The 72,089-nt window shown below is 40.3% G+C and overlaps 1 pseudogene; it reads left to right on the top strand.

Moving 5' to 3' along the window:
- Positions 1-25,305: 25,305 nt before the first annotated feature.
- On the top strand, positions 25,306-69,748 carry LOC149143489 (putative alkaline/neutral invertase B; annotated as a pseudogene).
- Positions 69,749-72,089: the final 2,341 nt, after the last annotated feature.

Genomic DNA, 72,089 nt, shown 5'->3' with positions numbered 1-72,089 from the left:
CAACAATGCATCCTCTATTGACCTGGGTAAGTTCCATAAAATGATGATATCGACACGATTAGACTATTTTATATAAACATTACCATTTCTTAATGAAGTAGTGTGACAATGTTTGCAATGGTGCAACATCCCACTTGTGTGTTTGCTCCTATGGATCATCCTCCACTAGAACATGCTTCATTGGTGGAAAACTATCCAATTGGTGATTTGTCAGGTTTGTTTTCATATCTTCCCTCTTTTTTCTCTTAAATATGTGTATTAGATGTTATTGATGTGTTTGTCTGTATTAATTTACATGCCTACAATAGATTATGTTTCATGTGATTCCAAATTCTCACATTGGGAGCTTTGTTCCTAGTATAATATTGAAATGCATATATTGAAAACTTGTGACATGTGTTGGGCGCGGGATCCCCTAAGGGAAGTTTTGGGGCTTATAGCCCAGATTTTGGTCAAAGATTGTAATTTTAATGTAAAGACTCTGCATTTTGTGGGAGCGGAGCACGTAGTTTGTAAAAGATTCATAGGGTTGTCCGCCATTAATTTTTTTATTGTAATGTCAGCTATACATATCTACCCATGGTCTGCAGACCATGGGATTGTATGAATAGAGCAAGGCTCTAAGTAGTTAAGACATCAAGGAATCGAAGAATCAATGATGTATGAGAGATAGATCTGAGGAGAAAAGTCTAGTTTTCGGTCATAGAGTAGGAGAAGGTCTACAACTGAGTGCACAGGGCGAGTTGAGTCTGTAACAATTGGAAGTATTAATAAGGAGAATTTTTCCTATCATTTATGTTATTTATTTCCTATTTTATGCATCTGTTATCTTGGGTATGAAATTCACTTCTAATACTTATATGTTGCACAAATGTGTATAGTTGTATTGATTAAGTGAATGCAAGATAGAATATCTTTTTACTCGAAGTTAGCTAAGATCTGTCAAGAAGATAAGTAAGATACACAGTGTAGTTTGGGGAAATAGCACAGGTCGTTGCCATAAGAAACACGAAAGCATCTCAGCCCCTAGTCAGGGCTGTGCGAAAGACGATTATAACAGATCGTGAAGATATTGAAGGTTAGAACAGTGCACGAAACGACCTGCATGAAGGCAGACATGGTTGGACTAATCCAACATCACAGACATCTCAAGGGTGCAGAAACTTGGTTCCATCATCCTCCCATACTGCTTCGATTGAGACTTCAATCCACGCTCCACGGGATGATGCCAAAAGGGCTAGTAGTGTAGGGATTTGTTTGGCTAAATAACTTTGAACCTAGGTCAAGCCCCATAAGCCAACAAATGGTTCTGTTGCCAAGACTAGAATATGCATAGAGATGTATGATGTCGTATTATTGGAATCAAATAAAGAAAGATATTAAAGGCCAGTTGGACAAAATAATTCATGAGTTCGCAGCACAGGAGAACAAGAACCTGCGACTGTCAAAATAAGAGTGGTTAGACTGCTACCTGTACATGAAGATCCACAAAATATTCTTCACGTCCTTCCCTATTGAGCTATAAGAGGGGCTCGCGAAGCTATAAGATAGCCAAGGAAGGTGGAAGCTTGACGGTGCTATTGTGTGGACCCTAGAGTTAGTGCGAAGGTTGGAAGCATCGAAGGATAAGATCGTGCGAGCCATTGATAATTGGCTCGATCGTATTATAGGAGGATTTGTTACTGAGTTGGCGATTGACACCTCAGTCAGCTACAATGAGGCAGAGCGACGCTTTCTTAAAGGATCGCGAGGTAAGTACGTAAAGTCTTTGAATACTTGGATTAAAATGCTATTGTGTGAAAAGAAGGTTATGCAGTTACCTTGATGTTCGGGGCTACGCAGAGTGGAAAATCTTACAGGAACAAAGGAAATAAGGTACCAGAAACTAGCCCCTTAATTTCACCCCCACAAGGGAATGAGGAAGAGGTCCTGAAGGTCTCACCGCGAAGTGTGATCCACCTGATAAGACAAATAATTCCACGAATATCACCTCCACCAACACTGCCACCAACTTCACCACCATCACCTCCATCTTCACCCATACCAGCTCCACCACCAACGTGATTCAATATGGCAACCATAGTGAAGTTTCCTGCATTCAAAGGTTTGGGAAATGAGGATCCGAACCAATTTTTGTTTGTGATAAGGGTTGTATGGGAAGCCAAGGAGTTACAGATGACAATATAAAGAAAGCTACATTGGTTAGTGCCCTGCAGGACCGCGTGCTGACTTGGTATATTAAGAACTCCAATGATAATCCAAATGCGGGAATTGCAGATATCCAAGTAGTGCTAAATAGAGAATTTAGCAAGCCGAAGTCTAAATCATAGTCGATCATTGGATTCAAAGAGATCATGGTGCTACTAGGTGAGACTCCTTGGGAGCTGGATTAGAGGCTAAAATGTACGATTCACGAAGCTAATATGAATCTGATGGATGGAAAGCATCACGAGTGGTTTGTAGCTTCGCTAATGCCACATTTAAGGAGTGCGCTATCGGAGTAGAAGATAACAACTTAGGCAGAAGCCTTGGATATTGCTATGAGGCTACATGAGAACTCGATGCAGGATCCTAACCTAGGAATTCATAAGATCCATGTTCAGTTGAAGAATTTATGCCGTGAGATGCAGAGGATGAAACAGGACAGGATAGCTTGACCAGAAGTGCACGAAGAGGTATGGTGCGTAAAATGCAAGGGTCAAGGTCATGACAAGGACCACTGCCCAGTTTTCACAAAATACCTCACAAGAGGGGGACCGATGCCCTTAAGGCTGGAAGCGCAAGTAGCACCTAGCGCGTCACCTGCTTTCTTGTGAGTCATTTTTAAAATAGCAGGAAAACATGCCAAGGACAGTTGTCACTTGTTACAAAAGTATATTCAAAATTCGCAACAGTTGTTCTGCAATTTTTGTAGGTCAATGGGACATGACGAGTGCACTTGCAGAAGCTATGAGTTGATGATGGATAGAACTCCCACCTACCGAGTTCAGGCTGAAACACAGCCCCTTGACCAAAATGCTAGAATGGCGCGAATAGGATTTCAAGGGCGTGGATAAGGCTGAGGTGGAGTAGGACCTGAAAGAGGTCACGGAGATTTGATATGCTACAATTGTGGAGGGCCAGGACATTATGCCTGCAATTGCACGAATCCAAGGTGTCGTCATGTTTGTATTGCACCTTGTTTGATCATGAGATAGAAGATTGTCCTATGATGATAGCTAGGATACACGACAAAGGAGCACTACCGCCTCCCTTGAATCGGAACTGGCAGATGATGAGGTCTGAGCCACGCGAGGAAGATCCGAATGTGAACATTGTGCTCTGAAGTTGAATCATGAAGGGAGATGACAAAGGCAAACATCTAGAAGATAGTACTTGGGTTCGCAAAGCTCTAACACAAGAAGAGGAGTTTGATTTGGAGCGCACTTGAGAAAATTTCATGGAAGCTAAGAAGAGCTTCGTTGATGCCTCCACCTCAGGAAGCAAAGATAAACTGGAGCCGGAGATGGACCCATTTATGCTCATAATGTTCTTGGAAACATGTATGAAGTTACTACACAATAGTAAGGCTGTAAAAGGGTTACAGCAACTCATCAACAAATGTGATGGGACCGCACCAGGAGAACTACACGTAGTTCGAAAGATCGGAAAGCATAAGACAAGACATGAAGAGAGATGAGACTGACCACGCAGATCGGAGAATATGAGATGGACCAAGTAATTCTAGATTTGGGATCAGATGCAAATGTTCTGCCGAAGCAGACATGGGAGCGAATGGGGTGACCTACGCTGCAGTGGTCTCTAATTCAGCTAAGGATGGCGAACCAGCAAAAAATAATACCCATGGGGCGATTGCAGGGAATAACTGTGGATATTGAGGGAGCGAGTGCGCTGGTGGATTTTGAAGTGATAGAGATTGTTGATGATAGCAATCCCTACCCTGCGCTCTTAGGAATTGACTGGGCCACTGACATGAACGGGGTAATCAATCTAAAGAAGCACAAGAATATTTTTGAAAAGAAGTCAGTGCGCGTAATTGTACCCCTGGACCCTACTAAAGGATCGGGCTATACAGAGCCGGTGTGTGACTATGAAAGTGATGATGATTTGGACTGCATCTATAAGATAACAGCGTGAGAGCAAGACTAGGTAAATCCCACCACGAATGGGCAGATTTCATGGGAGCGCGAGAGCTCCTATACTTAGGACTCAGATGAGGAAACAGAGTGATGGAAGAATTGGTTACATGAGGTAACTACACTGAATTGTAATATGATGACAAGGTCGCTACACTACGTATCGACAGAAGTAAGATACCTGCCTAGTTATGATGGTTTAAGGTAGGTACCTTCTTGGATAAATTTGAAAGAGAAGTGCCCGAGAAGCAACGATTCCAGGCCTTGGACTGGGTACTGTGCACTATGCCCGCGAGATGGTGGGGTACACACAAAGGGAGGTTTGATGACTAGCACGAATTTAGGAGAATGATGCACACATGATTTGGGAAGCCTAGGGTGTGATTGAAAAATAAGTACAATGGGCAGGATGATCCACATGCGCATCTGGCCAAGTGGATGTAGGCCTATGGAGAAAAGCCACAACCTGAGTGGGTGCACCTGTTCTGTCATACCCTAGATGTTATACCAATGAACTGGTATATAGAAATAGAGCTCCACCATGGGACAGGTGAATGGGATATCCTGCGCGAAGGGTTCGTGATGACCTTCAGTTTTGAGGATGGGTGGGACAGTATTGATGAAGCACTACAAGAGGTAAAAGTAGCCATCTTTAGGATACCACAGGAGCTGGTAGAATTGATTCAGCCTAAATGGGCTACTCAGCTGAGTTGCACGTTGGAATGTTATAATGTAACTGCTAAAGAGGAGGATGAGGATCCACAGAATATGAACATTCTAGAAACAGAAGGCCACCACGAGGTTCACAGACCACAAATTGGGAACCCTGATATAACCGCGCCGGTGGAAACTCAGCAAGTAAACATTGGTATGGAGGCAAAACCTAAATTCACGAAGATTGGAGACTATTGGGATGACGCGACGGTGGATAAGGTCACTGAATTACTTCGCAAATATCAGGAATTATTCCCGACCAAGTTTACGAATTTGAAGGGAATAATCAGAGATTTAAGGGTAATGAAGATCATGTTAAACCTAATATGAAGGCAGTTAAGTAGAGGCCGTATCACTTCAACCAAAAATACAAGGAGAAGGTTCACATAGAACTAGACAAGATGCTCACAATAGGCGTCATTGAGTCTATGGAGGAATCCGATTGGGTAAGCTCGATGGTGGTACAAGAGGAGAATTAGAAGGACGAAATAAGAATATGTGTGGATCTCAGAAAATTGAATGATGCGTGTGTACATGATCCATTCCCAACTCCGTTCACGGATGAGGTGTTGGACAATGTAGGCAATCAGGAAGCATATTCTTTCACTTATGGGTTCTCAGGGTACCACCAAATCAAAATCGCGCTAGAGGATAGGAGCAAGATAACCTTCGCGACTGAGTGGGGTTGCTTTCAATATATTGTCATGTTGTTTGGATTGAAGAATGCCCTTGCTATCTTTTCATGCATGGTTGTTGTGGCATTCAGGGAATATATTCATAAGTTCTTGGAGGTCTATTTTGATGACTGGACTATATTTGGGCTAGTTAGGTGCCATGTAGTGAACTTACGCTTGATGTTGGATACCTGCTGAAGATACCAAATCACACTCAACCTCAAGAAGTGTTTGTTCCTTGTTCCTTTTGGGAAACTATTGGGGCATGTGGTTTGTAAACAAGGGTTGATTGTAGACCCCTCGAAGATCATGGTGATTCTGAATTTGGAAGCGCCGCGAAGTGCAAAACCGCTACGCACTACTTTGGGACATACGAGGTACTTGTTAGAGTCAGTCTAGTTATCCCTCTGTCAGAGATCAAAGCTCTTTTGCATTTCATGATTAGGTGTCCCATCAGTTTTGATCAGTTGCATTTCTTTAGGCATGCCATAACTCTGATGGAGTGGGTTGTGTCATTCATTCCCCTCGTGCTTGGCACTGCTGGTTCAGGCCTGTTTATTAAAATAAGTTTTCAAAAGGTCATTTACAATCATGTTTTAAGTTTTTAGGTCTTAGGTCTAGGGTTGAGTCAATTTTGTCTTGAAAAGTCTTAGAAGACTAGCAGGCCAGAGGGATGTCTTTGATAGATCATCACTTCAATAATTTCATCATTGTACAGTTGAATTAGGAATTCTCTCCAAAACTTTGTTTTGAAGATAAGTTGCCATCTCATTTTTGTAAAAATTGTCAAAATTTTCAGTTCTTCAAATCGTTCAAGTGCAGCCTTGGTCTCCTTTGCAAGAGCATATCAGAGCTATCCCTGCAAAAAATTATCAGAGAAAATCATTATTTTAACCAATTTTAAAGGGGAAATCAAAGAGGTCAAAGCCTATTAATTTTCAAAAAGTGTCAACAACCAAACATAAGAAAATGGGTTTTGGTTAAGCAAAAATCAACAAGGAGTCTATATGAAGATATTTTTCCTCATTTGCAACCCACTCTACATTCCAAAAGCAAAGAGCATTGTGTTAAGGCGATTTTGTGAATTTGAGGACAAATCGGGCTGTTTCCAAGGCGCGCTACGCATCAGGCCGAAATTTTCAGTGTAATTTTGCACGTGCGCTACGCATCAGGGGCGCGCGGCATGTTGGGTGAGGCGTGCTACGCATTGAAGTGTATGCCCAGAACTTGGCCATAAATCACTAAAACGCCTCTTCTCAAGCATCAAATCACAGGTAGGCTTACATTCACGACTTGTTCTTGGTTTTTGGACGGTTTATGTAATAGATTATGATATATTTGCCATGGAAAACCAAGTACAAAAACCCTCCTTGTCCATTAATTTGCTGTAAGGATTTAAATGCCAAGATCGTTGTAGCGTTTCAAAAGTAAATGTTAACCAAGGTTCTCATTTTCCTATTTCCTTTTGATTCCCCATCCCCTATATTTACCAATATTTTCCCCAATAATTCCTCCTAAAACCCTACACTATTCTCCCTCAAATCCTAAACCCCTCCCTTCTACTACAAACATATTTTCATACCCTACCTCATCCCAAACCCTAAAACTTCAAAATTTTCATGTCCCTTCCCTTCCCTAAATTCCTTGTTTTATTTCCATTGTCCCCATTTCCCTAATGTTTCCCCTTTCCTAACATTTCCCTTGTATATTTGTGTCCCCTTGGTCACAGCATTTTGAGAGAAAGAAAAAGTCTACAGTCAAATTTTGCACACAGTTGTATATCAGCATATATAACATGTCAGAGACCGAGTCAGCTTATGAGCAGGATTATGATAGTGATTCTACACCAGAGGTAAGTGTGCCAAGGAGGTATCACAAAGGTGGCAAAGGTGGTCGGCATGTCACGGAGGATCCTACCTCTTTGGCTCAATTGCAAGCTTGTCCACTTGCAATGGACTGTTTTCGGTATCTATCATGTTTTGAATACTGTGAGCGGATATCACAAATCCAGCATCATCGGGAACTAGTCCGTTTATTTGTTCTACATTTGTAGGATGGTCATGTAAACCTTGCCGGGGTGAATTTCACCTTGTCACCCGAGACTATTGCTCAGGCCACTGGGATACCAAATGTAGGGGAGGAATGGAGTAAATGCTAGCAGTTAGACAGATTTCACTATGAGCCATATATTAAGCCTAGATGTGTAAGACACTTGACTGCAGTTTTTCCTTTCAGATTCCTAAGGGATGAGTATGCACCATTGATGAAACTCATCATTTGATATTTCAGTTACGAGGGCAGATTCTGACGTCTCTACGCGTACCATGTCTGTTTGTTGATGCATTTTACAAGGGTACGTATGATGAACATTCCATTTTTCATGTGTCGCAACATAGAGAGGATGGTGCCTTTAGTACAAAGGAAGAGCCCAGCACATCAACATAAAAGCATCTATCATTATGCATTGATCAAAATCATAGTGATGCATCAGTTGGCACAGCAGAGCATTACTTGGATGGATTTTATTTCTCGTGACCTTCTTACAATGCCAGAGCCACCTCCTGAGATTGTTCATGATAATGGAGGGCCTTCACATCAGTTTGATATTCCTGAGATAGAGCATGTCAGCACTCTAGCATGTGTGACATATCAGCGAGGACTTAGGGCCTTATTTTCATCTACAGGACGAGTACTATCTCCACCTGGGGTGGAAGGGGTCTCGTTGACTTCATCAGCACAAGAGTGTTATCTCCACCTCGTGTGGAAGGGTCCTCGCTTTCGATAGCAGCACCGCAGGTACATGATAAGGGCAAGAAGCCCAAGCATGAGGAGAGGCCTTCAGGTGAGCCATCAGGTTTTGTTACTAGTCATGATGAGACAACTTCATATATCAGGTATCTAGAGTAGTGTAATAAATAGTTAAAGGACGAGCACACACTTATAGAGCTGCAACGAATCCGTGAAGACCGTAGGTTGGCCTGTAAAAGACCGGGTGACTTGACACCTGTGGCGAGGCAATTTGTGCTTGATAAGGTCAACCGACACTTGGAGGGGTTGTTGGCGAAAGCCAATAGAGACAAAGACTTGCTTCGTCACATGAAGAATCATTACTGGGCCTGCATGCATGTTTGCAAAGCAAAAATTAAGATCCTTAAGAGGCGATTGAGCAAGGCACTAAAACGGCGGAAAGGGCCCGATCCACTCCAAATTTTGGCCAAAGCCTCTTTGATTGAGCATAGTACTTGATTGGGGACCCCCAGCCCAAATTTCAAGAAATTTGGGGAAAATTTTCTCAATTTTGAAATTTTTATGTAAAAAACAAGTTTTTGGGCTCAACGCGTAGCGTGCCGCGCGCTACCCTGAAGATTGGGAGGTCCAAATCACGAAAGGTTTTCAGTTTTGGATTTTTCATGATGAGATACATTTGCTCAGCCACTGCCAAGGCATTTCATCAAGGTTTGGGTCCCCAAAAGGTCAAAAAACATGCAAAAAATGACCTCACTACCCCTTTTTGGACACACAGGTAGCAGCCTTGGGAGAATGCACTTTTGGAGGGGGAAATGGACATAAAATTGGAAAATTTCACTTGGGCTGGAAAGTAGACATCCAGGGCTTTCCAACAAGCCAACCTGACCTCAATTTAGATGCCGGGAAGTGCCCCAAAAGTAGGGGGAAAGGCGCGCTACGCGTAGGGCTCAGGCGCGCTACGCATCAGGATTTTTTGCACATTTTGCACCTTCCAGCTCAGGAATTCACCCAGTTTTGACTTGTGATGGGATTTTTCACCCTCCTTGATGTAATTAATGTAATTTTATGTTGACTTGACACTTATTTACCTATTCTAGATAATTCATTCATAAAATAGAAAACGTTTAACGAATGAATTGGTTTCCTAGCTTATAGAGGCAAGTTGTTTTGACTGCCTAGATTATAGTGCTTTGTTTAGAATTGGTTGAAACAGATCCTAGGATGATGAGCTCGACCCCTAGAGGCAAGGTAATGTGTTAGCTTGCCTATATTATGTATTTTCTTAGTCATTTTCATGGTTGGACTCTTTGGGAAGAGGCTTGGAGACTTTATTGTACATTTTACTTCAGCATTTTGGCAAAGGGAAGACCAGGGATTTGCAGCACTATTTGGAATTCTTGTGGCTTTATGTCTTGATGGTGTTCTTCTTTCAGTGCTTGTAAGTTTTTTATGTGTATCATTTTCCCTCTCTCATCTTCTGCAATTGAACAAATGAAGTGTTAAGGTAGAATCCATAAATTTGTTATGCTCTGCCTTTAAATTTGTTTAATTTTCCATGTTTTCTTCAGTTTAAGGAGAAAACTTGCACTTGCTTGCTCTCCTTATCTCCTCATCTGTCTGATATATTCACCTCATCACTTTAAAAGCATCAAAACAATTGCCTACCTTGCTCCAATCAGATCTCTGCAGAAACTGTGTCTCATCCCCGCACCCAAAATTGCTTTTCCCTTTGATTCAACAAAAATCCCAAAAAATCACCTTTAAACCTCTGCACTTAATATCTAGCCTAAGATCAGTATTCCTTATTGGTCATCTCAGCCCCTTTGAAAACCTTTTATCGAGATAGATCCGGAGAGAGCCCTCTCCTGTCCTCGTAGGGCTAGCTACGAGGTTGAGCGTGGTTTGAGGTGGCCTCGAGTTTTGCCTTCCTCAGCCTGAGGCAAATTCGAACGCTAACATAGTGGCGACCATACTGGGGAAGAAATCTCAATGGTTTTCTTACTGATGAGTTTGTTTCACAAGTCTTAGACGGAGTCTGAAGTTATGCCAGGTAGCCTCCGAAACGCTTTTGCTTTGCATTAGTGAAAGTAGATAAACGTTGCTTCAGTCAATCTTCGGTTAGCTTGTGAAACTTGTTTTGCAAATCACCCTAGTACTTTTGTTTGTTCTATACCTTGGATGCTTGAGTCTAGCAAATTGATAAGATGAAATTTACTATGTCCCTTTGATTGTTCCGAACAATTCCACACTGGCTTCTAGAAGATACACGAGATTAAATCCTGATCCAGATCCACCTCCTATTTACGAAAATCCAAACTTGATTCGAAAAATACTCCGTCAAGAAAGCTCGGTGACTCCCTTGGTTAAATCTCATTCATGTCCTGCAATTTTTGAGTATCTTGAAGAACTTGATTTTGACGAGAAATTTGAATTGTCACTGTTTAAAACTCAATTTGAAAGTGCACTTGATTCTCTCGTTCCAAATCCTGACTTTGCTGCAGCTCTTAATGTTGAAAAACATAATAAATTAATTGAAATTTTTATCTTGAGGCACCTTCAGAGTGACATTCAGGCTGCAAATATGGCTGATTTCTTAGAAGCTGCATCTGCGAATATTGGATCTGCTGTCACGGCTTCCGCTTCGAAAAATCCCACCAAACCGCCTTTCATTCCCACCATTCCTGTGCAACCTATAATTACTTATTCAGAATCTGCAGCTAATTCCCCTCCTTCATCCCACATCACTTCTCCTCCGCATACACCTCCTCATACTCCTCATACTTCAGTTACATCTACTCCACCAACTACTCCCAAACCAAATCCGCCTAAAGCAATGGCTGCTAGGTTTTCTCCTCTCGCTCTTCCTCAATATTTGCATGATATGCCCGCGGATTATCAAAGTAAGATTCCTTTATTTGATGGCACTCCTCAAAGTGTGTCCGCTCAACAGCACATAGACAAAATGGCAAATTTTTGTGATTTATATGAGATTGATGAGGAGGATGTAACTATGCGGTTCTTTGTCCAAACATTCGGAGGAGAGGTAAGAAAATGGTTTAGAGGCTTGGGAGCCAGAAGTATACCTACGTTGGCTAAACTTCAGAGACAGTTTCTAGATCGTTGGGAACTCAGAAAGGATCCACTTCAGATCAATGCCAAGTACATTAATATCAAATGCAATCATGGTGAGTTTGTCCAAGACTATATTATCAGGTTCAATACAGTTTCTAATGCTATTCTGGATGATTTAAGACCATCTAGAAAATCAGCTCTTCTCAAATTCCCGGATGGTTTTGATCCGGAGATGGCTTATTCATTACGAGATAGAGATCCGCCTACTTTAGAAGATATGCAAAAGATTACTGTTAATGTTGAGGCAAATCTGAATGACAAGAGAGCACGGTTGAAGGCAGAGAAAAGAGTGACTATAAAGGAAGAATCTACATCAGAACCGCCTTGGCTTCGTGAGATGGAAAAAATGCTCAAAAGAATGAACCTTGACAAATCAGAACCGAAAATTCGTAATCCAAATTACCATGGCCAGCAACAACCTCAGTTCAGAATTAAGCAGCATGAACCAAGAATACAAGAGCCGGCAGCCCAGCAACCAATCAAGACTCCTCTTTTGCAGAATTTTGTGAGTCAAGATTCAGATGAAGATGCTGATGTAGTAGGGGACCAAAATCACTTCTTTACTCCTGATGATCTGCCCATTTATATCACTGAAGAAGAAGAGTATGGAGAAAGTTCAGGCGCCCAGAAAGATGAAGATTTTATCTTAGCTAATGATGCAGATTTAGATGATTACCAAAGAGGATATTTGAATGCCTTGTCCACTCAACAGAAGCAGTATTCATTGAGGAACCGAGATGTGCCTATCAATCCGATTCAGAAAATAAAATAAGCTATAGCACCAAAGACAGATTCACCGATACCACAGAAAAAAGGAAAGGAGACAATTGATCCCACAACTAGCAAGATATCAGCAGCAGAAAAGACAAATCAGCCAAGTGTAATCAAAGATAGGAGGGAAGTTCCGGTCAAATAATTCAACAAGGTTTCAGCATTTAGTTTGGAAAATGAAATTTCCAAATTAAAAGTATCTATTCCTTTGACTAAAATCATGAAAAATAGCAGCTACCGAGGTCAAGTCTCTAAAATTCTGAATTTTGATCCCATGTTTGACATGGTGAACATTGAAGATGATCAGCCAGAATTGATATTTGGGCCAGCATTGGATGGTGAGTCCCCTGATAGTGATGTTCCTCCCTTTTATATCAGTTTGAGATTGCATGAATATGTTTTGCACAATGCTATGTTCGATTCGAGTGCTTCACACAATTTGATGCCAAAGGCGATCATGGAGAAGCTAGGGTTAGACATTACAAGGAAATATCATGATTTGTATTCATTTGATTCCAGCCGTGTAAGATGTATCGGGCTCATCAAAGATTTGGTTGTTAGCTTAGACCAAATCCCAGCGAAGAATGTATTGATGGATGTGGTTGTGGCAGACATTCCTCCACGTTTTGCTATATTACTTTCAAGATCTTGGGGAGCTAAGTTGAAGGGTACTCTACAGTTAGACTTTTCTTATGCTACAATTCCAGTCTTTGGTCAAATGAGAAAGCTGTATCGAGAGCAAAAGATGAAATACATGATAACTAGCAAAGAGAAGCCAATCAATCATCCTGTAAATTATGTACATACAGATTTGGAGTCATTTGTTTTATTTGCTGATAGTTTTAATGATCTAGATAGTCAGTTAGTTCAGGTAGAAGATATATCAGAGATCACTGAAAATTTCAGAGAAGTTCTGCAAAAGGAAAGAGGAGAAAAGCAAGCTACTATGGAGCAATCAGCTGAGGATAAGGGGCAGCAAACAGAAAAAACAGAGCTAACACAATTTCAACACTTGGAAGAAGATGAAGATGGTTATTGGAGCATGGATTTTGATGGCGCAGTAGGTAGTGATGGTGCTGGTATTGGTGTGTGGATTCGAAGTCCCTTTTCCGCTCAAGACAAAGTTCCAAGAAAGGTGAGAGTGTGTTCCTATAAACTAGCATTTGACTGTTCAAATAATGAGGCAAAATATGAGGCTCTCATTGTTGGCCTTAAGATTCTTAGAAAGCTGAAAGCGAAAAAGATTGCAGTCTATGGTGATTCTGAGTTGGTGATAAAGCAAGTTAAGGGTGAGTTTCAGGCCAAGCATCCTCATATGAGGGCATATCAAAATGCAGTCTTAGATATTTTGAATTTATTTTCTGATCATACCTTGACATGTGTGCCTCACACACAAAATGGTGTTGCTGATGGACTTGCTAAGGCAGCAAGCAATTTAAAAATTCCGATGAATTCTAGCAACAAGTTTGAGATTCATGTGAAACATCGTCCCACCATCCCAGACAATCAGCGGTGTTGGCAGGTCTTTCAAGATGATGAAGAGATCAATCAGTTTCTGCAAAATAAGGGTAAATTCAAAGATACCTCAATAGATTCTGAACATGATGATGATAGTGATAATATACAAGTAAATCAAATGGACGTGCTGCAACTTAAAGATAACATTATTCCTAAGGGATTGATTCCTTTAGAGGAGCTGTTTGACCAAGATGATGTGGCCCGCAAACCGACATTAAGACCGACTGAAAAAGGTGTTGAAGAGGTAAACATTGGGACAGCTGAGAATCCCAAGATGGTAAAGCTATCAAAGTCATTGTCACCAAAGGTAAAAGAAGAGTATATCAGATTACTGTCTTCATTTTCTAATGTTTTTGCATGGGATTACTCAGATCTGAAAACATATGACACAAATATCATTCAGCATACTATTCCTATTAAGCCAAATCAGAAGCCTTTTCGTCAAAAGTTGAGGAGAATCAATCCGAAGCTGCTGCCATCAATTGAAAAAGACGTAAACAGATTGTATAAGTCAGGAATCATTGTGCCTATCCGATTTTCAGATTGGATATCAAACTTGGTACTCGTAAGGAAGAAAACAGGTGAGATCCGTTTATGTATTGACTTCAGAAATTTGAATAAGGTATCCTTAAAAGACAATTATCCACTGCCCAAAATGGACCATATATTGCAGCGAGTAGTTGGAGCATCAAGGATGTCACTACTCGACGGCTATTCTGGATACAATCAGATTTTAGTACAAGAAGATGACCGAGACAAGACAACATTCACCACTCCATGGGGAACGTTTCATTATGCAAAGATGTCGTTTGGTTTGAAAAATGCAGGCGCCACCTTTCAGCGCGCAATGGATGTGGCTTTCGCCAATGAGAAAGATGTGTTTTTGGTTGTTTATCTGGATGACTTAACCGTGTTTTCAAATTCTGATGAGGAACATTTGTATCATTTGAAAATTGTTTTCCAAAAGTGCAGAAAATATGGCATTTCGCTGAATCCGAAAAAGAGTATTTTCACCATGGAGGAGGGCAAGCTTCTTGGCCACATCATATCTAAATATGGCATCCGTATTGACCCTGCAAGTGTTGAAGCCATTCAGCAAATTGAACAGCCCCGGAAAAAAAAAGAAATATAGTCCTTCAATGGTAAACTGAATTTTCTGCGTCGCTTCATTCCAAATCTAGCAGAGCATCTTAGAGAAATCACGAGCATGCTGAAAAAGGACAGTCAGGTAAAGTGGACCGAAGAGGCGGTGAAATCATTTAATTTAGTGAAGTTAGCTCTTTCTTCAGCTCCTATTTTGATCAACCCAGACTACACTCAGGATTTTATTTTGTTCTCATTTGCTTCTGAGCACACTTTGGCAGCTGTATTAATGCAGAAGAGGGAAGGTGTCGAAAAGCCCATTGCTTTTTTCAGTCGGATTATAAGAGATGGAGCATTAAAATATAACATCATTGAAAAGCAAGCACTTGCGCTTGTAAAGGCCTTGAAAGATTTCCGTGTGTATTTATTGCATTCCCATGTACTAGCTTATGTTCCTAATGCAACAGTTAAAGATATTTTAGTACAGGCAGATCCAAAAGGTAGGCGGGGTAAGTGGATTGCTGCGTTGCTAGAGTATGATGTGGAGATTAAACCAACCAAGCTAATCAAAGGTCAAGGACTTGCCAAGTTAATGGCTGAAACGAATTTGAAATTTCTAGACATAAATTTGATTGCTTCCATGTCTGATGAAGATGAGGAGAATTCATCCGTTCATGTATCTGAAATGTTTCTTTCTTCTCCTTGGTATGCTGACATTTTATACGTACTTCAGCATTTGTCTTCACCTCCCAGAATGCCTAGAAACAAAAGTAGAACATTGAAATTGAAAGCTGCAAAATTCTGCATACTAAATTCTGCATTGTATTGGAAAGACCCTGGTGGAATGTTATTGAATTGTTTGGTAGAGGAGGAAGCCAAAAGAGTTGTGGAAGACTTTCATAGAGGTGACTGTGGAGGCCATCTGTTTTGGAAAACCACTGCGAACAAGATTCTAAGGGCAGGTTATTATTGGCCTTCATTATTTTCAGATGTATATAAGGCTGTTAAGAATTGTCATGAATGCCAAATTTTCGAAGGGAAGCAAAAACTACAGCCATTGCCTCTCAAACCAATTGAGGTCAGAGCACCATTTCAGTAGTGGGGATTGGATTTCATCGGGGAAATTCATCCGGCATCATCAGGACAACATCGATGGATATTGACAGCCACAGACTACTTCACAAAATGGATTGAAGCAATTCCTACTCGACAAGCCACTGATGGGGTAATTATCTCTTTCCTTGAAACCAATATTTTGTCACGTTTTGGATGCCCAAGTAAGTTAATCACAGATAATGCAGTAGCATTTAAGTCAAAAAGGCTGATTGAGTTTTGTTATAAATACAACATCAGCTTGGGACATTCAACCGCATATCATCCTCAAGGAAATGGATTGGCATAGTCATCTAATAAATCTTTGGTCGATATCATTAAGAAATTGTTGGAAATCAGTAAAAAGGGCTGGCACAAGAAGTTGATAAATGCACTATGGGCTGATAGGGTGAGTCAGAAAAAGTCTATTGGCATGTCTCCTTTCGAGTTGGTGTACGGAATAGACACGGTTTTTCCAACTTCACTTTCTGTCCCGATAGTCAAATTGCTTCAAGAAGCGGGTAGTGAGGAAGATCCTATGCAGAGAAGGATTAATCAAATGATTCATTTATAGCAGACACGGGAGGAGGTATTTCAAAACACTTGCAAGTTATAGGAGCGCATCAAAAAGATTTATGACCGGAAAGCAAAGGCGGACACATTTCAGCTAGATGAGGTAGTTTTGAGATGGGATGCTCGACATGAAGACAAAGGAAAGCATGGCAAATTTGACAATTTATGGAAGGGTCCTTATAAGATTGCAGCATATCGTGGTCAGAACGCTTTTCTTCTCAAAGAAATCAAATGGAGATGAATGTCCTAGAGGGCCGATTAATGGCTGGTTGTTAAAGAGATATTACTTCTGAGTATTTTCTGCTCATTTCATCATCATTGTACATATCATTTTACTTTTATTCTATTGTACATGTAAACTAACTTATCATTTTCAGTCTGGGGCCCGAGGTGAAGGCTATAATTCTGAAAATGAAGGTTAGTTAGTCTAAGTTTGTCAAGTCAGTTGTTTAAATCTTTTAGTTTTGAGTCTAGTTTGGTCAAAGCAGTTTTTGGTTTTTCTCAAGTTTTTGTGTCGAAAATAATGACTCCATCGCCCAATGGATGAAGGCACTGTCTAGCTCTTACAGAGATCTGCGGTTCTTGGCATCTCCAAGGAGCTACCATCCCCATTGGAGCCAATGTTAGAGTCGTTCTAGTTATCCCTCCGTCAGAGATCAAAGCTCTTTTGCATTTCATGATTAGATGTCCCATCAGTTTTGATCAGTTGCATTTCGTTAGGCATGCCATAACTCTGATGGAGTGGGTTGTGTCATTCATTCCCCTCGTGCTTGGCACTGCTGGTTCAGGCCTGTTTATTAAAATAAGTTTTCAAAAGGTCATTTACAATCATGTTTTAAGTTTTTAGGTCTTAGGTCTAGGGTTGAGTCAATTTTGTCTTGAAAAGTCTTAGAAGACCAGCAGGCCAGAGGGATGTCTTTGATAGATCATCACTTCAATCATTTTCATCATTTTACAGCTGAATTAGGACTTCTCTTCAAAACTTTGTTTTGAAGATAAGTCGCCATCTCATTTTTGTAAAAATTGTCAAAATTTTCAGTTCTTCAAATCGTTCAAGTGCAACCTTGGTCTCCTTTTCCAAAGCATATCAGAGCTATCACTGCAAAAAATTATCAGAGAAAATTATTTCAGCCAATTTTAAAGGGGAAATCAAAAAGGTCAAAGCCTATTAATTTTCAAAAAGTGTCAACAGCCAAACATAAGAAAATGGGTTTTGGCTAAGCAAAAATCAACAAGGAGTCTATATGAAGATATTTCTCCTCATTTGCAACCCATTCTACATTCCAAAAGCAAAGAGCATTGTGTTAAGGCGATTTTGTGAATTTGAGGGCAAATCGGGCTGTTTCCAAGGCGCGCTATGCATCAGGCCGAAATTTTCAGCATAATTTTGCACGGGCGCTAGCATCAGGGGCGCGCGGCGCGTTGGGTGAGGCGCGCTACGCATTGAAGTGTATGCCCAGAACTTGGCCAGAAATCACTAAAACGCCTCTTCTCAAGCATCAAATCACAGGTAGGCTTACATTCATGGCTTTTTCTTGGTTTTTGGATGGTTTATGTAAGAGATTATGATATATTTGCCATGGAAAACCAAGTATAAAAACCCTCCTTGTCCATTAATTTGCTGTAAGGATTTAAATGCCAAGATCGTTGTAGGGTTTCAAAAGTAAATGTTAACCAAGGTTCTCATTTTCCCATTTCCTTTTGATTCCCCATCCCCTATATTTACCAATATTTTCCCCAATAATTCCTCCTAAAACCCTACACTATTCTCCCTCAAATCCTAAACCCCTCCCTTCTACTACAAACATATTTTCATACCCTACCTCATCCCAAACCCTAAAACTTCAAAATTTTCATGTCCCTTCCCTTCCCTAAATTCCTTGCTTTATTTCCATTGTCCCCATTTCCCTAATGTTTCCCCTTTCCTAACATTTCCCTTGTATATTTTTGTCCCCTTGGTCACAGCATTTTGAGAGAAAGAAAAAGTCTACGGTCAAATTTTGCACACAGTTGTATATCAGCATATATAACATGTCAGAGACCGAGTCAGCTTATGAGCAGGATTATTATAGTGATTCTACACCAGAGGTAAGTGTGCCAAGGAGGTATCACAAAGGTGGCAAAGGTGGTCGGCATGTCAGGGAGGAGCCTACCTCTTTGGCTCAATTGCAAGCTTGTCCACTTGCAATGGACTGTTTTCGGTATCTATCATGTTTTGAATACTGTGAGCGGATCTCACAAATCCAGCATCATCGAGAACTAGTCCGTTTATTTGTTCTACATTTGCAAGATGGTCATGTAAACCTTGCCAGAGTGAATTTCACCTTGTCACCCGAGACAATTGCTCAGGCCACTGGGATACAAAATGTAGGGGAGGAATGGAGTAAACGCCAGCAGTTAGACAGATTTCACTATGAGCCATGTATTAAGCCCGGATGTGTAGGACACTTGACTGCAGTTTTTCCTTTCAGATTCCTAAGGGATGAGTATGCACCATTGATGAAACTCATCATTCAATATTTTAGTTGCGAGGGTAGATTCTCACGTCTCTACACGTACCATGTCCGTTTGTTGATGCATTTTACAAGGGTACGTATGATGAACATTCCATTTTTCATGTGTCGCAACATAGAGAGGATGGTGCCTTTAGTACAAAGGAAGAGCCCAGCACATCAAAATAAAAGCATCTATCATTATGCATTGATCAAAATCATAGTGATGCATCAGTTGGCACAGCAGGCATTACTTGGGAGGATTTTATTTGTCGTGACCTTTTTACAGTGCCATAGCCACCTCCTGAGATTTTTCATGATGAGGGAGGGCCTTCACATCAGTTTGATATTCTTGAGATAGAGCATGTCAGGACTCCAGCATGTGTGATATATCAGCGAGGACATAGGGCCTTGTTTGCATCTACACGACGAGTACTATCTCCACCCGGGGTGGAAGGGGTCTCATTGACTTCATCAGCACACCGAGTGTTATCTCCACCTCGTCTGGAAGGGGCCTCGCTTTCGACGGCAACACTGTAGGTACAAGATAAGGGCAAGAAGCCCAAGCATGAGGAGAGGCATTCAGGTGAGCCATCAGGTTTTGTTACTAGTCATGATGAGACAACTTCATATATCAAGTATCTAGAGAAACGCAATAAACAGTTAGAGGACGAGCACACACTTATAGAGCTGCAACGAATCCGTGAAGACCGTAGGTTGGCCCGTAAAAGACCGGGTGACTTGACACCTGTGGCGCGGCAATTTGTGCTTGAGAAGGTCAAACGACACTTGGAGGGGTTGTTGGAGAAAGCCAATAGAGACAAAGACTTGCTTCGTCACATGAAGAATCATTACTGGGCCCGCATGCATGTTTGCAAAGCAAAAATTAAGATCCTTAAGAGGTGATTGAGCAAGGCACTAAAACGGCGGAAAAGGCCCGATCCACTCTAAATTTTTGCCGAAGCCTCTTTGACTGAGCATAGTACTTGATTGGGGACCCCTAGCCCAAATTTCAAGAAATTTGGGGAAAATTTTGTCAATTTTGAAATTTTTATGTAAAAAACAGGTTTTTGGGCTCAACGCGTAGCGCGCCGCGCGCTACCCTAAAGATTGGGAGGTCCAAATCACGAAAGGTTTGCATTATGGATTTTTCATGATGAAATACATCTGCTCAGACACTACCAAGGCATTTCATCAAGGTTTGGGTCCCCAAAAGGTCAAAAGACATGCAAAAAATGACCTCACTGCCCCTTTTTGGACACACAGGTAGCAGCCTTGGGAGAATGCACTTTTGGAGGGGCAAATGGACATCAAATTGGAAAATTCAACTTGGGTGGGAAAGTAGACATCCAGGGCTTTCCAACAAGCCAACCTAAGCTCAATTTGGATGCCAGGAAGTGCCCCACAAGTAAGTGGAAAGGCGCACTACGCGTAGGGCTCAGGCGAGCTACGCATCAAGATTTTTTGCACATTTTGCACCTTCCAGCTCAGGAATTCACCCAGTTTTGACCAGTTTTGACTTGTGATGGGATTTTTCACCCTCCTTGATGTAATTAATGTAATTTTGTGTTGACTTGACACTTATTTACCTATTCTAGATGATTCATTCATAAAATAGCAAACATTTAATGAATGAATTGGTTTCCTAGCTTATAGAGGCAAGTTGTTTTGACTGCCTAGATTATAGTGCTTTGTTTAGAATTGGTTGAAACAGCTCCTAGGATGATGAGCTCGACCCCTAGAGGCAAGGGAATGTGTTAGCTTGCCTATATTATGTATTTTCTTAGTCATTTTCATGGTTGGACTCTTTGGGAAGAGGCTTGGAGACTTTATTGTACATTTTACTTCAGCATTTTGGCAAAGGGAAGACCAGGGATTTGCAGCACTATTTGGAATTCTTGTGGCTTTATGTCTTGATGGTGTGCTTCTTTCAGTACTTGTAAGTTTGTTATGTGTATCATTTTCCCTCTCTCATCTTCTGCAATTGAACAAATGAAGTGTTAAGGTAGAATCCATAAATTTGCTATGCTCTGCCTTTAAATTTGTTTAATTTTCCATGTTTTCTTCAGTTTAAGGAGAACCCTTGTGCTTGCTTGCTCTCCTTAGCTCCTCACTTGTCTGATCTATTCACCTCATCACTTTAAAAGCATCAAAACAATTTCCTACCTTGCTCCAATCAGACCTCTGCAGAAACTGTGTCTCATCCCCGCACCCAAAATTGCTTTTCCCTTTGATTCAACAAAAATCCAAAAAAATCACCTTTAAACCTCTGCACTTAATATCTAGACTAAGATCAATATTCCTTATTGGTCATCTCAGCCCCTTTGAAAACCTTTTTCCGAGATAGACCCGGAGAGAGCCCTCTCCTGTCCTCGTAGGGCTAGCTACGAGGCTGAGCGTGGTTTGATGTGGCCTCGAGTTTTGCCTTCCTCAGCCTGAGGCAAATTTGAACGCTAACAGTACTATAGAAAGTTTATCAAAGGCTATGCCCAAATCACTGTGCCGATGGAAAAGATGTTGAAAAAGGATTTCACGTTCTGCTGGAATGATGATTGTAAGAAAAGCCTAGATGTATTGAAAGAAAAGATGGTTACTACGTTAATTCTTGTCTTTCCGAACTGGAAGAAAGAGTTTCATGTTAATGTTGACGTGTCATGTATAGCGCTGGGGGCAATACAAACACAGGATGATGGAGAAGGCTTGGATCACCCTATCAAGTTCGCGAGTTTTAGATTATCTAAATAAGAGAAGAACTATTCCACCACTAAGCGCGATGGACTAGCTATGGTGTATGCACTCTAGAAGTATCGACATTACTTGCTAGGAGGACACTTTAAGATGTATACAGATCATTCCACACTGAAGTACTTGGTCAATAAGCCTATGTTAGGTAGGCACATATGCATATGGCTTTTATTGTTCCAAGAATATGATTTTGAAGTTGTTGTGAAGCTTGGACGATTGAACACGGGACCAGATCACTTGTCGCACATTGAGACAGGGAGGAACCTACTAGTCTGGAGGAAGGATTACCCAACGCACAACATTTTTCTGTGCACATAGCGGATGGAAATTTTGAAGATATAATTCACTTATTAACAACTAGAACTGCACCAGAAGGATACTCTATCCAGCAGAAGAAGGAATTAGAGGTACATGTGGAAGATTTCTCTGTCATTGCGGGGCATCTATACAAGATGGGGAATGATGAGATATTGCAAAGGTATGTACCTGAGTTTGAACAAAGCAGCATCCTTGCGGATGCTCATGGGGGCACTGTGGGAGGACATTATGGAGGGAGAGCAACCGCACAAAAGATTCTCTACGTAGGGTTATGGTGGCCAACCCTTCATTAGGATTCAAAAGCATTTGATGTATGTCAAAGAACAGGTAAGCCATCGCGGAGGGACGAAATGCCTTTGAACCCACAAATGACGTTATAGCATTTCAAAAAATGGGCAATAGAATTTGTAGGACCTATCAAACCTCAAGGAAAAATAAGCGTGAGATATACTATCAATGCGACAGAGTACCTGACTCGTTGGGTAGAAGCTTAGCTGGTGAACGATTTCACGACCGCAACTGCCGAAAAGTTTTTGTTTGAACATGTACTAACATGATTTGGATGTCCGAAGATCTTAATGAGCGATCGTGGTTCGCACTTCCTAAACGAAACGATCAGCGCGCTAATCGAAGAGTTTCAGGTGTATCATCAGAAGACCACACAATATCACCCACAGGCTAATGGGACAGTAGAAGCATTCAACAAAGTACTAGAGACCATGCTAACCAAGTTATGCAATATGCAGCGAAGTGATTGGGACCTGCACGTACTTGTAGTATTATGGGCATATAGAACAACATGCATGAAACTGACAGGACATACACCTTTTAGGCTTTTCTATGGAGTGGAAGCCATAATTCCCATGGAATACATCATGCCTATTCTATGCATAGCATCGCTCACAAGTATCATGGATCGCGGAGCCCTGGAGGAGAGACTCGAGTAGTTGGAGGAGCTCGAGGAAGAACGATTTTTGGCTAGATTTCACCAGCAGGTCCAAAAGCAGCGGTAAAAGGCTTGGCACGATCGACATATTAAGTTGCACACCTTCAAGGTGAATGATTTGGTGTTGTTTTATGATAATAAGTTTGATAAATTCCCAGGGAAGCTTAGAATGCATTGGCTGGGACCGTATTTTATTAAGGAGATCACAGAAGGTGGCGCAATGAAGTTGGTAAAGTTAAATGGAGAACTCTTCCCAGGAAAAGTAAATGGCAATCATTTGAAGCCATACACAGGGGCCTTGGCCATCTGACTAGCTGACAGAAGTACAATATTGGTGCTCTAGGTAGGTGAAAGGAGGCGCGGGACTATAAACTACTTTTCCCGGGAGCTATGCAATGTCAAGACTACGCGCAGTAGCGAAGTGTCACAAGGTCCACGACAGTGCAAGGATAGTTGTGCTACCACGTGGGTCGGCAGGAAAGTGACCATTACAATCACTATTCATGACGTGAAGCTTGGTTTGAGACCAAATGGAATGGATGGCAAGCATTGCGGGCGAACTTTATGGGATAGATTCTTGAAAATCTGCCACTAATCGGGCATTAATGGACCGAATGTGGGGGGAATAGTCGAATTCAAATTCAAAAGGCGCTATAAATTACAAAGGGTTGTCCAACAAACAACACTTGGCAATTTGAGAACTTAGTTTTTAAACACTCAGGCATTCATGAATCCAAAATTGTTTGATCTTCTGAAGGTGAATTTGTTGCTTGAGAAATTACCCGAGACATTGAGAGAATTGGGATCGCACTATGGTAGCACCTGAAGAAGCCATGGTTACCAGAGTAATGACCGTCGAGGAAGCCGCGCAGGCCATTATAGAAGTGGAAGCCCCAGAAAGTGCTGGGATAGTCGCAGAAATCCCTAAATCGTCGTGCACGCCGAGACCCAAGAAAGACAAGCAGGCCATGGTATCGGTGCGCGTATCACCTAGAAATCCACTGAGGACTAGGCTCACCATGGAAGAAAAGGGGAAGGCTATCAATTTGGAGGTCGATGAGGAGGAAGAATTTGAAGAAATCCTGGTAGAGGAGGAGGATGTAGAAATGGAGGTTGAAACCCAAGGTGCATACCCTCTTACCAGGCTGTCTGCATATGTTCCTCCACAGAAGGGTAAAGCAAAGGTGCCCAAAGATATAGATGAGTGCAAGATCTCTTTGCAGACTCCGTTACTCCCTGATGACATTATTTTTGAAGGAGCACACTTGGGACAAGTGCCCATGCTAAAGTTTGAGGGTTGGGATCTCGCGAACCATGAGAAGTTCCCACATCTAGAAATTGCGCAGCTAATGCCCCAGAAGATAGACGCATAGGCTGGAATGGTAGAGTTGGAGCTATGCAAATGGCTGAGAGGAGTTGAGAAAGTAGGGTTTCTAAGCCTGCTTTGGGTTCTGCATTACCATCGCGCCCCAGTGACCATTTTTGTCATCAGGCAACTGCTCTACTTGGTGCATGATGGGTGCTTGTGGCTAGAGGAGCCCATCACCATCATAAACCATTTGATTCACAGAATTACCTGGCTCCCTTGCAAAGGGGAGGACCCAGCAAACATCTCGGAGGGAAAGAGTGATGATTTGGCCATTGCAAAGGCCATGAAGAAGAAGTTTAAGCTGGAGAAGAAGAAGAGAGGGTACGCCATTTCCAGCATCAACAACCCTGCAGTTAAAGTCATGACACAGATATTGGCAGGGAAGGTTATGCGGAAGTGCTGCGTGAATGAGGTGCCCGCATTGGTGGTTGCACTAGCAGCACAATGCACAGAAGGGGTCCAGTTCATCTAGGAAAACTATTTATGTGAAGAGTTCCTTAAGAACTGTCGTGAGGCACAAGAGCAAGGAAAATTTTATAACTATGCATGGCTTTTTTTGTCAATAGTACTGGTGGCCTAGGAATTGCTCGAAGATAGTCAGTTCCCAAAAATCGTGTAGGACCTTCCAAAGGCAACAAAGTACACTTTGTTGTGGAGAACTAGAGATGCACAAAGGATAAGGGACAAAAAAATATTTTGGGTATTCATGGAGATGAACATCATAATGGGGATTAATCGCAAGCCGCAATTATTGCCCACGATCTACAACAGTCTGAAGAGCTTCGTGGAGTTCAAGGCAGATTTCCACCATGTCTACATCAGGGTGTAGAAGGACTCTGTGAAGGCATGGCGTGAGCTACCCTATCTGGTGACAGGTGATGTCATCTTTGCAGTCCTTAAGTCCTAGCCACCAAAGTGGTGTGCTCCAGTTGGCTCCACGGTGGAAGCAAAGAAGTATACCATGCAGCAGAAGAAGGAAGAGGCGAAATTGTAGATGGTGCAATTGGCAAAGAAACATGGGAAGGAAGAAGCAACGGCTAAGGCCCAAGTGGTGCGCGATGCTGTGAAGTTGGCAGAAGAGCAGCAAAAGATAGTAGAAGAAGAGTACAAAGGACAGAAGTTGCCTTCGCCTGAGCAGGAGACTAATAAGAGCAAGGTGGAGCGGAACCACAAACATCATCCACCCAACTAAAATGTCTGTGCCCAAGAGAGTAGGTAGGGCTGCGAAAGAAGTCGAAGGCTTCAAAGACTTCGTTTGACCTGATCACCCTCACTGAGGGGGATCTCCATGATATTGGTGAGATGGTGAGGGATGTCACCGCAGAGGCCCTCCAGCAGTTTGAGGAGCAACACCAGATGGTGTTGGGGGCTCTCCAGATGTAGATACAGGAGTTGCAGCTGTGCACTCCACATGCTTGCACTATGTCAACTAGCCTTGTAGTAGGTATGTCCGCGGCCAAGGAAATGTTGCACGCCTGGATGACTAACACAATGGTGCTGCCAAATGGTGCACTCATTACAAAAAATGAGGCCGACAGACCTATGGTCAGCAGGTTGAAGGGAATCATATTAAACGTGGTTGTGCTCCCTTGGGATACACTCTATATTTTGCAGGATGGAGTCACTGCAGAACTATGAGCTAGGGAGGGTCACGCGCTCCAAGTAATGAGCAAGTAGCACATCAACATTAAATAGTTGAGCATGTAGCACGATGAGGTAGTGGCACAAAACAAACAAATAGTGCAGGTGGTAGAGGAATCCTGACAGATGGTCCAAGAGTTGGCCATCAAAAGAACCAGTGGAGGTGCACATTCAAATATTAGTAGTAGGGGTGCATGAGGAAAAGGAAGAAATGGCTAGGATTCAGCTGGAGCTGAACCTTCAGATAGCAAAGCTGCATTTTAAGGCACATCCTTCAATTTCACCAGAGGTTAGGGAACTGCGCACCACCGTGATCACCACAGCAATGGCGGTAGTCACCAACGTAGTGATAGAGTGCACAAAGTTGTTCTAGCAGTCGTTCAGGGTCCTCACCACCCTGCAGGAGGACCCGAACATATAATGCCTAGAGATAGAGGCGTGCAAGCTACAGTAGAGATACGATGAAGTAAAAGGGACTCTGCAAATGATTTCCCTCACATAGAGGCTCATTAGGATGCAATAAGATAAAGCGCTCAAGGAGCAGGTGGATGCTGCTTAGCATAAGGAAGCAGTTTTGAAGGCGCGCTTACAGCCGCAGATTGATGAGGCGTATACCATTACAACCTCCATTGAAGCTAAGCTCACACAGCTGCAAGCAACACAGGAATGGATTCAGGGCAGAAATTCAGGCACATCAGTTACTAAACACCGCATCGAGGAAGTACAATAGGCAGTCGCTCAGTGCGCTGCCAAACTTGCAGCGATCCAATCAGAGTTGGGAGGTCTTCGCGCAAAGATATCCACACCGATAAAGTGACTTGAGGGCAAGTCACGATGTTTTCATTGGGGGGCTATTGGGCACAGGATCCCCCAAGGGAATTTTTGGGGCTTAGAGCCCAAATTTCGGTCAAATATTGTAATTCCGATGTAAAGACTCCGAATTTTGTGGGCATGGAGCATGTAGTTTGTAAAAGAATCATAGGGTTGTCCACCCTTAATTTTGTTATTGTAATTTCGATTGTAGAGATCTACCCATGGTCTGCTAACCATGGGATTGTATAAATAGAGTGAGGCTCTAAGTAGTTAAGACATTAAGGAATGGAAGAATCAATGATGTATGCGACATAGATTTGAGGAGAAAAGTCTAATTTTGGGTCATAGAGTAGGAGAAGGCTCTGTAGCTGAGTGCGCAGAGGCTTAGTAATTTGTGGCTGAGTGCACAGACCCCTGCAGCTAAGTGTTCAGGGCGAGTCGAGTCTGTAACAGTTGGAAGTATTAATAAAGAGAAGTTTCCTATCATTTCTGTGTATTTATTTACTGTTTTATGCATCTATTATCTTGGGTATGAAAATTACTTCTAATACTTATATGTTGCATGAATGTGTATAATTGTATTGATTAAGTGAATGAAAGATAGAATATATGTTTATGTGAAGTTAACTAAGATCTGTTAAGAAGATAAGTAATATATGCGGTGTAGTTTGGGGAAATAGCGTAGGTCGCTGCCATAAGCAGGGCGAAATTAGCTCATCCCCTAGTTAGGGTTGTACGAAAGATGATTATAACAGATCGCGAATGTATTGAAAGTTAGAAAAATGCACAAAATGACATATGCGAAGGTAGACATAGTTGGACGAAACCGATATCACAGAAATCTCAAGGGTGTGGAAACTTGGTTCCATCGTCCCCCCATACTGCTTTGGGTGAGACTTCAGTCTGCACTCCGCGGGGTGATGCTGAAAGGGCTAGTAGTGTAGGGATTTATTTGGCTAAATAACTCCGAACTTGGGTCAGGCCCCCGTAAGCCAACAACGTGTCTCAACTGTTGGTTATGTTGTGTCGGTCATTTGCCTGACAGACAAACAACATGCCAAAGAGAAAGGTTTGGAAATCCAAACAAATGATTTAGAGCCAACTTGTATAAAAGCATTCATGCACTCCGATTCCCAGTTCGAGAACTCGGCATGGAATACACCTAATTTTTTCAATAGGGATAGACTTTGTTTAGAAAATTGTATCATAAAAAGGTTGTATATTTTATTTTTTCTTTCCTCGATATTATGCATCTTAAAATTTTGTACATATTGATATATAATGTATGAAAAAAAAAGGACAAAGGCTTCAAAACTCTTCGGGAAAAAACCTATGTGTAATGTGGGTTTTTCAAGATCAATATAGTTTCCTCTCTACACTAGTTTGAAATGTTTCAAAGATTCATGTGTTACTAGTTTTTTGTCTATCCTTCTTCTACAATTTTTCCAACCTTGAAATTCCCAAAACTATCAATTTTGTTGAATTCTAATTGTGTGGGATATGAAATTATACTTTTTCCATATAAAGTCTAACCAGGTTAGAACCTGCCAAACTTCCCAAAGTAATAAATGGTAATGCTAAAAAATTAAGTAAAAGTTGACAAACTTCTCATAGCTAAATCCCCTATGTATAGTGTGCCTTAAAGGGTCATTGGCATGGATTGGACATTATTTTCCCATGGGTCCAAGACTGCTCATGGGAAATTCTGTTGGCTTAGAAAATTTCCAAATAAGTGCTAGAAATGTGACTGGAAATGGTTGAAATGCCTTGGAATCACCTCTTTGTCTCAAAGAACATTTTCTGATTTGGAACTGTTGTATGGTATTATGGATGGGTTTTTGTAACTGTTTCAACATTTTAGAGGTTTTGGGTATAGGACATGGCAAAACTTGGTGTTTCTTGCAACTTAGGGTTTCACACTTTGGTTTACCTTTGAAAGATGGATTTAAAAATTGATATCACATTAGTCATATTTCAATATTAACCAATTCAAAGTTAGCAGAACTAGATTCGTATGGGAATTAGAATCCCAAATTATGAACTTAATTGAAATTGGCCAAAAAATGATATATAAATTGGTGGAACGAAAAAATACACTAAATTTTCTGTGAATGCTTAAAATGTAAATCCAAAGCCTTAGACAACAAATATATAAAGTCTGCTCCCATAAGGCTAAAAATAGCAAGATGACACTGAAACATAATTTTTTAAAACACATATAATTAAAGTTTTGAAACATTGAGGTTCTGAGTGACCTCTAGAATCCACAATAAGTATACTATAATAAAACATAATAATTTGAGTCTCTCATATTGCGGCCATGCATTCAATGTAGTTGCATAGTCCATCTTTCACCTCTCCATTTTCTTTAAAGTCTTTTGTGTAATGTTACCTTTAGGCGTAGTTATTACTTAGCTCCATGTATAGTTTGATGGACTTCCTTGTTCCATATTTCATCTGTGATTCACTAAGCAAGGATATACATTTTTTTTTGTATACTTTTATATCTCTATATGTTACCTTTATTTTTCCTTTGCTCATAAACAATTAGCCAAGTGATTTTGAAAATCTCATTTTCTATAATCCAGAAAGGGATCTCATGAACTTTTCCATAGATATCTTTCCCTTCAAGGCTTGAAGGTTGAGGATATGAATTACAAATCTTTAAAGCTTGGGGCAATGGGAACCATATTTTTTCCATCAATAAGTCACCATGTAGTATACCTAGGGGGGATATTATGGGGTACTTAGGGAGGTACCCAAGGGAATAATGTAATAATGTGATGGGCCATAGTTAATAAATAAAGTGGTTAACCCGCATCATGTAAGGGACCACAAGTAATTAGCAATAATGTGATAAGCCCATTGTATTAGAAGCATGGTATTGAGAGACCCATGGTATTGTATATATTAAGCCTATATAAAGAGGCTAGAGACTCCCCATTGAGATGTGAAAGATTATTGTATTGGCAAGCATATGGCTTGTGGAGTGTTCTCCTTCCCTAAGGAGTGATTGTATGGTGTTACCCTACCTCAAGGGTTTGATATTAATAAAGATGAATTTCATATTATATTATTAGATCGATCTTTTTATTTCTGGTCATATTTATATTCTCATATATTTGCAGGTGAGATATATTACAAGTGGTATTAAAGCACTTTCTTGGGCAAAGCGGGAAGATTTTTTTATATTTTTTTTACGAATTTTTTGGGGCAACGAGTTTGGAGATAAGATCTAAAACTTCTAGGGAAAAATTTTCAGATCTGGATTCTTTGTGAAAAAATAACCAAATTCAAAAAAAAAAATCAGCCGAGTCAGAGTCTCGATGTGGGAGATATTGTTGATTTAAAATCAGCTTTGTTGTAGAAATTTGTCTGACAAAAATTCGTGGATGGCGAATCTCCAGTCATTTTTTTGCAGTTTTTATTGGGAATTTTGAAAAACTAATTGCATATCTAAGATCCACTTGAAAAATTACCCAGTTTAAAGAAATAAAACAGTCAAATCGGAGTCCAGGTGAGGGAGATATCACTGATTTAAAATCAGCACTTTTTTTCAGAACTTTTTGTGATGACAGGACAGTTGCAACACAAAGCTAAAATTCTAGAGTGCCTAGATTGGGATTTCTATCACATGGGGAGATGCAGAAGGGTCGTTCGATTTCCAAAAACAGGTTATAATAAGGATTATGAGCATTATTAATTGAGTTGTGTCCATTTTAAATTTTCACCAAAGTGATTTTTTTTCAAAACCCTCTTCATGGCTTCTAGCAAGAATTTTTTTACAGGGAAAGATAATGGTCCTACTATTGAAGAATTCATAAAAAGACAAAATTCATTATGGCCAAAACATTGGAAAATTTTCATAGGGGATAATTTTAAAGATGAGGTGGCCACATGGTGGGAATCACTTAACAGAAAGAAGTGGTTAAACCTGCCCGATGAAGAATTTGAAAAATTCATTTTAGACAAATGGTCTCATGCTAGAAAACAAGATAATGAGAAACATGTGGGGTTATTTTCTACTGGTATCTCCTTGTTACAGGTTCATGGATGTATTCAGAAGGAGAAGATCATTGTGTCTATAAATCCTAGTTGCAAGCAAAATCTTATAAATGTTAATTTGGCAAACAAATTGCAAGCTCTAGAAAAACACATTGAAAATTAACAGATTGAAAATGAGGATGTTCAAGTTTATAAAGATTTGAAGATTTATATGGACAAGTATGTATTTGATTCTGACTTTTATGCTTCAGATATGGATAATGTGGATGTTGTTTTTGGATACCCTTGGATGGAATCTGTTGGTACTATCAATATTAATGTGCATAAGAAATTCCTAAAACTCTGGTATAAAAAGAAGAAAAATACATTACAGGATATTTCCATCAATAAATAGGTAAAGTCCAAGGAGGTTGAAGTAGAAGATGTTGCAGGTACTGACACATCAGATGAGGAATCCATGGTTGAAGTAATACTGGAAGATAAGCAACAACCGCAGGCACCAGAACATGTACTAGATACCAATCAAGATCCATTAGGTGGTGAATTAAATAAAGATATACCATTGGTTAAAACTTCAGCATATCACCATCCACATCACCCAACAAGGAAACAACCAACAAGATGGCCACGAAGTAGCAACAATGACAACAACCCCTACATGATAGATAAAGAGGTGCCATAATCCACCTACAACACATCAACACGGAGGAACTACCAAGATCAACTCCCATCTCAAGCGAGCGAGGCACCAACTAGATCGAGTAATCACCTATCTCTTGGATGGCTAGATGCACATGTATGGTACCAGTGGACTACTCTTTTGAGTAGATCTTATTATTTGTGTTCTTCTTATGTTTCGAGGAGGAAACATATTTAAGGGGGGTGGAATGTAGTATACCTAGGGGGGTTATTATGGGGTATAAAGGGAGGTACCCAAGGGATTAATGTAATAATGTGATGGGCCACAATTAATAAATAAAGTGGTTAACCTGCATCATGTAAGGGACCACAAGTAGTTAGCAATAATGTGATAAGCCCATTGTATTAGAAGTATGGTATTGAGAGACCCATGGTAATGACCCATGGTATTGTATGTATTAAGCATATATAAAGAGGCTAGAGACTCCCCATTGAGATGTGAAGGATTACTGTATTTGCACGTGTATGGCTTATGAAGTGTTCTCCTTCCTTAAGGAGTGATTGTATAGTGCTACCCTACCTCAAGGGTTTGATATTAATAAAGAAGAATTTCATATTATATTATTGGACCGATCTTGTTATTTCTGGGCATATTTCTATTCTCATATATTTGCAGGTCAAATCTATTACACACCATAAGAAAAAGTTAGAATGGTAAATAATACATTAGAAAATTATAATTTTTAAATTCTAGAATCAAGAATAATGAAATCCATAACTTCAAAACTTAAAATACTTCTTTAGTTGGCTTTTGTCTCTTTGTCAAATAACCATGTCTTTATGAAAAGTACCGACATTTTCATTGTGATATTGATTTTTTAGGATTAGGGACCATGCGCTCTATGAAATTTATTAATCCATCCTTGACCATGTGACCTAAAATTATACTAAAATATTTTTTCATAATGATACTTTGGGTTTAAGAAATGCCCAATTGCATGCAGATATTGATGGAGTTGCTTGTTCCATCTATTCTCAATAATTTTACAAAAAAAAATATAATTGTTCTTTTACTCATGGATAATACTTGTTGCCTTTTTGGCATTATCCATGACCTTATAAATATAAGTTTATAACTCATAATTTCATGTTTATCCCCATCCACCATTTGCAAGAAACAATAGGAAACTAACTGGCCTTGATGATCTCTTCTACTTTAGTCCAAAATTCAATTTCAAAAGCTATGTGGGACATCTCAAGCCCTTTAGGCTTGCAAGTCCAATAAGATGCATCCCATTCATCGCCACACCACTATTTCTTAAGTTTTCCGTTTCTACAATAAGAGGTTGCAACACAAGGAAGTTTATTGCAAAGCGAGTAATACTTGGTTGAACAAGCTCCTTGCTCTTGGTTCTTTTCCTCATTAAGATTAAGGACCACATGTGATTATATATAAGTTTTGTTATGGTTTTGGCTTGATCCATGTGATTTTAAACCATCTTTCCTACAATGTGCAAATTGAGACTAAACTTGGATTGTGAGGCTCAACATGTACTTCATACATAAAATTTCTAGATTGAAAAATTGAAGGTAAGACTACTGCAATACCTATGGATAAAATTTTGGATTTTCAACCTGAAGGTGAGTATAAGCCTGCATTTGATAGATAAAATTATGGTTTGGAGAATGCAATAGTTGTGCAAAATTTAAAAAGAAGGTTTAAATTTATAGAGTAATCCCAACATTCTATTCAATTTTATGGATCTGAAAGTCATTGGATTTATTTTTTTTAATATTGTTTTCTTGCTTATAATTTAAGTGTAATTTTCTAATTCCAATAAAGAAACATGAAAGAGGGTGATGGAGGTTGCCAAGTGTTTTGTTTTAACTCAGAAAAATAGAACTTGTTCACATTAATGTTAACATTTTTAGGCGCCTTGACTAATTTAAAATTTAAATCTAGACATAATTACATCAATGCATTAGAAAATCCAAATCACTAACATGGTAAAATAGCACAAAAGAAAATATTTATAACCTCAACAACATTCAATTATTTATTCACGAACCATGCAGATATTGCATTTCTCCATATAAATGGAATATATCACATTTGTCCATATACTTGTAACCCACACAAGAAAACCCAATCTTTGCAGGTTAGGGGGAAAATACATTAGCAGGTTCTTCTTTAATGGAAGAACCATGCCATGAGTGTGCCCACAAAAATGACAACAAACACACATTCCCACAATGGTGACCTATCTTTCTATTGCTCAATGACTTCTGGTTTAATAACTGATGATCCTACGTCATCATCACAACTCCACATAGTGGTTGAGTGGACATTCGTTGTATATCTGCATGGTATTTTATGTTAAAAGATTGAAATTTATAACTCCAGTTTTTGCTTCCTTGTAAAGCGGTTTGAGATTTTCCTTTTGAACTTGCTATGTGCCTTTCATCCGGTTGCAGATTAACTCTGAATTTGTGAGTATGGTGATATCATTGACACCAATAAATGTTGCCTCTTTTAGCCCTTCCACAAGGGAAATGTAGTATGCCTCGTTGTTTGTAGTCTTTCCCTGAACTTTTTTCTTTCTATGCAACACATGTTTGGTTGCACTATTGTAAAGAACAAATTGAATGACTGCTCATCCTGGATTAGGATAACAGGATACCTTAATCCACATGATCCACTTTTGAACCATTTTTATTATTACAATAGCTGAAAAGAAAGATAAAAATAACATGATATTAGAATTAGGAATTTAAATTTTAACATTAAACAACATGTAGTGCCAATAATAAACGAGGATACAAAAGAAAATAATATACAATAAAGTTACTAGTCACTCAAAAGTGGAACTAAGGCTAGGGTAATAACATAAGAAAAGTTGTAATGGTAATTGATCATGCATAAAATAATGTAGACACAATCCAAAAAATGTAAGTTATATGATAGATGCAAATCTTTTGGTTCAATGGATGTTATGTAAAGTAGGGAAATAGATGTTTTTCCTTTTCCAAACAATTAAAGAAACTTTACACTTTCTCAATCGAGTGGGATATTGTAGGGAAGGGAAGGAACATGTTCATCAGCTTAGAATACATGTCATTCAACACAGGCTTCCTCTAAGCCTCATCCTATGATCATGGATGCTTGGGAGGCTTTACAGAGATCACGGGTTTACTTTCGAGGAAAGTGTGTCAAAACTATTTCTACTTTCGACCCTATAGAGGATGCACTAAACTATAATAGGGTATCATTCTTATTTAAATCCATTATATTCCATCCCATGATATCCATTATATTCCATCCATTATTGTATTTCATTTCTAGCCTAGAAGAATAAAATATTTCATGACTAGTCTACCAAAGAGGTTCTTTGTAAAAAGGCATGGATATGCAGAGTTGCTCCTGTAGATTATATATTTTGGTGGATTATTCTGTTGTGTGCCTATACAAAGTCTAATGGAGATCATTTTTTAGCAGACATGCCTGACTTCTAGCGTGGAAAGAGGCTTATTTTGACATTGTGCCTCTCTAAAGGCTTTGACACTTTTCCCACTCTACTCTATGTAGATAGATGTTGTATGGTTGATCGCAGAATGGTTAAATTCTTCTCACCTTCAATATATTGGAGTTATCTTGTGAAATGTAGAATTTTCATTGGAAACTAGGGATACTTATATTTCACTCCTTTGTGAAATTTAAAACTAATATTGAAAACCAAAATTCATGATTAGTCATTTCTTTTTTTTCGGCATTCAATTCTTCGTCAAACTATTTTCCTTAAAGACTAGTCCTTTCTAGATTACTAGCTGCTAGTTGTTATCTTTTGTTAACTATACTACTTGGTTTTGAGTGCTTTCGTCTGCAGGTTTAATATGTTCCCTTTAACATCCATAATTGTTGTTATATAGCTTTTGGAAAGAAACTTCGTTGAGCATTTATGTTATCTCACAAAATAATCTCGACCTTCAAATATTGCAGTTTCTATTATGCCTCCTTTGCAAATGAATTTTGGTAAATAGTTCTGCTAAATTCACGAAATATCACATTATTTGCGGGGAATTTATGGTTAGCCCATTAAAATTCAAGACTTTTCTTCATGGCACTAAAGTGTGTCTGAATACTCCCTAAACCAGAAGGTGGGGGAAAAGAGTTCATAGAGAGAATTGATAAAAGGTTGCATGCATTAATTTATCACATGCTTAATTATTTCTTGTTATACTTTGAGCAGTTGAACAACATATATCGATACAAGACCGAGGAATATTCTCACACTATTGTAAATAAATTCAATGTTATTCATGATTCCATTATAGATTTGGTATTTGGTTTCATGCCAATGAAAGGAGGTTATTTTATTAGAAATTTTAGCCTAGCTAGGATGGACTTTTGGTGGTATTGTTTGGGTAATTGTATTGCAATTTTTTCATCCTTGGAAACACCTAAACGTTCTACAAGAATAATTGATCTTATTGAAGAGCGGTGGGAAGATCTGTTTGGAGAGATGCCTCTCAATGTTTCATACTGATGAGCGCCAGTATTGCAGTAAGGATGCTACAACTCCTAAGCTACCAAGTTTACTTATCAAAACAAGGTTCGTACAAACTTGGAGGTGATAGTGCTATATGCACAAGTAGAAGTGAAGGTCATGCCTGTTGTCACTTGTTCATCTAGTAAGAGACCCCAAGGATTCCAAGCCAGACTTCTATAGAGTCAGAAGAAGCTTGATTCTTTGATGGAAGAAGAGAAAATCTATTCTAAGAGAGCTACTCTATTGCAGTAATGAAGAAAACAAAATGTAATACTAAATCACACCATATCCTAATTAACCATTTAAACAACTAAAATAAGTAGAATTGCCAAATCAACACTAACCTAATGCTACTATCTAAGTTACAGAAGTAAAGAGCATCAAACCAAACTAATGTGTAAGCAAGGAAACTAAACTAACTCTGTTTTTGCGTTTTTGGTGTTTTGGTAAAATCAAGCATGCAAGGAGTCAAGCGGAAGAGCAAGCGAAGATAGAAATCAGTGAAAGGAGGACATAACGAAGCATAAGTGCATAGGAACTATTGGATTGATCGAGAACAGTATTAACGGGAGATGAGCGACGAAGATCTTATCGCAAAAGATTACGTGAATAGATGGACAAATAGGGTGAATGAAAGATGAGCGGCGAAGATCTTATCGCAAATATTAAGTGAATAGATCAATGAACAAAATGAATGAATGATGAGTGGAGGAGAGCTTATCGTGGGGGATTAGGTGAATAGATGGAAAAATAGGACTAATGGAAGATGAATGGCGAATATCTTATCGCAGGAGGTTAAGCGAATAGATGGAAAAACAAAACTAATCAGAAGATGAACAGTGGAGATCTTATCAATGGAGGTTAAGCGAATAGATGGACGAACAGGACTATGCGAAAGATGAATGGTAGAGATCTTATCGTGGGAGGTTGAGCGAATAGATGGACGAACAAGACTAATCAGAAGATGAATGGCAGAGATCTTATCATGGGAGGTTAAGTCAAGAGATGGATGAACAAGAATAATCGGAAGATGGGCAACGAAGATCTTATCGCATGATATTGAGTGAATATATGGACGAACAAGATTGACAGAGGATGAGAGGCAAAGATATTATCGCGGGAAAAATGTGTGGAATGATGGAGCAGGTTTTCGTAGGTAGTAAACAGTTTCTTGCGCGCCCTCAAGGCTGTAACCGAAATTCCAAAATTTTACGCGATTAGCCTAACTGGGTGACACGTAGCATGAGAAAAAAACCTTTCTCACGTGCTCTCAGGCGGATATTGGTCGTGCAAGAATTCACACAAGATTGCGCAATAGCCACCAGATCATGTGGGTTTGGTCAACGGTGGAGATTGGGAGCACATAAAGTATCAAGATAACGGGATAGCCATTGGATCGACGGCATGACAGATCAATGGTGGAGATTTGGAGCACATAAAGTAGGTGGAAGAATTCACAATATCCATTGGATCAAGCTAGATAGATCGACGGTGGAGATCTAGAGCGCATAAAGTCAAGTGTTGAAATGAATCAGACGGTGATTGGTCAGGTTTATTGTGGATCAAACGGTACGGAGATCTATGGATATAATCCTTACTAACCTACTAACTTAAGATAAAGGCACAAATAGAAGAAACTAAAACACAACCTATCTACGCTACACTGCTGTAATGGAGATGTAGCTACTTAAGCAAATGAAATATTAAACCATGAATTTGTGCACTATACTGTTGATGGAAATGCAGCGACTTAAGCAAATGAATGATTAAACCATGAATCTAAACAAACATACATGTACAATAAAGAGGATCCTTAGCTACTAGGGTTGGGCCCTAACCCAAAAACTTTAGCCCTCTAAGTTAACTCAGTGCCAACTCAAAACAAAACTCATCCTTATTATCAAAACAATGGATTACATCAAAAGCTATCACAAGTCTTGCAGCTCGAAAATAAAGTAGTGTTTTACAATCAAAAGGTAAAATCCTACTGAGGTCCTAGGCCTCTCTACTTATGAATATGAAGTATCCAATGACTTCCTTAAAATTAGGGAGGCTCGGCTCCCAAACTAGAGATAAAATGGTGCTTTGACTTCCACTTTCTCGGTTGCCTTCTAGTCCTCATGATTTGGCTGGTTGCACTCTGAGATGATGGAGGAATATTTGAATGGAGGGTGTTAGGGTCCCTAACCCCCTTATTTATGTAGTAGGATCGAGTCATAGTTATAGTTAAGTAAAGAGTCAATAAAGCCCATATTAATAATTGTAAGTGGTTAACCCGCATTAAATGACAGGACCACAGTTAGTTGCAAATGGGCCATGGTATTAGATAGATGGTATTAATAAGAGCCATGGTATTGCATGTATGAGTCATATATAAAGGATAGAGACTCCCTACGAGGAGCATCGTGTCTTATCTTGTAATCGAGCTCTGCTCTATTGGAGGTTGCCCCCTCGAAGAGGCAAGTGAGCATTGCTTTCTGACTAATAAAATACCTACTGTTATTTCTCACTGTTCTACGTTCTGGGTATATTTTTGCGCATATTTGGTATTCTTGTATCATCTTACAGGTTAAGAGCATAACAAGTGGTATCAGAGAACTTTCCAAGGCCGGTGGGATCTCCATTTTTACCAATTTTTTTTTTTTTTTGGCTAGAGACATGTTCCGAAATCTTTAAACCATGGGATCTATCGTTGAGCGCATAAGCCTACGAATTTGGGGAGGCTTGCACATAGGAAATACAAGAGGTGGTCATGCTTGTTGGACTCCCTTGTAACCCCTATGCGTACCCCTTCGAGTAGTAGTGCATTAGACAAAACTGCGCATGGACTGTCTTCCAAGTACCCTGTGGTATATCGGAAGCCCCCTAGCTCCCTTGAAACCTCACCATAGATAAACCGTCAATCGTCTTGCTGCTACAGTACACCGAGAATAGCACTCAGAGAGATTACATGCCCGTACGATAGGGTAGTCATGTTGTACGGCTAAGGGTACGGTTGATCCTCCTTGGTCAGTGCCCTGAAAAATTAGGCCGAGTACTACTGTCATACCCTTATGTATATTGCGATCTATAGCACCTGACACTCCTCAAGACCATAGTTCCCTTTTCTATCTCTGTATCACGCATAATATCTGCCATATCAGATCTCGCAAGTGGGGTTTTGCAGTAGCAGCAGAAATCAGTCTCGCAGTTCATATTTAACAGAACAACCATTCAGATCTATTAGATCCACCAGATCTGCAGCAGCAATCTGTTCCATCGCTCAGATCTATCCGATCAGCCATTAAGATCTCTTAGATCCACCAGATTCGCCATCTATATCTGAGTAGTTGTGTGGGTTCCTATACCAGGGCGTGATTTTTGCAGGACTTTTGGCAGCATTGACATTTCGAGGATTCGGCTACTACAGTATTCCTAAACAAGGAGTAAAACTACACTAGGAGTTTTCAGGGAGAAAAAAAAAGTCTGAGACCCCCCGAGGCACTTATTGGTGACCTACCCCATAAGAATCAGGATGACGAGCTGAGCAAGGTGGTACCATTCAATTGTTAGTGCCACAAAAAAACGTGGGCTGTCCCAAATTTCAATTACATCGGATCGGTGCATGGTAGAAACTAGAGCTCAAGCTATGGCCAATGAGAAGATTGACAAACTTGAACAATCCTTGAAAGACATCCAAGACCAGCTAGAAACAATAACTAACACACTCTCTAAGGGCAAGGCGGAAGCCCATGAGGAGGCGTATATTGGCAATGAACACAGTGAGGGTGAGTCTAGCCACTCTCTTCACCTCTGGGGCACCCACCAACAATCCTGTCCGTGACCACCCAAGCTAGATATGCATAAATTTGATGGTTCTCACCTGGCAACATGGATAGCACAAATGGAGAAATATTATAATATGAATTACATCTTGGATAATGAAACTCAGCTTATGGTGGGGAGCATGTACTTAGACAACGGAAGATGGCAATGGTGGCAATGGCATCAATGTTGCAATGGAAGGCACTTGACTTGGGACACCTTCAAAAAAGCTCTTATAGAGTGCTTTGACGATGACTCTGATTTTTTGGGTCGTCTCACTAAGCTTTGATAGATTGGCACAGTGGATGAATATATTACAGCCTATGAAGCCTTAGCTTTCCATACTATGGGTCTCCAAGACGAGTTCTACACGAAATGTTTTATCAGTGGTCTTAAAGAGGCCATACAATCTCACGTCCGACTGCACCACCCTCCCACATGGTCGGGACGCTTGCAAGGTAGCTCGTAAAGTTGAACATGCATTAGCGGCCCAGTCCAATCGCCCAAATTTCACCTCCAAGGGTCACCCCCCATAGGCTCACAGCACTACCCAAACCCTTAAGGTTCAAAAGGTGTCACCTGCAAAAATGGCAGAAAGAAGAAAGCAAGGATTATGTTACTACTGTGATGAAAAATAATCCCCCGGTCATAAATGCAAGGAGCCTAAATTTTTCAAATTGATGCTATTGATCACAGCTCATCGGAGGAAACCCCACCACTTGAGGAACCTGAGGAGGAGGAAGAGGACAACCAGAGGGACAATGTCCCTCACGAACCAGTTATTTCGCTGCATGCTCAGCAGGGATTTCTTCACCTCAAACTCTCAAAATCAGAGGTTTTATTAAGCATCTCCCAGTAGTAGTCTTGATTGATAGTGGAAGTACACATAATTTTATCCATCAAAGAGTTGCGGAAGTAGTTCATTGTTTTGTACAAGTAGTTTCTAACTTCCAAGTCCAAATTGTGGATGGGGGAACAATGAAATGTGACGGCCGCTGTGAAAATGTCAAACTTAAAATTGGGGATTATTAGTTGAAGACCCACATGTTTGCCACACACATGGGAGGGTGCGACATTGTCCTCGGTGTTGAATGGCTTCGTACACTTGGGCCAATCACTATGGATTTCCAAGAGTTATATATGAGCTTTAAGCAGAACAACTACACACATACCCTCTGCGGACTCCAGGCGGGAGCTCCCTCTATCATCAGCTCACATAGGATGAAAAAATTGTTAAAAAGGACCATCATGGAGTTATAGCTCAATTTAATGCCATCCAGGCCATCGAACCCAATTCTCTTTTGATTCATCCTGAGATGAAATAGATTTTAAATAACCATCTGCCAATCTTTCACAAGCCTCATGAGCTTCCACCCTCAAGAGGGGAACATTATCATAGCATCACTTTAGTCCCAGGGGCTCAACCACCAAATGTGTGCCCATATAGATATCCGTTCACCCAAAAGAATGAAATAGAAAAAATAATCAAGGAACTTTTGGAAGCAAGCGTCATTCGTCCCATCATTAGTCCTTATTCATCACCGATGGTCATGGTGCTCAAGAAAGATGGGGAATGTCGTACGTGTCCAGACTTCAGGGCCCTCAATAAGTTGACAGTCTAAGATAAATTTCCCATCCCGGTTGTTGATGATTTTCTGAATGAACTAAATGGGGCTCAATTCTTCACTAAGTTGGATCTTCGCTCAAGCTACCACCAAATTCACATGAAAGAAGTCGACATTCCAAAGACTGCTTTCAGAACTCATGAAGGCCATTATGTTAGGCCACTATACTACTAGTGTAACCCATTATTGTTATTAGTACAACCCACTTATTATATTCCTGTACCCATCCAGTTCCCATCCAGTTCCCATATTGTTACTATTGTGCCCCATAGAAGCCCACTATTGTTATTATTGTGCCCTTACATTATTATTGTTATGTCGGCTCTGATTATGTTATGACCCCTTAGACTCCTATATATAGAAAGGAGGTCTTTTCATTTGTATCATCCAAGAATTTTTCATTTATGTAATGTAAAGGAGGTTGCCCCCTCAAAGAGGCTGAATTCCAAGGCGTTGATCTATCTTTTCTATCTTTTCTTGAGCTGGTTTCATAACATTTGGTATCAGAGCTTTGGATTCTAGGGTTTCGCTGCTCCAAACAGGTCATCGTGTAATTTTCACTATAACTTTTTTTCTGTGACTTTTCAAAATTCGCAAAAAAACCCATTTGAGAAGAAATCGTGTTTAACCTTGGGTCCGAATTTAAGATATTTTTGCGCTATATTTGTGGAGATATGATCTGAGGAAGTTGGTCTTTTTGCAGACTCCTGAATTACATTCAAAACAGGTGACCTGGGAAAAGTCGTCATAACTTTCTCTCTAGGGATTGGATTGAAATTTTGTAAGAAGGTATAGAAAGAGGATGGACTGTAGTTTCTTGTATGCATTTTTCAGATCCCAAGATCGAAACAGTGACTCGTGGCACGTCGTACAAGTTCGCTCTACTGAACTAGTCTATAATCAAGTCACTGTGGGAGATTTCACATAACTCTTCCTTGGAGAATCCAAATTGGGTCAGACCTATGGAATTGGAAAGAGGACACAGAGCGCTACTGCAGGCCAAAATTTCATAACTTAAAGATCTAAAATTATAGAGTTACAGTCGTTTCAAGATCGAGCTCCTAAAATCAAGAAAAAGCGAGATGAGGAAATTTGATGGCAAGGATCCGGTAAATTGGATACTACAGATGGAGAAATATTTTGATCTACATGAGGTGAAACTATTACGAAAGGTATGTATTGCATCTTCATATTTAGAACCGGATCAATTTTTATGGTATGAGGGGCTTTGTTCTCGTAAAAAACTTGTTACGTGGTCAATTTTCACGGAGGAAATGATAGCACATTATGAGGATACAAAGAGCAACACCTTCTTTAGAGCAACACCACAACAATTGGAAAGAGTAAAAGGGCTTTGTGACATAGTGGAAAGAAAAATTATGAAAACCAAGAAGCATACCCGTCACAACTATAAAGATGGAAGTGTTGTTTCTCCTAGCTTCCACAACCTACAAGGGTTACACCACAACAATTGGAAGAAAAAAGAGAAAAAGGGTTTTGTTACAATTATGATAGCAAATGCATTAAAGGTCATAAGTGTGCTAAGAAAAAATTATTTTACATAGAATATGAAGAGAGGAAGAAAAGGATCAAGAAACATCAAAAGAAGAAGATATGCGCCAGGACCCCATCCCAGAGAAAGAAGAAATGAATCAGACGATATCTTGTAAAGCATTGGCAAGAATTACCACTTCTAAAACTCTCAAGATAGAAGGACATATCGAGAAGAAAAAGGTGCAAGAAGTGAAAGATCACATTGAGAAAGAAGAAATGAATCCAACCATATCTTGTAATTCATTGGTCGAAATTACCACTCCTCAAACTATCAAGATAGAAGGACATATCAAGAATAAAAATGTTCAAGAAATGAAAGATCACATCGAGCATCAAGAAATGAATCCGACCATATCTTGTAAAGGATTGGAAGAAATTACCACTCCTCAAATTCTAGAGATAGAAGGACATATCAAGAAGAAAAAAGTTCAAGCAGTGAAAGATCACATCGAGCATCAATAACAAGTTCTCCAACTTTTAAAGGATAACGCCACTTTGGTGCAAAATCAAAGGAAACAACAGGCACTTAAAAAATGGCGACCTTATCGAATGGGAATACTCTTCAAAGATGAGGATGTGGAAGCATTCTTTTATGCTATTTCTATTATCCAACAAGATCTAATAAATGAAGCAAGGGATGAATGGAAGAAGGATGAAGAAGTATGGCCACTTATTCAAAAGTTGCAAAAGATCCCAATTCAAACAATATTGCCAGAAATTGAAGAGGAAGGAAAAATCATATTGGAACCTGGAGTAGTCACTGAAACAAGAACTCGATAGCTACAAAATCGATCAATTTCAGAGTATCTCATCAAGTGGAAGAACTTACCCACTGAAGATTCCACATGGGAGGACAAGAATTTTATACATAAGCATCAAGAAATACTCAAGCGTTGAGGACAACGCTTTTTGAAGGAGAGGGGCATGTTAGGCCCCTATACTACTAGTGTAACCCCTTATTGTTATTAGTACAACCCACTTATTATATTGATGTACCCATGTAGTGCCCATATTGTTACTATTGTGCCCCATAGAAGCCCATTATTGTTATTATTGTGCCCGTACATTATTATTGTTATGTCGGATCTTATTATGTTATGACCCCTTGGACTCCTATATATAGAAAGGAGTTCTTTTCATTTGTATCATCCAAGAATTGTTCATTTATGTAATGTAAAGGAGGTTTCCCCCTCGAAGAGACTGAATTCTAAGGCGTTGATCTATCTTTTCTATCTTTTCTTGAGCTGGTTTCATAACACATTATGAGTTCCTGGTCATGCCATTCGGTCTTTGTAATGCACCATCTACTTTTAAGAGCCTTATGAACCACCTCCTCAAACCATATCTCAGAAAATTTGTCCTTGTTTTCTTCGATGACGTCCTCATCTACAATCGCACTTGGGCCACACATCTTCAACATGTAGATCTGCTCTTGCAACTGCTCCGCAAGCATAAATTATTTGTTAAGATGTCCAAGTGTTCTTTTGGCATGGAAGAAGTTGAGTATTTGGGCCACATTGTGGGGCGTGAAGGTGTCAGGGTGGACCCCAAAAAGATCCAGGCAATGCAGGATTAGCCTCAACCTAAGACCTTGAAGAGCTTGAGAGGATTTTTGGGTCTCATGGGCTACTATCGCAAATTTGTCCACAATTATGGTTGCATTGTGAAGCCCCTCACTCAACTCCTCAAGAAAAATTCATTCCTCTCGAATGATGAAGAACAAAACACCTTTACAGCTCTCAAAAATGCCATGTGTTCCACTCCATTCTTAGCACTACCCGAATTCACCAAATCTTTTGTCATTGAATGTGATGCTTCGGGTATGGGTATTGGGGTGGTCTTAATGCAGGAATGTTGACCCTTGGCCTTCACAAGCCAACAACTAAGTGGGAAGAATCTGGGACAATCTACCTATGAGAAGGAAATGATGGCCATATTACCTGCAGTAGATACCTAGTGACCTTACTTATTGGGGCGACGTTTCCAAATCCGCATAGACCATCACAGTCTTAAATATTTTTTGGAGAAACACCTATCCTCACCACAACAAAATAAATGGCTCGCCAAAATGTTGGGATATGATTATGAGATCATTTACAAGAAAGGGCGTGAAAATATTTTAGCATATGCATTATCTTGCCAATTTGAGGAGGAAAGTACCCTGCTCGCAATTTCCCTTCCCATTCCAAAATGGATTGAAGAGGCTCCCAAGGAATTTTTTTCACATCCCTGTATCTCCCAACTCATTACTCAATTGCATGTGGATCCAAATTCCACCAAGGGCTACTCGTGGTAGGATGAGATTCTTTGCTACAAGGACCGAGTCGTAATATCACCAACATCCACCCTCAAAAGCTGCATTTTGGCAGAGTTGCACTCATCCCCCACTACAGGAAATTCAGGCTTTTAGAAGACGTATGCTCGAACTAGAAGATCATTTTTTTGGATAGGCATGAAAAAGGACATTCTTACTTTTGTAGCGGAATGCGATGTCTGTCAGCGCCACAAAGGGGAGACAGTCAAAGCACTAGGCACATTACAACCATTGCCCATCCCGGCATCAATATGGATGGAGGTTTCTATGGATTTCATTACAGGTATTCCAAAGTCAGGAAACAAATCAGTCATCATGGTGGTTGTGGACTGAATTTCTAAGTATGCTCATTTTTGCACCCTACCCCACCCTTTTATAGCGACTTTGGTTGCTCAATCTTTCATGGATCAAATCTTCGAATTGCATGGCATGCCCACTTCTATTGTGTTTGATCGTGACCCGATCTTCACCAGTAATTTTTGGTAGGAACTCTTCAGGCTACAAGGTACCCAACTAAAACTCAGTACTTCCTATCATCCACAAACAGATGGTCAAACTGAAGCAATCAACAAATGTCTGGAAACCTACCTTAGGTGTTTCACTTCAGAAAAGCAACATCTTTGGGTACAGTGGTTACCTCTAGTTGAATGGTGGTATAACACCAACTATCATGCCACCACCAAAGTGACTCCCTATGAAGCAGTTTATGGTCAACTTACTCCTTCTCCTACTTCTTCTATCAAAGGGTGCTCAAAGGTACAAGTAGTGGATCAACTCCTACAGAACCGCACAACAATGCTTTCCCATCTTAGAGAGAATCTTCATCAAGCTCAAAACCACGTGAAGCAACAGGTAGATCAGCATTGCTCATAATGCCAATTTCAAGAAGGGGATCAGGTATTTTCAAGGCTGCAACCATATAAGCAAACATCACTCGAAGATAAGGGTTGTCAGATACTATCTCAAAAATTATACGGACCGTATCAAGTAATTCAGACCATTGGAGAAGTGGCCTACAAGATAGCTTTGCCACCCACTGCAAAAATCCATCCAGTTTTCCATGTCTCATGCCTCAAGAAAGTGATTGGGAACAATTGCAAAATTCAAACCAGTCTACCTGAATTGAATGAAGAAGGGTCAATCTGGCTCCAACTTGAACATGTCCTAGACACAGGAGAACGGCACCCACGTAGCCGCATGATCAAGGAAGTCCTCGTCAAGTGGAAAGACGCCTCTCCGAAAGATACAACCTAGGAACTAGCCACGATTCTTCAGTAGTTTTCGCAGCTTCAGCCTTTAGGACAAGGCTAATCTTATGGGGAAGAGCATGTGAGGTCCCACCCTAACCCCCTTATTTATGTAGTAGGATCGAGTCATAGTTATAGTTAAGTAAAGATTCAATAAAGCCCATATTAATAATTGTAAGTGGTTAACCCGCATTTATTGACGGGACCACAGTTAGTTGCAAATGGGCCATGGTATTAGATAGATGGTATTAATAAGAACCATGGTATTGCTCCATGGTATTGCGGGTATGAGTCATATATAAAGGATAGAGACTCCATGCAAGGAGCATCATGTCTTATCTTGTAATTGAGCTCTGCTCTATTGGAGGTTGCCCCATCGAAGAGGCAAGTGAACATTGCTTTCTGAATAACAAAATACCTGCTATTATTTCTCACCGTTCTATGTTATGGGTATATTTCTGCGCATATTTGGTAATCTTGAATCGTGTTGCAGGTTAAGAGAATAACAGAAGGATAGTAAATGAGGAGGATTTCCCTCCTATAATTCCTCTCCCTTGTCCCATTCGAGTTTTGACCAAGGTCTTTGCTAAAATTAGTTTATTTTATTCTTTAATCCTGCATTACATGCACATTAGACCACAAAGAAAAATATCCAACTCTAACTCATATCATAAACAAAATATAATCAAAAGTATGAAATAAGTTGTGAGAATAGTTGGTTTGACTAAGCTAGGAGGTGATTTAAGGCCCATATAATTAATTACCCAATGATGAGGCTCATCATCACCCCACTACTGAAATTGTTGCTCATCCTCTGAGAAACTTAGTCAATGTCCATGTCCTTCATGGCTCTGGTAGCCTCTTTGACATCCCATGCTTTTGTTGTGGTCTCTTCTTCTTGTTCATAGAAGTCTGCTTTCCTTTCTACTTCTTCCCATTGCCTCTCTTCCTCTTCTTCTTTGCTACCTTCTAGCATCCCTAGGAGTAGTGGTGGCCTGAGTTTTAGGCCTATCCAATTGACATTCAACCGTTGCATTGGTTGCTTATACATAGGTGTCATGTTGAGTGCCTCTCTCAACCTTTAAGGGGAGTGATATTCTCTAATCTTCAACCTGTGTGGCAGTGTGTTCCATCTCCTAGAGCATGCATGTATACTATCATCTCCTAGCAGCCTAAACATATCCTCAAAATGTGAATTTGCATGCTCTTGGGCAACGAGATGTCTAAGTGTCAGTTGAGGATCATTTACAATTAGATTATGGTTGCTGATTAGGGCCATGGGATTTGATTGTTCAACTTTGATGAAAAGAGGTTCATTTTTCTCTCTGGCCAATATTCTTTTCATCTCTAAAGCCCTTGACTCCTCATGGTTCATCCATGATGCCAAAGCCATTAATTGTAGATCTCCTAGCTCGGCATTAGGATGCCAAACATTCATGTCTATGAGGGCCTTGCTGTGCAAGTAAAACTCAACCATTTTTTCCTGATCCTCTGGTGTACTGTGATCACAAAGATCAATAAACTGCATGTAGTCCTGAAATGACATGTTTCCCCTTTTTGCTAGTGTTTTAATATGAAATTGCAGCCATTTTTCTTTGTGGTAAAGAGCATAGGATTTAGTTGGCATCCTACACTGGATTGCCTCCAAGGAGAGGTTAGCCATACATGCTATCTGGTTTTCCCTTTCCCGCAGCTATCCTTTTAGCCATGAATTTTCCCTCTCAAGTTGATCTCTCATTATTGCTTCTCTATCCCTTAAGCCACTTAGCTCTTTATTTTCGTTATCTTCTTCCTCTTGTTGTTCTTCCTCATCTCCATCAGTTTCTTCCTTCATTTCCTCCTCTGTTTCAGTGTCATCCTCCCTCTCTTCTCCTTCATCATGTTCTTCTGCATTAGTTTCTTCTTCATCCATCTCATCCCCATCTATCTCTATATCTTCTTCTTTTTGTTTTGCCTCCTCCTCACTGACAAAAGGACTAACATCATAGGTGAGGGTTTTGATGTCATCATTTGCTAGTAAGTCTTTGAAGACTAACCATGTTATAGGGATCCTGAGGTTTTGGAGGTCATCCCCAATGAGGATCCTGACCAACCCATGCTGAAACATTTGTTGGGAATTCTGTTCCTTTACTTTGTTGTTGGAGTCTATGAGTGATTGCATCAAGAAATAGGGTATGTTGAGTCTTTGGTGAATTGTTGTTTCTACCCCAAATCTTAATTCTTCAAGCATCCTAAAATGGTAGCGATAAACAACATTGTATCTACCCTCACATGAGATATATTTGATGAGTTAGTAACATACCTCACTCCGTGGATATGGCAAACTATCTCTCCTTACTCCATTTTTATCCTTTGTGGGTTCTTCACCTTCTAAAAAGAATTTCCTTTTTGCCACCTGACTATCTGCTTTGTCTTCTTTTCTCCATGGAATTCTTAGGGAAGTGTGGTGACCCTACTGATGAGATCTGGGGTAAGATCTATAGTGAGCCCTCTAACTATAATAGTGGCATGGATTTTGTTTTGTGGAGTGAGGGAATGAGAAAATTATTGAGCCACCTCATCATCATACCCTGTGAATTTTTCGAAAAACCCCATCTATTGGTGTCTTATAAAGATTTCAAGCACTTTGGGGTGTTGTTGTATCCTCACAGTATTTGTGGGTTCTCTCCTATTAAACCCTCCTGTCATATTGCTTGTGAGGCTTGAGGAGGAAATGAGAGGGTTGACACAAGACTTTTAAATTCAAGAGAAAATAGAGTTTCCTGTGTATGTAATTCACCTCTCACAGTTGTTATATCCACTAGCTTTTAGATAATTTCTAGTTCATTTGCTTGTAAATGGAGATAGATTTTTAGATCCTACCTCTTTAGAATGGTGGCAGTGGATAGTTCTCATGATATTCCTTCTTGAACCCCTCTCTTCCTATCTTGTAGACTACCTCTGTGTATCTTGTAGACTGTTCCTATATGAACTCCTGTGCATGCTCTTGTAGAAATTATTTTGCGAAACGAAGGATCCTTTCTTCCGGTGCGTGGCTAGAGTTATAGGAGCGACTTGAGTGAGGGAGTTTCGAGGAGGTGGAATGTGTGAATGCATGCAAACAATGTTTTGCTTCCCACTCCTTGTAATCAGCTCCCACCTCATAGATCCGTAGTTAACCACTTCTTGTCCTACTCCTCCTCTGTCTTTGAGTTTACTGTGGCCACGTGTGAGAGGACACTCGGTTTTGTATGTGATGATTGAATGAAGGTGGCCAAGTTAACTGGCCACATTTTCACTTATAAACCAACTACCTCATAACCTTTACAACTTTTGATCAAATTATGCATATGAGTGAGTGAGCGGGATACTTACCTCTGGTCTCGATGCCATGCTGCAGTTGTCGAAGATCAGATGTTCTGCGTTTTTTATTTGTTGCATGGTCATTCTTCTTCCTCCTCTGCTCATTGTTGTCTATTGTTTGGATCATCTTAGTGAAGATCTATAGCTGATAATTGATATTCTATTGGATAGGTTGCTACAGGACCTAACCAACCTACCATTCACCCTCGAATTGCTTCATGTATGTTTTCAGGATATCCTGTAGGAATACATGGGATCTTGTAGAAAACACAACCTTCACCTAAATTGAAACAATGAAGTGAAAAAACAATGGCATGGATGGAGCGATGCATGGTAAGGAGTGGAGGAGATGAATATATGTGAGGTAGGGTTCCCTTTGGATCTTCTCTTTGCTCCTTGATTGTCTTTCTCGCATACCTGCAAATAACAATTATGTATTTTTTCTCTTTTCTTTTTGTTTTCTTTTTTCTTTTTTGAAAAACACCTAGGCTGCCTCAGAGAGGTTTTCACCCTAGATGTTTTCCCTGGCCACCTCAAGGAATGTTTTCACCGAGCGATCTTCTTATTCTTTTTTAATTTTTTTTTTTTATCATTGGGGTGCCTCACGAGGTTTTCAACCCAAACATGGGACTCAAGCACCTCATGGAGGTTTTCTCCTGAATCCTTATTCGTTTTTCTTTTTTTTCAGTGACCTGATGAGGGAGGAGTTGGAACTTTCTCCACTATCATCATTGTCCTATTGATATTGTTAATGAACTATTGTTTTTCTAAAGGCCTTTTTTACATTTTCAATCGGTGTCCATTAAAAAGCAATGGAATGGCTTCTTCATCTATAGTTCTGATTTGCACTGAACCAATATCATGGAATCTTTCCACCACATAAGGTCCAAGCCATCTTGTCCTTAGCTTTCCCTTGAATTCTTTATACCTAGAATCATATAACAATGCCCAATCGCCCTCTTGAAATTTCTTCTCCTTAATATATCATTCCATATCTTCGTCTGAAGCTGAACTATCTCTGTATGTAGGAGGGAATGCATTCTGAATTCATCCAAGCCATCCAAATGGAACAATATTTATTTTTGTGCATGACTGAGATCCAAATCTAGTTGTGCTGCCATCCTCAATGTGTTATATTCAAACTCAATGGACAGCAAAGCCTTTTTCCCATAGACCAGCTCATAGGGTGTAAATGTAGTGGTGGACTTCCATGTTGTGTTATAGGCCCAAGTGGCCTCAACTAGTCTCTCTACCAAATCCTTCCTACTGTTGCTCACTACCTTGGTTAAGATGCTCTCCAGTGCCCTGTTGGTCACCTCCACTTGCCCATTAGATTGTGGATGATAAGGAGTGGATGTCCTATGCTTGATTTGTGATGGATATGCAGCTCTTTAATCATGTTGGAGGTAAACTGGTTACCTTGGTCTGTGACTAAATCTCTAGGGTACCCAAATTTGTAGAATACATTCTCCCTTAGGAACTCAGCCACCTTAATCGCCTTGGTTTCAGCCCACTTGGTCAAATAATCAGTGCACACAATTATGTATTGTTTTTTCTTTAAAGGAGGGTTGATAGGCCCAATGAACTCCATGCCCCACTTTTCAAATGGCTCGAAAGTCACTTGAGGTTGTAGGGGCATTTCATCTCTTAGAGTAGGCTTTCCCATCCTCTAGCACTAATCACACTGACTAATGTACCATTTCACATCCTGATGAAGAGTGGAACAATAATAGCCCTCTTGTAAAACTTTGAATTTTGTCCTCTTTGCTGCAAAGTGACCTCCACAAGGCCCATCATGACATGTCAGAAGGATTTCCAAAACTTCCTCTTCCCTTACACACCTTCTCAAGATTTGATCCAGGTCAAGTTTGAAAATATTGCCCCCAATCCAGGTGAAGGGGGCACTTTTCCTGACTTCTTGCTCTTTTCTTTGGAGGGAAAATTTAGTGGGAACAGTGATGATACCAAATAGTTTTCTATATCAGCCAACCATGGGAAGAGAACCGAAATAGAAACAAATGCACATCTGGTCACTGTTCATCCACCATTCCTTCTTCACCTACAGGCATATTCATCCTATATAGAAAGTCTGCAACAACATTTTCCTTACCAGGCATATCAACAATATTTAGATCAAACTGTTGTAATAAAATCATCCATCTTATAATTCTAACAATCACATCTGGTCTGTTCATTAAATATTTGATTGCAGCATGGTCAGTATGCACAAATGTTTGATAGTCTGTAATGTAATGCATAAATTTGTTTAATCAATGAACAATAGCGAGGAGTTCCTTTTCGGTCATAGTATAATTTAGCTCAGCCTTTTACAGGTTCTTACTGACAAAATAGATAGCATAGGGCAATTTCTTCTCTACCTAACCTAACGCTGCTCCTATGGCTTTGTGTGAGGCATCAACATGAATATGAAAACGGAGGGCCCAGTCTGGGCCTTGAATAATTGGTGTAGTGGTTAACTTACCCTTTAAAATTTCTAAGGTCTCTTGACAGCTCTTTGACCATATAAACTCATAATCTTTGGCTAACAACCCAAATAAATGAGAGGCCAACTTGCTGAAGTCCTTTATGGACCTTTGGTAGTATCCAGCTAACCCCAAGAAACTCCTGACATCCCTTTGCTTTTGAGGAGGTGGGACCCTTTGGATGATTCCTATTTTGTTTGGGTCCACCTGTAGTCCTTGTTGAGATACTGAATGACCTAGCATGGTCCCTTCAGTCATTAATAATTCACATTTTTCTATACTGAGAGACAGGTTCATTTCAATGTACTCGTGCAATACTTTGCCTAGGTTTGTCAAGGATTCTTGAAAATCACAGCCATAAGGGGTAAAGTCATCCATATAAATTTCCACCGCATCATGTACTAATTCAGCAAAAATACTCAAGACTTCTCTTTGGAAAGTGGCAGGAGCATTGCATAGGCCAAAAGGAAGGACCCTATAAGCAAAAGTGCCCCAAGGATAGGTGAATGTGGCCTTATCCTAGTCTTCTGGGTAGATTTGGAGTTGGTTGTACCCACTAAATCCATATAGGAAAGAAAAAACTTCTTCCCTGCCAAGCCATCTAGCACTTGATCAATGAAGGGTAGGGGAAAATGATACTTCTTTGTGGCTTTGTTGAACTCCCTGTAATCAACACAAATCCTCCACTTACCATTTTTCTTAGGAACTAGCACTAAAGGAGAGACCCACTCATTTTCAGGGATAGGGTAAACGAATCCTGCATCTAGCAGTTTTTGCTATTCTTCTTTGACTATATCTTTAAGAGATGGATTCATCCTCCTTTGTGGTTGCTAGACTGGCTTGTAGCCTCATTTGATGTATATGTGGTGAGTACACACTGAGGGGTGTACTCCCTTCATTTCCTTATAATTCTAACGAAGGCTTCTAGGTTTTCTCTCAACATGTTGCATAGCTTCTCCTCTTCAAGAGCAGAAAGAGATGGATTAATTTTCAAAGTTTTCTCTAGGCCAAATTCTATGGTTTTAACATGGAGTGGGTTGGAATTGGCCAAGAATAAGTCAATTGGATGATGGTTTTGGGTTTCCCTTACTTTTTCTTCTAATGGTAATGAACTAGGAGTTGGAATTTGGAGCAGGTGTTCAATTAAGTCATCCTCATCTTGCTATCCTCCTCCTATGGTTGCTTCCAATGCATAAAATTGGGCTGAATAAGCCTCATCTTCTTCCTCCTCTTCCAACCATAAAGGTAAATCATGCTCTAGAGAAGGTTAAGCACAAGGGTATAAGACTAACTTCTTGGAAATAAGCCCATTCCTGATGGTCATATTCCCAAATCTGCAGTTAATGTAAGCATTAGTTGTGGCCAACCATGGCCTACCAAGGATGAGAGGGTAACCAGTAAGATTAGCCTTAGGCTGTAGAACTAGGAAATCTACAGGTTACTCCCAGGAGTAAATATAGACTATCACATCCTTCACAATTCCCTGAAGGGTGATTGTGGAATGGTCTGCAAGTTGTAGAACTATTGTGGTCTTCCTCAATGCCCCTTGGAGGTTGAGCTTGAGCATGGTTTCCATGGTCATCACATTAATGGTAGCCCCCAGATCAATCAGAGTGTGTGGGACAATGGTTCCATTGATGTGCACATTTACTACAGGGCTTCTAGGGCTTACGTCAGACAGCTGCCCAATGAAATTAATGGTAGGGGCATCCATTTTTCTTCTTCCTGGATGCTTGAAGAATTTCTCCTTAACCAACTTATTGTAAATGGGAACATATTTGATTGCTTGGAGAAGGGGGATCTTTACACATAGATTTTTCAATTCTCCCATAAGTTCAAGTTCTTCTAGGGTAGGATGGAGTGGTTGGGCTAATCTCTCAAGAAAGGGTGGATTTACATTAAGGTTGTTTTCCTCTCTTTCTTCCTCAACCTCCCTATGTGGAGAGGGATGTTGGTTATCTGGGAGAATTCTCCGAGATCTTAGGTTGATCTCCTAGATTTCTACAGTATAAGCTGGGTATGATATCTCTCCACTGTATACCTGTTGAGCTTGGCTATTGTTTGTGTTTGGATTTGGTTGGGTAGGAATTTGGGGTTACTTGGGTGGAGCAAAGTGTAGGAGTTGTGGTTGGGTAGGTGGTGGAGGCAATAGAGCTGGAGCATTGTTGTATTGGGGCCTCCACCCCTAGTGTGGGGTATTCCACTAAGGTTGTGGAAGAACATAAGGTTGAAATGACTGGTTGGTTGGCTAGGAATGATACTGAGATGTATAGGACCAAGGAGGGGGTGTAGACCAAGAAGGATGAACAGGGGGTCCCCAAGAAGGTATAGTTGTGGTTTGGTTGGGGTTGTAATATGCATGGGATGACCCTTGTATACCCTACTATTATGGTCTAGGCCCAGGAGGTCTCCTTTGGTTGATGTAACAAAGCTACTCAGTGACCCCTTCAGCTCCTTTATATACAACTTTGAGTCCAGGTAAAGAAGGGCACTTTTCTGTGGAGTGGTTTTCTTCACAGATCAAGCAAATTTCAATGCAGTTCAATGGACATTCGTTCCTAGGATGCATCATGGTGCATCTAGGACAAAATATGGCCAAGGCTCTCTCTGCTTCCTCTTGCTTCATTTTGATATTCATGGTGTCCAATTGCAAGTAAATGGTTTTGTTGTGGGGAAAAATGCCTATGCAGGATGATCCTATCCACCTAAGGTGTGATAGAGCCGTAGCAACAAACAGATACAGCTATTCTGGTTTCTTCGTTTATGAAATGTGAAAGATGGGAGATTAATGGACTTACCGGTGTCTTCCATTTGTCCCTCGATCTAGATCGTCTTCTCTTTGGATGTTCACAGCTACTTGCCTCCTCGCTCGCCCAAGAGAACAGCTACTTGATTCCTGCGAGATCACAAGAGAACAGCTACTTGCGACAAGAGAACAGTTACTTCCGACAAGAGAAGAACACAACACAAAGGCAAATATTCACATTCATAAATGATTCAGGATTAGAAGTAAATCAAATACACTAATGCAATCATACAAATACACCAGTATATAGGAGAAAACCAAGATAGCTTTGTTGATAAATAACAAGGTTCAGGAAGAGATACAACCCAGAGGGCTCCAATCTAGCATCTCCTTCCCAGCAGAATGGAATTCCTATCTTCACCTCCCTTCAAAGCATTAAGCACCCAATGATTCCAGTCTCAAACCAACATCAATGCTTTGCAATAACAAAATTCCAGCCTCTAGATCTCATGGAGGAGAGATCTATATATAGATATTTTGGAGAGAGGATGAGTCAGCTTGAGATCTGACTAGTGTCTTCTCCCTCTCTCAGTTCTTGAGTCCACTTGGAGGTTATTGCTTCCACTTGGAGATTTGGAACCTCTTACTCATCACTAGTCGAATTCCCTGAGGCAAGTGTCATTTTGGAAGCTTCCTGGCTTCTGACACCTTGAGGAATGAGTCTGCCACATGTCCAAACTCGCTCAGCGCAGGTAGCTAGTGTTGGAGTTGACATTCAACGCAGGTAGACAGTGGAGCCACTGACATTCAGGGCAGATGGCCAATGGAGCAGTTGACATGATCCTGAATTGACTTGTTTTTGAGCAGTTTCAGGTGGAGAACTTCTGTGAATTGCTGTGGTTTGTTAGCCTTGTTCCTCTAGGGGTAGGAACAACATGTTTGGGGACTTTGGATCCCTTAGATTATGGACATTTCATGCTCAATGCTGTAAGGCACAAAAATGTCTATAACAGTTGCCCCCTAAAGTATGAGGCCATTTATCGGGTGAAATGCTTTATCCAGGAGGGTCCAAAGTTCATCCATTTGCTGGGAGGAGACCTGTAATAAGATACAATACAATACATTATGATTCATACTGCTTTCATGATCTAGCTGAGGCGGGCATTCCCATGCTCAGCTTTATAAATTCATTTTTGTACATAGAACAGACGATCGTCTGATGGTAGACTGATAATTTTGGTGAAATTATCATCCTTTGAGTAGGATGATCATCTGCTACAATGATGTACATGTCAAAATGTCTTTATCTTTCCTGAATATATATCGCAGCCCGGATGGATGAAACTAGATCCGGGGTCTTCGAAACTCGTTCGATCTTCACTCTAAGTACAAGTCGATCCATGTGAGAATTTTGCTGAAGTCGAACATGGAAAGACGTCACTTGATTACCGATCAATGAGGTAAACCGTTAACAAGCGCGAGAGGAATCACCGATAATGATAATGACCCTCAAGGTACTGCAGTACAATTCACGTGGTGTGAATAAAGGAATTGGCGTCGAACACCACGCAAAATCTTCTGGTCGAAGGTCATTGATGTATACCTGTCGCCGGAAGTGAGAAACTTGCCATTGAGGCATGCAAGCTTCAAAGTACTGAAGGGGTTGTTCCTAGATCAACTTCTTGGATAATGAGCTGATGTCGACAAGAAGCAATCCGTCAAAGGAGGGCCTTAATGAATCCCACATCAATGACACGGAATGGAGCTAATGATTTTGATGGAGGTAAAAACGATCCGTGACATATGATTCAGGGTGGCGGTCATGAATGGATGAAGGATAATGCATGGCAGTGGATGGGACCTGGTTGACTCTTTCTGAACGAATTCTCTTGAACATATGGTGACACTGATGCGATGGATCGGTAGCATTACCCCAAATATGGATGGTATGGCGAGACCATGGTGATGTGACCGGTGAATGAAACAACCCAACCCGATTGTGGTACGGAGGAAAAGTGTCATGTTCAAGAGCGACTTGCTACCATCAAAGTTTTATTTAGTTTCTCCCAATTTTTCCCCAATCATTGCTGACCAGTACCTCTTTATTTTTGTCAATCTTGAGGAGGATAACATATGCTTGTTCTATAACCTGCCCTTCGGGCAAGCCCATCGCTATGTTTTAACGAGCCTAGCGATAGTGAAACTCGTTCTCGTCTAAAGACAAGTTTGTCGCTATTTAGTGATTTTAACGAGTCTAACGACAAGGATAACTCGGCCCTTTTCATTTTTAGAGAGTCTGAAAAGGTACATAAAGTTAACTCCAAAATTCCTTTTTCGTCATCTAATCCCTTAAGTCCGAAAAAGTATAAAACAATACAGAAGGGATGAATTTTCGATAGTTTTAACGAGCCGAACAAAACAAGCGCTCGATCTTTTTGTGCAATAATCCCTCAGGTCCAAAAACATTAAAATCTAGAGGAGGGATAGCACTTCCGGTCGCTTTAACGAGCTGGAAGGCCAAAACTCGGCAATATTTTCATTTTTTACGAGTCAGTTGAAAAGATCTTAAAGAAGACTCGCCTTTTGAGGAACGAGTGATGAACAGGGTTAGCAGCTGATTCCAGGTACAGGTTGGAATTTTCCAATCACGGCAGTGTCACAAGGATGGCTAGGTGAAATCACTCTTCGCAGTTGTTCCTCAAAATGGGTAAACAATCATATGGAGGTGAACGATCGACCAAATGAAAAGTGGAGGTGATGGTGCAAACACGACCAAGGCTTTTATGGCAGATAAGGTTACATACACAATGGTTATTTACTGGAATAGGTTCATTTTTTAATGAGCTTGAATGCGCCAAAACACTGCTCAATCTTATGTTTATTTTTTAACGAGCATGAACTATGCTAAAACTACTCGTTTATACCAGTCATATGATAAGAGTGTCTCATTGGAGATGCTATTTTTTATGGAGCTTCATCTCACGTAAGCTTTGCCCCGGATCCTTTCGTTATGCAAGTTCGGAAATGACTAATCCTACGAGTTTAAAGGGTTAGACCTACAGGTTTAAAGGGAAGGACCTAAAAATTTAAAAAATAAATAGCCGCCCCTTGCTTACACTCCAAAAGGTTTGCATGCCCCCAGGCATAAGACAGAGTTTCAAGGTTACCTCTACTTCTCTTCCGTCAAAACATTTGTTTTAACGAGAGAGGCTTACCTCTTTCAGGTTACCCAAAGATTGTTTCGTTCGCGGCTACGAATAAAACACTTCTTCGGTGATGTCTACCATCGGTGAGCGACGACGCTCGCCAACTCACATAACTTTGACAAAAGAATCTTATTCTAGAACAACCCCTCTTCCTCTACGGACGGGGTACGGACTAGTCATATTCTCCCACGGAAACCTACCCTATACCCAAAGTCTCCCTGCCGAAGCAGGCCAGGACGCATGCCCCCTGGGTTCCAGTCATATCCTCCCGGATTACTCGCGCTCATCAAGAGGACGGACTGTGGGTTGAGACACTTCTTGCGTGAATAGACCATTTAGGGATGGTATATGACTATTTGCGATGTGTGATCCGAGGAATGAAATTTGGTCCACGAGCTTGACCATTCTTTCTTCATGCGGAAAACACATTACTCTAAAGAGTGATGAGACGATGGCTCCCATGCAATATATATAGTCTCGTCCAAGGAGTAGGTTATAATCCAAGGGTCCTTGAACGACCATCACGTTCATTTGAACGGTCTTCCCTTTCAATGTTACGGGCACATTGGGGAGGATCCCTAAAGGTCGACTGGTTCCCTTATCAAAGCCTGATAGATTTCTCATTTCAGGCAAAAGCGCAGGCGAACCAAGCGCTTTCCAAGCAATAGAGGAAAGGATACTCACAGATGCCCCTTCATCAATAACTATGTCATCCATTACCATCCTGTATATTTGGACAATAATTCTGAATGGTATGCTAGCTGGCAAGCGGGGTCTGCCTAGTTGGTTCCAGTCAAAGGACACAACCAGGTTGCTTGGTGGTGGGACCGAGTATACGGCCGGATAGCACTCTGACAAACTTCCTTCCTGCGATAAAGGAATGGGGGCACTGCCCCCTTGATCATCAGAGTCGGTGCTGATGAAGAGAACTTGGACAATGTCGTCTTTATTTTCTTCTGTGATGGTGTCATTCGAAGATAGAGCCTCTAAAGGCAAAACCGGGTCGACTACCATTTCAACCTTTAGACTTTCGTCAGGTATGGATTTAGACGGTTCATCTTCAATGACAGGTGCTTCGGCTGACCACCTGGGCGGGTCAGCCGGGTTCTCAACTAGCGAGGGACTTGGCAGGAGTCTTTGATATCCAAGAGGAAGTTGCGCTCGTAAAATCGGGTGATCTTCCAGAACTCTTTTTGCCTCGTCTAAGAAGGGACAACGGTGGATGGCGAGATCGCCTTCACACAGTCTGCAAGGAAATTTAGCTTTCCTGCTCTGTCCTGGGGTTTCACTCCCACTAGTTGACGGTGAGCAATCGACATGGCTATCAGAGGTTGATGCTACCAAATTGTGCAAATGGGGGGACCAGTCTCTTAGTATCCGGGGGATACAGGGACAATCTCTATGGAAGTGGTCTCCCTTGCATATGACGCATGGCGATTTAGGCCTTGCGAGTGTTGTGTGTGGATTTTTTTCAGATGACACTTGTTTGCCCCCAGTCGCCTTAGGCTCCTTCTTCTTCTTCTCTTTCTTCTTCGTCTCCTTCTTCTCCTTAGGAACTCGGTTTTTTGATTTACCAGTTCCGTCAAGCGAAGAGGAAGGAGGAGAGGAAGATGAAGTAGAAGGTTGGGAGGCAACTCTTGTCTGATCTAACTGTTGACTCGACTGTTCAGGAATGGTGGTGTTCTGAATGACATTGGTTGAAAAGAGCCAGACTGGTAGGCCAATTGTCAGTCCTGGCAGCGACAATGTGGCCATGTGGGGCGCACCAACATCTCCCCAAGAGGAGAAGGAACTAGGATTTCCACCAAGGGGAATTCCTTGGTTGGTGTGCTCCATCTTTTCAACCTAAAGATCAACGCGGGAATAAAAGGTGATTGTTCCGTTTAAAATAAATTGTTAACGACGCTTTAGACACAACTTGCTTTTTCACTTTTAAAGAGTCGAGAAAAAGCTAAAGATGACTCTAGTCTCCTTCGATGTTTTAACGAGAACAAAGTGACAAATGCTCGGATGGACTTTTTCTGTTATAGAGTCTGAAAAAGGCCAAAATAAACTGCTCTGGAGTTCTAGGCAGAGGGTGTGCCAAACTTTTCGCAAAACCGCAGAATACTTTTTAAGGTACGGGCGGTCGATCTTCGTGAATGCTGTGTTCACTGCATTGCGATCAGTAGGGCGGCCGACACGGCTTCCTAAGGATAAAGGATATATGCCTATAGGGGTCTCCCAATATATACGCGACGGTACGTGGGAGCACAATCCGTACTAGCGCTATCGTCCCTCAGGAGGAATCACCCACCTTCCCCGAGATCGACAGTCACTAGGCTTAACGATGCCGGAACACGTCTCTAGCCTAGACCTCTATGTTGTGTGTTATGTTACAAAGCATTGTTAAGTTCATTCAATTTATTTTAAGTTGATCTTTTTAGAATTTGCCTTTCAAGGTTCACCACGAGATGTATGGTACAATTCCTAAATGCAATCTAAGATGATAAGCAAGCTTTATTATCTTTTCAACTTTGAAAATCCTAGCTACTAAGGGAAAAGAAAGACACCATCTTTTCTCAAAGAGCAATCAGCACACTCTAATGCACTCTTTCCTAAATCAAGTATGCAAACTTATCAAAATGAAAATGCACAATGCAGGTGTTTGTTTTCCGCTTTCTTAGTATCGATGCCTACAAAGAAAGCTTTTTGTACAACTTTGAATTTTCTTTTAAATCACAAGTACAAACAAGTTCACTTTTTCGAAAACAACAAGGGTAGAAGAGATTACAGCACTTTGCGACTTTCGAAATGAATACTTTTTTTGACACTTAAAAGAGACAAACTCAAACCAATAATCAAAAGCAAATGTATAATCAACTGCAAACAGCCAATGAACTCTCTCCTAAGATCACAATCAATCAGATGTGAATCAAGGGCTACACGATGATTATTTCACTCATGCAAAGGAAAACTGTAAATGACGCCACAAACACATAAAAACACTCACAGTATTTTTGTACAAAAAGAGGCGGAATCTAAGCAAAGAAAATGAGTTATCAGACTGGTACCTATGCTGGTTAAAGGCTGCAAAAAACAGAGATCAAAACAGGGCAACATACAACAGAGAACCCCAGCTGCACAAGGCCAAACTGGTTCAGCGCAACCTCAACACTGTGGGTTTGACATTCAGTGCAGGTAACCTTCACGGGACCTGCGTTGAAATGCAGACTGCCTTCACAGTGTCTGCGCTGAAGGAGAAACTCTCATTTCTCTTGGGTTCTGGGTCACAAATTGCTTAAAAATCAACAGTTTCAGGCCAAATCAGAAACACAAGCAAGGTATAATCAAAGGGATGCTTTGAGAGGGTACTAAAGACTATCACAAAGGATCATCAAATCATTTGTGAGTCCATTGTTCAGATCATAGACAAAATCCAGTGAAGGATCAAGGCAGCAACAGTGTACTTTGCAGAAGCAGTTCGATTGTTCCTGTTGAGTCTATGAAACAAAAAATGATGTAAACACAAATAAAATGACTAAAACAAATCTCCCCAGTGGAGTCGCCAATTTGTTGTGGGGAAAAATGCCTATGCAGGACGATCCTATCCACCTAAGGTGTGACAGAGCCTTAGCAACAAACAGATATAGTTATTCTGGTTTCTTCCTTTATGAAATGTGAAAGAGGGGAGATTAATGGACTTACCGGTGTCTTCCGTTTGTCCCTCAATCTAGATCGTCTTCTCTTTGGATGTTCACAGCTACTTGCCTCCTCGCTCGCCCAAGAGAACAGCTACTTGATTCCTGCGAGATCACAAGAGAACAGCTACTTGCGACAAGAGAACAGTTACTTGCAACAAGAGAAGAACACAACACAAAGGCAAATATTCACATTCATAAATGATTCAGGATTAGAAGTAAATCAAATACACTAATGCAATCATACAAATACACCAGTATATAGGAGAAAACCAAGATATCTTTATTGATAAATAACAAGGTTCAGGAAGAGATACAACCCAGAGGGCTCCAATCCAGCATCTCCTTCCCAGTAGAATGGAATTCCTATCTTCACCTCCCTTCAAAGCATTAAGCACCCAATGATTCCAGTCTCAAACCAGCAGCAATTCTTTGCAATAACAAAATTCCAGCCTCTAGATCTCATGGAGGAGAGATCTATATATAGTTATTTTGGAGAGAGGATGAGTCAGCTTGAGATCTGACTAGTGTCCTCTCCCTCTCTCAGTTCTTGAGTCCACTTGGAGGTTCTTGCTTCCACTTGGAGATTTGGAACCTCTTACTCATCACCAGTCGAATTCCCTGAGGAAAGTGTCATTTTGGAAGCTTCCTGGCTTCTAACACCTTGAGGAATGAGTCTACCACATGTCCAAACTCGCTCAGCACAGGTAGCTACTGTTGGAGTTGACATTCAACGCAGGTAGATAGTGGAGCCACTGACATTCAGCGCAGATGGCCAATGGAGCAGTTGACATGATCCTGAATTGACTTGTTTCTGAGCAGTTTCAGGTGGAGAACTTCTGTGAATTGCTGTGGTTTGTTAGCCTTGTTCCTCTAGGGGTAGGAACAACATGTTTAGGGACTTTGGATCCCTTAGATTATGGACATTTCATGCTCAATGCTGTAAGGCACAAAAATGTCTATAACAAGTTTGCAGCATCTCACTTTTGAAATATTCCAACATATTTCCAATTTCACCCTTGATGGATGATTTGGAAGATGATGTACTAGCCATAGGTTGACTACTCCTACCCTTTTTCCTGGCTGCCCTAAAATGGTTTCTAAAGACATTCTTGATATCCTCATAGGTTAATTGGTAAATATCTTCTCTTGCTAATAGATGTAAGGTATCCAGAAGATCTTCTTTTACTCCTCTGAGTAGGACCAACTTTAGTGACTTGGGGTCAACTGTGCACCTAACCCTTTTGTAACTGAGCTAGAATCTTTCTTCATAATCTTCTAAGGATTCATCCTAGCCCATGGTCATCCTGAAAATATCTTCTTTAGTATCCTTTGACCTATAGTAGTCCCTATATTTGTTGTTAAAATCCTGCTGCACATGAGCCCAAATTGTGATGCTATCTCCAAGTAAACCCATGAACTAGTACAATGCTGCATCCTTGAGGGTAGATGGAAACAATTTTAGAATTTTCTAATCATCTGTATAGTAATAGGTTTGGCATATAACAACAAACTCAAATAGGAAAGTGTCAGGGTCCTCTGTGGTCAGGCCATGGAAATGAGGTAGAGCAACGTGGCTTATATTCTTCATCTTAGTGTCCCCATTGGTTTCACTGATGGGGAAGGCACCCTCAACTCTCTCTCTATTTCCTCTATCATTTCAGTTTTCAACCATTTGTTCAGTAGGGATGGGTTCTTCTTCTTATTCTTCCCCTATAGGTTCTTCAAATATGTCAGGTTTCTCACTTAAGGGTTCCTCCAGTTCACAGCCACCGAAGAAGAGAGAAGGTTGGCTATTGGATGCAGTGGGGCTATTTTGCAAGGATTTTCCTAAATTTTCCCTACTCCTACAAGGCATGAAAGCAAATGTTTTTGGGTTGGCTTTTATAAGATTTTTTTAAGCTGGAAAGTACTTTGCATAGATGAAATTATTGATTGAATGAAAGCTATTGACATAAAGAAAAGTTACTAGCTAAATTGAAATTCTCTTGCAGAATGGAAAGGAAAGCAGATAATGACAAATGAAAGAAAGGAAGCTACTAGATTACTTTTGCAGAAATAAACTAATGGAAGAAAGTTGAAGACTAGAAATAGAAGAAAAGAAAGCAGTAATCACATTCTACTCTGACACCTCCCCAGCGATGATGCCAAAAAGTGATGAGTGCCAGTATTGCAACAAGGATGGTGCAACTCCTGGGCTACCAACATTACTTATCAACCCGAGGTTCATAAAGACTTGGAGGTGACAGTGTTATATGCACAAGTAGAATTGAAGGTCCTGCCTGTTGTCACTTGTTCATATGGCAAGAGACCCTAGGGGTTCCAAGCCAGACTTCTATAGAGTCAGAAGAAGATTGATTCTTTGATGGAAGAAGAGAAAATCAATTCTAAGAGAGCTACTCTACTGGCAGTAATGAAGAAACAACATGTAATGCTAAATCACACCATATCCTAATTAACCTTTAAATAGCTAAACTAAGTAGAATTGTTAAATCAACACTAACATAATGCTGTTATCTAAGTGACAAAAGTAAATATTATCAAACCAAAATAATGTGTAAGCAAGGAAACTAAACTAAGTATGTTTTCGCATTTTTGGTGTTTTGATAAAATCAAGCATGCCAGGAGTCAAGCGGAAGAGCAAGCAAAGATCTATATCAGTGAAAGGAGGACGTAATGAAGTAAAAAGTGCATAGGAACCATTGGATCGATTGAGAACAATATTAACGGGAGATGAGCGGCGAAGATATTATCGCAGAAGATTACATGAATAGATGGACGAACAAGGTTAACGAAAGATGAGTAGCGGAGATCTTATTGTGGAGATTAATTGAATATATCAATAAACGGAATGAACGAACGATGAGAAACAAAGATATTATCATGGGGGATTAGGTGAATAGATGGATGAATAGGACTAACGGAAGATGAATGGCAGAGATCTTATCGCGGGAGGTTAAGTGAATAGATGGATGAACAAGACTAATCGGAAGATTAACGGTGGAGATCTTATTGCGAGAGTTTAAGTGAATAGATGGACGAACAAGACTAATCAGAAGATTAACGGTGGAGATATTATCACGGGAGGTTAAGCGAATAGATGGACGAACATGGCTAATCGGAAGATGAATGGAAAAGATCTGATAGCGGGAGGTTGAGTGAATAGAAGGACGAACATCACTAATCAAAAGATGAATGGCGAAGATCTTATCGCGAGAGGTTAAGTCAAGAGATGGGCGAACACGACTAATTGGAAGATGAGTGGCAAAGATCTTATCGCATGAGATTGAGTGAATATATGGACAAATAAGATTGATGAAGGATGAGCAGTAGATATCTTATAGCGGGAAAAAAATGTGGAATGATGGAGTGGGTTTCATAGGCAGTAAAAAATTTCTCACACGCCCTCAAGGCTGTAAGTGGAATTCTAAAATTTTACGTGATTAGCCTCACTGGGTGACACGTAGCATGAGAAAACCACTTTTCTTGCATGCTCTCGAGCGGATATCGACCATGCAAGAATTCGCGCGAGATCGCGCCATAGCCATCAGATCATGCGGGTTTGATCGACGGTGGAGATTGGGAGTGCATAAAGTATCAAGACAACGCAATAAACGTTGGATCGAGGGCGCGACCGATTGATGGTGGATATTTGGAGCACATAAATTAGGTGGAAGAATTCACGATAGTCATTGGATCAAGCCAGCTAGATCAACAGTGGAGATCTAGAGTGCATAAAGTCAAGCATTGAAATGAATCAGATGGTGATTGGTCAGGTTTATTGTGGATCAGACAGTAAGGAGATCTATGGGTATAATCCTTGCTAACCTACTAACTGAAGAAAAAGGCACAAATGGAAGAAAACTAAAACAAAACCTATCTACGTTACACTGCTGTAATGCAAATGCAACTACTTAAGAAAATGAAAGATTAAACCATGAATCTATGCGCTATACTGTTGTAAAGTAGATTTTTACAATCAAAAGTTTGAATCCTACTGAGGTACTAGGCCTCTCTACTTATGCATATTAAGTCTCCAATGACTTCCTTAAAATTAGGGAGGCTCGGCTCCCAAACTAGAGATAAACTGGTGCTTTGATTTCCACTTGCCCGACTGCCTTCTAGTCCTCATGATTTGGCTCGTTGCACTCCGAGTTGATGGAGGAATATTCAAATGGAGGGGTAGTAAATGAGGAGGATTTCCCTCCTATAATTCCTCTCCCTTGTCCCATTAAAGTTTTGACCAAGGTCTTTTCTAAAATTCATTTCTTTTATCATTTAATCCTGCATTACATGCACATTAGACCATAAAGAAAAATATCCAACTCTAACTCATCTCATAAAAATATATAATCAAAAGTATGCAATAAGTGTTGAGAATAGTTGGTTTGACTAAGATAGGAGGTGATTTAAGGCCCATATAATTACCCAATGATGAAGCTCATCACATACCCTGCCTTAGAGAGTCATGAATGGCGAATATTAACAGGTTATGATCCAACAAACACCAAATGGAGTTACCACAATGGAGGATCTTGGCCAGGTGAGAATATTCTAGACCATTGAATTTTTTAGTGAGATTAGATTACGGTTCTACTGCACTTGCAACAACACATGCAGGGGAAGATCTACAAATAAAATCCAAACTGCATGGTATTACTACATGAAGAAATCTTAAAGTGGAAAAGTGGAAAAATGACAGAAAAAGTGACAGGTCAAGGAATATTACCAGTTTTGAGCACAGGGAGTTGTCGGAGAGTAGGGGAGCTAGGGAGTTGTCGGAGAGTAGGGGAGATAGGGTGTTGTCGAAGAGAAATTCTACGTGGAGTTGGAGCTCTTCCATTTGTCTATTGATAATGAAGGAGTGGAATGGAGTAGGTCTGATTGGGGAAAGATTAAGGAGCTCCGTCCCCTGCATTCAGAAAATTCTAAACCGTGACATTTTCAAGCAGGGGAGGTGAAAGTTAATGCAGAACAGGGTATGGGAGTGGGGAAGAGGGGGTGGTCAGGTGAGGAGGGTGGCTAAGGGTGGTCGAGGAGGAGAAGGGGGCGTGGAGTGGGGCCCATCGGGTGACGAGATGAGGACGGGTCACGAAGATTAGAAGGGTCACTAGCACTGGGGAGTTGTTGTGTCAACCCTCGTTCCTTCCCTAAAATATCCCACTCCTTAAAAAAAATACTTTGCCCACATGATGTTGACCCTTTGTTCGTTTGTCATATGCTCACTTTTCAAGGATCACCATAGCTTAGACCAGCTACCCAAAATACTTGAGGCTATGGTGGCGCAAGAGGTGTGACTCTTTCTAATTAGCGATCGAACTATTTTGTGGTCAGCTCCTCTCACTCATACTGGAAACAGTTGGGGTTTTGCACAACTAACAGGTTTACAGATACTCAACAGACTCTCCTTACATTGTTTGTGGACCAAATGACCTCGACTACTACAACTCCTTGTCTCTTAAAATTAATGGTCTAGTCCAGTGATACAAAGATATTTCTACTGACTACTACACATTATGTCTGTCGAGCATAATTTGTAAAATAATGACAAACTTTGTTGGACGTTGAGGAGGTGAGGGATTGTTGGGAAGCTGCAAAGTTCATTATGAAACATATAGTTTCTTTGACTCAACTATGCATCCACCCTCCTCTGATGATATATCCAGAAACATGACAAATATCAAAATCCTTAGTGCACACACAACATTAACAGAGTGTACCAACATGTAAAGAAATGGTTATAATTATTCACTCTGCTGCTTGGCTCTCATATACTTAGAACAACTGTTCAATGACAGCTCGGATGGTAGAGTAGCTAATTCAGGTAGTGGTGGATTTGGCTTATGACAGAGATTGTTAGGTAAAATGAGTGGGGCATTAGCTCAGTAAGAATAAAAATAGTTTATGGACAACATATTTTCAGATTACTAGGATTGGATACCAGTTTGAAAGACATACATTGAAAGATAGATACATAGGATTAAGAATATGCGACTTTTCAATGGATAAAAGAAGCATTAAAAAAAGAATTTATGTATTCAACGTACAAAAAATTTGCGACATAAATTTCTGGATCAAGTCCATGACATGGGACTAGAAAGCTTTGGAAGCCATTAAACATGAAAAAATATTGTAAATTTATAAGAAATCAAAATCTAAGAGTCTCTCATATTCTCTAGTTTAAAGCAGAGAAAGAGTCAAACATAGTGGAGTTTATGCAGCCAAAGAGCACCAGGGATGAAGTTTCAGGAATACAATCCTCTTTCAAGGTTAAATGGTTTTCTCAATAATGTAAACCTTGGAGAATGCAATTGAAATATTGGAGAATAGGTAAAGGAACTATTGTGCTCACAGAAAACCAAACACAAACACTCGACTCCAGACACCCCTTTTACTTAGCCCTCACAACCGTGGATCGGATAACAATTAAATGGAAGAGCACACTGCTCTGATACTAATGAAAGTATGAGAGTACACAGCGGAGACACGACTATGACTGTTGCAATAAACGAAATAAAAACCATGAATTTATAGAGCATTAACCAGCTACAACTACGTACAATTTATACTCTGCATCCAAACTATGCATCCTCCTATACCTGATCATCTACTTTCATACACAAAACTATGATGGTTATTTTCCCTTTCCATGTTGAATAGGTTAACATGATGGTGCTGCTTCAAGTCTGAGAAAGTCGTGACGATGATGGTCAGGCGGTGCTTGCTGGTGATTTGACATGCGATAATTATTTCCAACAAAATGTAGCTTCTGTTGAAATATAATTTCAACTGCAGCAAACCGTTTTTCTTTACCTTTGCGATTCGATGAGATCGCATATCGCAAATCGCATGCATTCTTGGATCCTCCGTCTGTTCACTTGTGATGTTGCGATTTCGATGGTTCGATGCAATCCGATCGCATATCGCAGATCGCACCAATATGTGCGTGCTCCATTTTTTTCCCTTCCACCAAATGCGATTTCGCGATGCGATCAAATCACAGATCGCAAATCGCATGTTTCAATGGTTGAAGTACAGGCCTGCAGCATGAATTTTACATGTACATTTTTTACCGCCGTTTTTGTCAGTAAAATAGTAAATTTAATTTACTGTGGGTTGGTAAGTTTTGGTGAAGATTTTAATTTTATCAGCGGGAGTATGGGCACAAGTAAAAGTTGGTAAAACCATTTAATTTTATTGTTTCTTTTATGGAAGCATGGCAAGTGAAAACGGATGTAAGTTTTCTTTTTGTTTTGTTGTCATATATATGTAATGTTTTCTTGTGTTGACTATGAAATTGTAATGCACAGCAGTGCGATGTAAAAATAGAACGCAGCAGCGTGAGAAAAATATATGTGTAATTTTCATATAGCAGTGTGTTGATCTCTTTAGCAGAGACAAAAGTTTTTTTTTGATGCAGCAGCGTGATTGAAACAAGAGGATTTTATTTTTCTGAAGAGACAGAGTAAAGTTAAAAATTGTATCTGAAACAGTTCTAGTGGTGAAATCCCTTTGTGAGAGAGGAAGACTCTTTTGTAACAACAATTTTATTAATGAATAGAAATCTGTTGGTGTGTGAAAACTCTGTCCTCTGCAAATAAATTTTTAGCCTTCCGCTATGTTAAGATCCTGTGTGGAAAAACAGAGCATTGTTCTCTGTTCTGTGATTTTGGTTTTGGAATTTTAACAGAAAAATTTCCAACAGTGGTATCGGAGCTTTCCAGGCTCTTTGAAGATGTCAAAGAAACTGAAGGAAGCTTTCTTGTTGCAGCAGCTCCTCCAGCAAACTGAAGACTCAGTCAAAAATCCAAAGTATTCCTCAAGCCAGTTATTTAAATACCTGACTGCATATTTGAAGCATAGTTTAGAGTGCAAGAATGACCAGCACTAGCATGGGTATTTTTAATACTCAGCTCCCACAGTTTAATGGAAAAAACTATGACTATTGGGCAATAACCATGAGAGCCCTATTTGCCTCACAATACTTATGGGAAATAGTTGAAGATGGTTTTAAAGAACCAGCATATGAAAATGATTTTAATAATCTAACTCAGGAAGAGAAAGATCTGTTGAAGAGCTACAAGAAGAAGGATTCAAAATCCCTTGTATTTTTTTATCAAGAAGTGCATGAGAGTGTGTTTCCAAAGATAGCAGCAGCCAAGACATCTAAAGAATCATGGCAAACTCTCAAGACAGCCTATCAAGGCATGGAGAAAGTGAAGACAGCGAAACTACAGTTGCTGAGGAGAGATTTTGAGAATCTGTGCATGAAGGAGTCAAACAATATTCACTCATTCTTCACGCATGTGATTGGTCTGGTCACACAGATAAGGTCTCATGGAGAAATTATTGAAGAAAGGAGGATTGTGGAGAAACTGTTGAGAATCTTACCCTCAAAGTTTGATGTGATTGTCACCACCATAGAAGAGACAAAGGATCTCTCAAACTTTTCAGTTGATGAACTTCATGCATCACTGATAACACATGAGCAGAGGTTGAGTAGAAATGAAAACTCACCTCTAGAGCAAGCCTTCAAGACCCAAATGTCCTTTGGAAGAGGAAGAGGTCAAGGAAGAGGAAACAAGATAGGAAGAAGCAGAATCCAAAACAGAGGTGGAAGGAACAGCCCAGCAAATGCTCAAGGAAGAGGCAACAATCCAAATCAGAACCAAGGCCAAGGTAGCAACCAACAAAGTGGACAACATCATACTCAAGGACAAAGGTATGAAAAATCCAATGTTCAATGTTATTACTGTAAAAAATATGGGCATTATGCCAATGAATTTAGGAAAAGGTAGCATGATATGAATAATAGATCTAGTGCAAATATCACTAGAGAAAATATTAGCCAAGATAATGTCCTTTTAGCTTGTAACATGGCTGAAACAAACAGTGAAGATATATGGTTTCTAGACTCCGGTTGCAGAAACCATATGACAAGAAACATGTCTTTGTTTTCTTCTTTAGATTAAAGTGTGCACTCACAAGTCACACTTGGAACTGATAGTAAAGTTTATGTTATGGGTAAAGGAGAAGTTAAAATATTTACAAAGAAAGGTGAAAAGAAAACCATAGCAGATGTCTATTATGTTCCAGGAATGAGGTGTAACCTCTTAAGTATTGGACAGCTTGTTCAAAAGGGTTACAATGTCTTCTTTGAGAATGATGTATGCACCATCATGGATAGAGCACCCAACAAACGATGCATTGCTGAAGTGAAGATGACAAGGAACAGGATGTTCCCTCTCAGAATAAGGGTAGATTTGAAACATAAAGAAATTGCAGTAGTTACCCAAAAGGTTTTCCAAAGCCAACCAAAGGATGAATATTGATTGTGGCACTTGAGATTTGGACATCTCAACTTTGGAGGCCTTAACTTGCTGAGCAAAAAAGGAATGGTAAGAGGATTACCATTGATAGAGAAACCGGATAGCCTTTGTGAAGGTTGGATCTTGGGAAAACAACACAGAGAAAGTTTTCCATCAAGGAAAAGCATAAGGGCAAAAGAACCCTTAGAAATTGTCCACTCATACTTATGTGGACCGATGCAAACTCCATCACTAGCAGGCACCCAATACTTTCTAACATTCATTGATGATTTTACTAGAAAAACTTGGGTTTATTTCCTAAAGAACAAAACTGAAGTGCTTGAAAATTTTCAAAATTTCAAAGCACTTGTAGAAAATCAAAGTGGGTTGTGTATCAAAGTTTTGAGAACTGACAGAGGAGGTGAGTATATCTCCAAAGAATTTTTACGTTTTTGTAGAGAAAATGGAATACACAAGCAATTTACAGCAAGGTACACTCCGCAGTAAAATGGAGTTGCTGAAAGGAAAAACAGGACCATCATCGATATGGCGAGGAGCATGTTGAAGGCAAAGCATCTGCCAAATGATTATTGGGCTGAAGCTGTACACTGTGCAATATATATTTTGAATAAATGCCCAACAAAATCAGTGATGAACAAAGTGCCGGAAGAAGCATGGAGTGGCAGAAAGCAAGGAGTCACCCAAATGAAGGTTTTTGGATGTGTGGCCTATGCACACATTCCAGATCAGCTAAGGAAGAAGTTAGACAGCAAAGGGGAGAAATGTATTTTCATTGGATACAATGAGGAATCCAAAGCCTGCAG

The sequence above is a fragment of the Pinus tabuliformis genome, chromosome X, assembly GCF_031772625.1.
Source record: "Pinus tabuliformis cultivar Carrire ecotype Pingquan chromosome X, CPIR1, whole genome shotgun sequence".
In the NCBI taxonomy this organism is placed as follows: Eukaryota; Viridiplantae; Streptophyta; class Pinopsida; order Pinales; family Pinaceae; genus Pinus; species Pinus tabuliformis.
The sequence above is the reverse complement of the archived record's forward strand: the minus strand, read 5'-3'. Positions and strand labels throughout refer to the sequence as shown.